Genomic DNA, 72,089 nt, shown 5'->3' with positions numbered 1-72,089 from the left:
TGCTTTTCACTGAGCCTTCTTTCAAATAATATATTATTCAATCAAAATGTTAAAAAGTAGGTTTATTTGTATGTCTGATTTGTATGAGTGCAGACTTTTTACTCTTAAAGTGTTGGTTATTGCAGTAATTGTTGCTTTGTGAATCTTATGTTTGTAACGGCCGTCTGTGGTGGAAGAAGGTGAGGACTAGCGTGGTAAGTGTCCATTTTTTAAATAAAGTAAATGAGCACTGAACAAAACAATAAACGACAACGTGAAATAACAAAACTGAAACGGTTCCAATTGGAACAAACACTGACACGGAAAATAATCACCCACAACTCAAAAGTGAAATCAGGCTACCTAAGTATGGTTCTCAATCAGGGACAACGATTGACAGCTGCCTCTGATTGAGAACCATACCAGGCCAAACACAGAAATCACAAATTATAGAAAAAGGAATATAAACTGCCCACCCCAACTCACGCCCTGATCATACTAAAACAAAGACAAAACAAAGGAACTAAGGTCAGAACGTGACAGTAGCCCCCCCCCCCCAAAGGTGCGGACTCCGGCTGCAAAATCTGAACCTATAGGGGAGGGTCTGGGCGGGTGTCTGTCCGCGGTGGCGGCTCTGGCGCGGGACGTGGACCCCACTCCACCATAGTTTTTGTCCGCCTCTTCACCTGCCCACGTGGCCTCTTTAAAGCAGCGACCCTCACCGCCGACCTCGGACTGGGGACCCTCGGACTGGGGACGGGAGATTCCAACAGCACCGGACGGATGGGAGATTCCGGCAGCACCGGACAGGCGGAAGACTCCGGCAGCTCCGGAGTGAAGGGTAATTCTGGCAGCTCCTGACAGACGAGCGGCTCTGGCAGCTCAGGACAGACGGGCGGCTCTGGCAGCTCAGGACAGACGGGAGACTCTGGCAGCTCAGGACAGACGGGAGACTCTGGCAGCTCAGGACAGACGGGACACTCTGGCAGCTCAGGACAGACGGGAGACTCTGGCAGCTCAGGACAGACGGGAGACTCTGGCAGCCCAGGACAGATGGGAGACTCTGGCAGCTCAGGACAGACGGGCGACTCTGGCAGCTCAGGACAGACAGGAGACTCTAGCAGCTATAGCATGTAGGGAGGAGACGGAGAGACAACCTGGTGCAGGGGGCTGCCACCGAGGACTGATGTGTGGAGGAGGCACCGGATAGACCGGACCGTGGAGGCGCACTGGAGGTCCCGAGCACCGAGCCTGCCCAACCCTACCTGGCTGATGCTCCCCGTAGCGAGGCCAGTGCAGTGAGGTGGAATAGCCCGCATTGGGCTATGCTGGCGAACCGGGGACACCCTGCGTAGGGCTGGTGCCATGTATCCCGGCCCGAGGAGACGCACTGGAGACCAGATGCGCTGAGCCGGCTTCATGGCACCTGGCTCGATGCCCACTCTAGCCCGGCCGACATGAGGCACTGCTATGTACCGCACCGGGCAATGCCTGCGCACCGGGGACACCGTGCACCTCACGGCATAACACAGTGCCTGCCCGGTCCCCCTCTCTCCACGGTAAGCACGGGGAGTTGGCTCAGGTATCCTACCGGTCTTAGCCACACACCCCGTGTGCCTCCCCCTCAATACATTTTTGGGGCTGCCTCTCGGGCTTCCAACTGCGCTGCCGTGCTGCCTCCTCATACCACCGCCTCTCTGCTTTTTCTGCTTCCAGCTCTGCCTTGGGGCGGCGATACTCTCCCGGCTGTACCCTGAGTCCCTTGCCATCCAGGATCTCCTCCCATGTCCAGAAGTCTGGAGATCGCTGCTCTTGCCCGTTACCACGCTGCTTGGTCCTTTGGTGGTGGGTGATTCCGTAACGGCCGTCTGTGGTGGAAGAATGTGAGGACCAATGCGCAGCGTGGTAAGTGTCCATCTATTTAATAAAATAAATGAACAATGAACAAAACAATAAACGACAACGTGAAATAACAAAACTGAAACAGTTCCGTGTGGAACAAACACTGACACGGAAAATAATCACCCACAACTCAAAAGTGAAATCAGGCTACCTAAGTATGGTTCTCAATCAGGGACAACGATTGACAGCTCCCTCTGATTGAGAACCATACCAGGCCAAACACAGAAATCACAAATTATAGAAAAAGGAACATAGACTGCCCACCCCAACTCACGCCTTGACCATACTAAAACAAAGACAAAACAATGGAACTAAGGTCAGAACGTGACAATGTTTTTATACAACCTGTTGGATTATCTTAATATACTGGAGTTAAGAGTATTCTGATCAGAGGCCTCCCGGGTGGCGCAGTGGTTAAGGGCGCTGTACTGCAGCGCCAGCTGTGCCATCAGAGACTCTGGGTTTACGCACAGGCCGAGACCAGGAGGTTCGTGGGGCGAAGCACAATTGGCCTAGCATCGTCCGTGTTAGGGAGGGATTGTCTCATCACTCCCCAGCGACTCCTGTGGCGGGCCGGGCGCAGTGCACGCTAACCAAGGTTGCCAGGTGCACGGTGTTTCCCCCAACACATTGGTGCGGCTGGCTTCCGGGTTGGATGCGTGCTGTGTTAAGAAGTGCGGCTTGGTTGGGTTGTGTATCGGAGGACGCATGACTTTCAACCTTCGTCTCTCCTGAGCCCGTACGGGAGTTGTAGCGATGAGACAAGATAGTAGCTACTAAAAACAATTGGATGCCATGAAATTGGGGAGAAAAGGGGGTAAAATGTATTCTGATCAGAAACAATCCTAAGATATCTGACATACTAGTAATGCTAAAGTTAACCACTTACACTTGTCTCATATTGTTCATAAATCTGCATTGTATATCTATCATATTATGTTTTGTGTTTTCTTCAAATATTTTATTTAAAAAAAAGAGTATTCTGATCAGAAACAATCCTAAGATATCTGACATACTAGTAATGCTAAAGTTAACCACTTACACTTGTCTCATATTGTTCATAAATCTGCATTGTATATCTATCATATTATGCTTTGTGTTTTCTTCAAATCTTTTATCAATCTAACTACATTATATTTTGAAGGTATTTCCAAATCAATATATTTGTATATCTATTGCTTTTATAAATCTTTTGGACATAGTTGATGCAGTTGATGTGTTCTGTTTGTTCCAGGTAACAGTGCCCCCACTCTCACTGTCCTGCCCCCCTCTAGAGAGGAACTGTCCAGTACAACAACAGCCACACTGACGTGTCTGGCCAACAAGGGCTTCCCCTCAGACTGGACCATAAGATGGAAAGTGGACCGGACCAGCAACAACCAGAAGACCAGTCCCGGGGTCCTGGAGAAGGATGGCATGTACAGCTGGAGCAGCACCCTGACTCTCACTGGCCAGGAGTGGACCAAGGCAGGAGAGGTGACCTGTGAAGCCCAGCAGAAATCCCAGACTCCAGTCACCAAGACCCTGAGGAGGACTGACTGTTCTGGGTAGGACCCCTCAGTCACACACCCCTGAAGAGAGAGGCTGCTGGTTCCTCTGCTTTGACTCTGTTCTGAGATCAGATGTTCTCTGTCTTATTGATCACTGACATGTAAACAGACAGGGGGCTTTGCTTGAGTTCATGTGTCAATCTTCTCTGTAGACTGAGGTTGTATCAGTGCTAAATTTGATGAGTTCTGTTTTATTTCTATCAGATACTGTAGGAATGTTTGCTTTGAAGATTTTATGAAAATAACGTTTTCCCTTTGGAACAAATATTTTAGTTGTCTCTTTCAATAATTAAACTTTAGTTGTACATGTTGAATGGTATAGACGTATATTAATAAAGCCTTATTCACAGTTTATTTTTAAACTATCAGACCTAAATGTCATTGCTTAATTATTTATGTTCTCACTGCGTTGTCATCAACCAGTGGTTCATTGTAAGGGATGGATCGAAATGTACAGAATGGGTACCTGGAGGAAAATGGGTTCATGCTTTTTAAATTTATCTCAAGGGGAGAGTTTAGTATTCTTTTTTTTCAATTTAGTCCAGGGGAGGATCATGTCATTTGCATTTTATGAAATGTGTGTATTTCTCAGTGTTTTAGAATTAGTTGCTTATTAGGCTTTACAATATATCGTTGTGTGTCCGATGCCACCCCTCATAATCAAATGTGTCTATAGGCTATTTAGTGTGGTCTCAACGAAATGATCCCTAGCCTAGAGGCTATAGGCTACGAAGTGTATGCTCAGAGAAGCACAGCACAAAGTTATGTTTCTAAGATAGCTGTTGGGATGGTGTAAATTAAACTAGGCTGCATTACACATCGCAATGGATATTTCAAACCTGAGCCCCGGCCTTCTCTATGCTTGCTGATCAAAAACGTTTTGTGTGCTGGCTAACCAATGGCTGTGCTGTGTAGGCCTATGGTTACAGTTCAGGAGGAGAGTCAAAGGCTTCTTCTGAAAGCAATTTTTGATTAGGCCTAGTCAGTGGTATAAAGTACTTAAGTAAAAATACTTGAAAGTACTACTTAAAGGCCATGACAAAAACTATAAGTCATAACCATGATGATGATGATGATGATGAGGATGGTCATGTCATCTGAATGATTGCTTTCTATTATTGTCACATGTCACAGTTCATCTCCTCTAGTGACCATTGTTCCATGTCAGGTTTTTGTACGGCTCTATATCACTGTGTGAACACCCAGACACTGTTGTAGTGTGCACTCTGACAGTAGTAATCTCCTGCATCTTCAGCCTGGACTCCACTGATGGTCAGAGTGAAGTCACTCCCAGATCCACTGCCACTGAATCTAGATGGAATCCCAGACTGAAGTGTTGTAGCAAAGTAAATAAGGAGTATAGGAGCTCCTCCAGGTTTCTGTTGGTACCAGGCTAGGTAGTTATTGTTGTATACATTACTGCTGGTTTTACAGTTCAGAGAGACTGTCTGTTCTGGGAGAACAGCTTTCACTACCGGAGTCTGTGTCACAATGTACTGTCCTCTGGATTCTGAAAAATATTGTAAAACATTTATAGGAATGGAATGTTACATATAGTAATGAATAGTTCTGAATAGAAATATTAACATTGATATACTGTACATGTAAACACTGTAGATTTAATTAATTTACAACAATACATTCTGATAATTGTAACCTTGTATGTAGAATACAAATGTCCAGATGAAGATGGTGATAAAAGTCATGGTTGTTGTGGGTTCTGTTGTCATGAAGAACAGCTCTCAGTCATGAAGTGTTAAACTCACAGGGATATAAACACTCTTAGAGCAGTGAAGCAGATGCATTATGCAAATTCATGTTTCAAATCTATTTCAGGTTCCAAGTAGGTTCCCATCAGAATACATTTAGAGATTTATTTCATAATAATTAGGTGGGTAATTAAATTGTTCTTATTTCACACAGTTTTATGCCCAAGTGTGAATTGGAATTATTTATTTTTGCATATCCCAACTCCCAATGAGACAACCTCGGAGAGTGGGGTCAAGGCCAGGGTCTGCCGTTGCCAACGGCGACCCTGGAGCAATTAGGGTTAAGTGCCTTGCTCAAGGTCACATCAGCATATTTTTCACCTTGTCGACCCAGATATTTGAACTAGTGACCTTTCTGTTACTGGCCCAACACTCTAACCGCTAGCTACATGTCGCCCCTTTAATAACATCAAACAGCAACTGTTTTATCTGATAACTAATGTATGGTAACTTTTATGTCACACTACCATTATATTGTTATTCTGATGATGATCAGATATAATGAATTGTCTGTTCACTCATGCTTGGTCTCTCATGTAAGTTCCTCTAATCAGTTAGTGAACACTTCTCTAAACTAAAGCTGGTAGGATTCCAATGGTAGTGTTGTCTGTCCTCTGTGACTTTACCACCACTGTTAAATCTGAGATCAACATGTTAAATAAAGGATTATACAACATGATCACTATCACTACTGCTGCTGCTGTTGTCTTTCATATGGACAATATGGAGGAATACTAGCAACATTGATCTGATGCTGGACTGTACCTCCAGACTAGGAGAACCTGATACACAGAGGAAGGAAAAATGACTCATGTCTGGATTTAAGATACAATTCATATTTTTATTATCTAGAAACAGCTTATATGAAGTGTTTGTTCTACCTGGAAGATGTTAAAGTGCATTAGTGTTGATTATGATTCTGTATGAGTGGTCTTCACTGTAACAGCTGCAGCATCACAACACAGAGAGGTTTTTGTACCAGCAGTAATAGTGATTGTATCACTGTGGAGGACTTTTGGTAGCGGCACCAGACTTGATGTTGGAAGTAAGTAAAGAACAAAATTAACTATTTATTCACCTTTTGATGTAGTGTTTCAATATATCTATACGTTTTGCATTGATATTGAGGAATTTTCAACTTAACTTTTTTAGATGATTTAAACAAAATACACAAGGCCAACACATACTATGGCCAATTTGAATATGAATGTTATTACATCTAAACAAATTTGACCTGCTTTTAAACTATGAAAGTGATTAGCCTACATTTTAGATTAGTTGTATGAATAAACATGCTGCACCTACAGTAGTAGGAGATGTACAAGAAAAAGTCAGGTTTGGTCCATGTTAAGGAAATCAACATGAAAAACACTTTATTTCTAATTGAGTAGAATAATTCATTTCTGAAATGTATTCATACTATAGTAGAGTTAATTATTTGAACCACAGTCTAAAGAAATGAAGAGTGCCAAACATGCAGGAGGTTTTTGTACCAGCAGTAATAGGGATTGTATCACTGTGGTGCACTTTTGGTAGCGGCACAAGACTAGATGTTGGAAGTAAGTAACACGCTCTTTGATATTTCTTTCTGAAATGTTCAAATGTTCAAATGTAGGAGTTGATTTAAATGTGTGGTTTGATGGATGGCAGAGGAGAGTTCTAGTATGATAACTATTTAATAATATGGAATATAGTTGTTGCATTGTGTATTACTGTTTGTGTGCAATTCTTTATTTATATTTTTATTATCTTTAACTCAAATATTATTGGTTAAATGTAGATTTTGAATGAGCCTTCTTTCAAATAAATATTTATTGACTCAAAATGATAAATTGTAGGTTTATTTGAATGTCTGATTTGTATAATTGCATAATATTACACCTAATTGTGGTATAAAAACGAATAGTATTGTATATAGTATTCATCATTGTTGCATTGTATTCATGGTACACTTCACTGTTAGTGTGAAGACAAAGACAAAGAATATGAGTTGGCTGTTCTGATCAGGTCCATTCCTAAACAATATCTGTATAACATGTATAACTGACACCATATGACTAGTACCTCTAGTTATTTAACCACTTTATACTTGTTTGGTTCATAAATCTGCTTTGTATCATATTACTTTAGTGTTTTCTCCACATCTTTCAAACAATCTAACTTTTACATTCATATTTAGAGGGCATTTCCAATTCACTTTATTTGGTTGTGGACCTTAATGGAGATAATCTCTTAGTGTTGCTGTACTTGTTGTAATTACTTAGTTGATGTGTTCTGTTTGTTCCAGGTAACAGTGCCCCCACCCTCACCGTCCTGCCCCCCTCTAGTGAGGAGCTGTCCAGTACAACAACAGCCACACTGACGTGTCTGGCCAACAAGGGCTTCCCCTCAGACTGGACCATAAGATGGAAAGTGGACGGGACCAGCCAGAAGCAGGAGGCCAGTTCTAGGGTCCTGGAGAAGGATGGCCTGTACAGCTGGAGCAGCACCCTGACTCTCACTGGCCAGGAGTGGACCAAGGCAGGAGAGGTGACCTGTGAAGCTCAGCAGAATTCCCAGAATCCAGTCACCAAGACCTTGAGGAGGGCTGACTGTTCTGGGTAGGACCCCTCAGTCACACACCCCTGTGGAGAGGCTGCTGGTTCCTCTGCTTTGACTCTGTTCTGAGATCAGATGTTCTCTGTCTTTTGATCACTGACATGTCGAGTAACTGGGGGCTTTGCTTGAGTTCATGTGTCAGTCCTCTCTGTAAACTGAGATTGAATCGGTATTAGATTTGATGAGTTCTGTTTTGTTACTATTAGATACTGTAGGAATGTTTGCTTTGATGCTTTGATGAATAGATGAAAATAAAGATTTCCCTTTGGAACACATATTTCTGTCTCTTTTAATAATTTGACTGCAGTCTTAAATGTTGTTGAATGGTATAGACATACAGTAATCAAGCCTGATTCACAGTTTCCTTGAAAACTATCAGGCCTGAATGTCATTGCTTAGTTATTTATGTTCTCACTTGAAACCACATCATCTTCAAACAGCAAATCAAATCAAAACAAATGTTACTAATCACATGCGCCAAATACAACAGATGTAGACCTTACAGAGAAATGCTTACTTATGAGAGGCCTAACCAACAATACAGCTTAAAAAAATACGTATGAGAATAAGAGATAAAAGTAACAAGTAATTAAAGAGCAGCAATAAAATAACAATAGAGAGACTGTATACATGGGGGAACCGATACAGAGTCAATGTGCGGTGGCACCGGTTCGTTGAGGTAGTATGTACATGTAGGTAGAGTTATTAAAGTGACTATGCATAGATGAACAGTCTATGACAAGGGTGGTGTTTAGTCCCATGGTCCTTAGCTTATTGATGAGCTTTGAGGGCACTATGGTGTTGAAAGCTGAGCTGTAGTCAATGAATATAATTCTCACATAGGTGTTCCTTTTGTCCAGGTGGGAAAGGGCAGTGTGGAGAGCAATAGCGATTGTATCATCTGTGGATCTGTTGGGGCGGTATGCAAATTGGAGTGGGTTTAGGGTTGCTGGGATGATGTTGTAGATGTGAGCCATGACCAGCCTTTCAAAGCACTTCATGGCTACAGACGTGAGTGCTACGGGTTGGTAGGCAGGTTACCTTAGTGTTCTTGGGCACAGGCACTATGGTGGTCTGCTTGAAACATGTTGGTATTACAGACTCAGACAGGGAGAGGTTGAAAGTGTCAGTGAAGAGACTTGCCAGTTGGTCAGCGCATGCTCGCGGTACACGTCCTGGTAATCCGTCTGGCCCTGCGGCCTTAAAAATGTTGACCTGTTTAAAGGTCTTACTCACATCGGCTGCAGAGAGCATGATCACACAGTCTTCCATGACAGTTGGTGCTCTCATGCATGTTTCAATGTTATTTGCCTCGAAGCGAGCATAGAAGTAGTTTAGCTCATCTGGTAGGCTCGTGTCACTGTGCAGCTCTCGGCTGTGCTTCCGTTTGTAGTCTGTAATGGTTTGCAAGTCCTGCCACATCCGACTAGCGTCAGAGCCAGTGTAGTACGATTCGATCTTAGTCCTGTATTGACGCTTTGCCTGTTTGATGGTTTGTCGGATGGCAATAGCGGGATTTCTTTTAAGCTTCCGGGTTAGAGTCCCGCTCCTTGAAAGTGACAGCTCAAGCCTTTAGCTCAGTGCAGATGCTGCCTGTAATCCATGGCTTCTGGTAGGGATATGTTTATTTTTGTATTTATTTCACCTTTATTTAACCAGGTAGGCTAGCTGAGAACATGTTCTCATTTTCAACTAAGACCTGGCCAAGATAAAGGATAGCAATTTGACACATACAACAACACAGAGTTACACATGGAATAAACAAAACATAGTCAATAATACAGTAGAACAAAAGAAAACAAAAAGTCTATATACAGTGAGTGCAAATGAGGTAAGATAAGGGAGTTAAGGCAATAAATAGGCCATGGTGGTGAAGTAATTACAATATAACAATTAAAACACTGGAATGGTAGATGTGCAGAAGATGAATGTGCAAGTAGAAATACTGGGGTGCAAAGGACCAAGATAAATAAATAAATATTGTATGGGGATGAGGTGGGTAGATAGAAAAGCTCTTTATAGATGGGCTATGTACAGGTGCAGTGATCTGTGAGCTGCTCTGACAGCTGGTGCTTAAAGCTAGTGAGGGAGATATGAGTCTCCAGCTTCAGAGATTTTTGCAGTTCGTTCCAGTCATTGGCAGCAGAGAACTGGAAGGAATGACGACCAAAGGAGGAATTGGCTTTGGGGGTGACCAGTGAGATATACCTGCTGGAGCGCTTGCTACGAGTGGGTGCTGCTATGGTGACCAGTGAGCTGAGATAAGGTGGGGCTTTACCTAGCAAAGACTTGTAGATAACCTGTAGCCAGTGGGTTTGGTGATGAGTATGGAGCGAGGGCCAACCAACGAGAGCGTACAGGTCGCAATGGTGGGTAGTGTATGGGGCTTTGGTGACAAAACGGATGGCACTGTAATAGACTGCATCCAGTTTGTTGAGTAGAGTGTTGGAGGCAATTTTATAGATGACATCACCGAAGTCGAGGATCGGTAGGATGGTCAGTTTTACGAGGGTATGTTTGGCAGCATGCGTGAAGGATGCTTTGTTGTGATATAGGAAGCCAATTCTAGATTTAATTTTGGATTGAAGATGTGTCTGGAAGGAAAGTTTACAGTCTAACCAGACACCAGTATGTACGTATGGTCACTGTGGGGATGACGTCATCAATGCACTTATTGATGAAGCCAATGACTGATGCGGTGTACTCCTCAATGCCATTGATGGAACATATTACAGTCTGTGCCAGCAAACAGTCCTGTAGCTTAGAATCTGACCACTTTTTATTGATCAAGTCACTGGTGCTTCCTGCTTTAATTTTAGCTCGTAAGCAGGAATCAGGAGGATTTAATTATGGTCAGATTTGCAAAATGGAGTGCAAGGGAGAGCTTTGTATGCGTCTCTGTGTGTGTAGTATACAGCGGGGCAAAAAAGTATTTAGTCAGGCACCAATTGTGCAAGTTCTCCCACTTAAAAAGATGAGAGAGGCCTGTAATTTTCATCATAGGTACACTTCAACTATGACAGACAAAATGACGAAAAAAAATCTAGAAAATCACATTGGAGGATTTTAAATGAATTTATTTGCAAATTATGGTGGAAAATAAGTATTTCTGGCTCTCACAGAAGAGGCTCCTCTGTCTTCCACTCATTACCTGTATTAATGGCACCTGTTTGAACTTGTTATCAGTATAAAAGACACCTGTCCTCAACCTCAAACAGTCACACTCCAAACTCCACTATGGCCAAGACCAAAGAGCTGTCAAAGGACACCAGAAACAAAATTGTAGATGTGCACCAGGCTGGGAAGACTGCATCTGCAATAGGTAAGCAGCTTGGTTTGAAGAAATCAACTGTGGGAGCAATTATTAGCAAATGGAAGACATACAAGACCACTGATAATCTCCCTCGATCTGGGGCTCCATGCAAGATCTCACCCCGTGGGGTCCAAATGATCACAAGAACGGTGAGCAAAATCCCAGAACCACACGGGGGGACCTAGTGAATGACCTGCAGAGAGCTGGGACCAAAGTAACAAAGCCTACCATCAGTAACACACTACGCCGCCAGGGACTCAAATCCTGCTGTGCCAGACGTGTCCCCCTGCTTAAGCCAGTACATGTCCAGCCCCGTCTGAAGTTTGCTAGAGAGCATTTGGATGATCCAGAAGAAGATTGGGAGAATGTCATATGGTCAGATGATATCAAAATAGAACTTTTTAGTAAAAACTCAACTCGTCGTGTTTGGAGGACAAAGAATGCTGAGTTGCATCCAAAGAACACCATACCTACTGTGAAGCATGGGGTGGAAACATCATGCTTTGGGGCTGTTTTTCTGCAAAGGGAACAGGACGACTAATCCGTGTAAAGGAAAGAATGAATGGGGCCATATATCGTGATATTTTGAGTGAAAACCTCCTACCATCAGCAAGGGCATTGAAGATGAAACGTGGCTGGGTCTTTCAGCATGACAATGATCCCAAACACACCGCCCGGGCAACGAAGGAGTGGCTTCGTAAGAAGCATTTCAAGGTCCTGGAGTGGCCTAGCCAGTCTCCAGATCTCAACCCCATAGAACATCTTTGGGGGGAGTTGAAAGTCTGTGTTGCCCAGCAACAGCCCCAAAACATCACTGCTCTAGAGGAGATCTGCATGGAGGAATGGGCCAAAATACCAGCAGCAGTGTGCGAAAAACTTGTGAAGACTTACAGAAAACGTTTGACCTCTGTCATTGCCAACAAAGGGTATATAACAAAGTATTGAGATACACTTTTGTTATGCTCTGTCACTGCACAACTATTTTCAGGTCTCTCCAGAGATGTTCAATTGGGATCAAGTCCGGGCTCTGGCTGGGCCACTCAAGGACTTTCAGAGACTTGTCCCGAAGCCACTCCTGTGTTGTCTTGTCTGTGTGCTTAGGGTCATTGTCCTGTAGGAAGTGGAAACTTGGCCCCAGTCTGAGGTCCTGCGCAAGCTGGAGCAGGATTTCATCAAGGATCTCTGTACTTTGCTCTGTTCATCTTTCCCTCGATCCTGACTAGTCTCCCAATCCCTGCCGCTGAAAAACATCCCCTCAGCATGATGCTGCCACCACCATGCTTCTCCAGACGTGACGTTTGGCATTCAGGCCAAAGAGTTCAATCTTGGTTTCATCAGACCAGAGAATCTTGTTTCTCATGGTCTGAGAGTCTTTAAGTGCATTTTGGCAAACTCCAAGCGGGCTGTCATGTGCCTTTTACTGAGGAGTGTGTTTCGTCTGGCTACTCTACCATAAAGGCCTTATTGGTGGAGTGCTGCAGAGATGGATATCCTTCTGAAAGGTTCCCCCATCACGGCAGAGAAACTCAGGAGCTCTGTCAGAGTGACCATGGGGTCCTTGGTCACCTCCCTGACCAAGGCCTTTTTCCCCCGATGCTCAGTTTGGCCGGTTCGCCAGCTCTAGGAAGAGTCTTGGTGGTTCCAAATTTCTTCTATTTATGAATGATGGAGGCCACGGTCTTCTTGGGGACCTTTAATGCTGCAGAAATGTTTTGGTACCCTTCCCCAGATCTGTGCCTCAACACAATCCTGTGTCAGAGCTCTATGGACAATTCCTTCGACCTTGTGGCTTGGTTTTTACTCAGAAATGCACGGTCAACTGTGGGACCTTATATAGATATATAGTATGATATAGGTATGTGCCTTTCCAAATCATGTCCAATCAATTGAATTTATGACACGTAGACTCCAATCAATTTGTAGAAACATCTCACGGACGATCAATGGAAACAGAATGCACCCGAGCTCAATTTCGAGTCACAAAGAAAAGGGTCTGACTACTTACGTAAATAAGGAATTTCATAGTGTTTTAATATATATATATATATATATATATATATATATAAATAAATATGCCAACATTTCTAAAAAAATGTTTCGCTTTGTCATTATGGGGTATTGGGTATAGATTTTTTTAAAATCAATTTGAGAATAAGGCTGTGATGTAACAAAATGTGGAAATAGTCAATGGGTCTGAATACTTTCCGAATGCAACAAGGGCTTCCCCTCAGACAGGATCATGAGCTGGAAAGTGGATGGGACCAGCAAGAAGCAGGAGGCCAGTCCCATAAATCGCAGACTCCAGTCACCAAGACCATGAGGAAGGCTGACTGACTGTTCTGGGTAGGACCCCTCAGTCACACACCCCTGTGGAGAGAGGCTGCTGGTTCCTCTGCTTTGACTCTATTCTGAGATCAGATGTTCTCTGTCTTATTGATCACTGACATGTAGACTAACAGAGGGCTTTGCTTGAGTTCATTGTGTCAATCCTCTCTGTAGACTGAGGTTGTATCAGTGTTAGATTTGATGTGTTCTGCTTTATTACTATTAGATACTGTAGGAATGTTTGCTTTGATGCTTTGATGAATAAATTAAAATGAAGATTTACCTTAAGAACAAATATTTTTGTTGTCTCTTTCAATAAACCAAAGTAGACTTTAATCTTAAATGTTGTTGAATGATCTAGAAATATATTCATAAAGCCTTGTTGACAGATTGAAAACCTTCAGACCTAAATAATGTCATTGCTTAGTTATATATATGTTCTCACTTGAAACCAAATTGTCATCAACCACTAGTTCATACTAACACAAGATACTACAATGTTAACATATTAACATGAGAGGTCTAGATACTACAATGTTAACATATTAACAGGAGAGGTCTAGATACTACAATGTTAACATATTAACAGGAGAGGTCTAGATACTACAATGTTAACATATTAACATGAGAGGTCAAGATACTACAATGTTAACATATTAACATGAGAGGTCTAGATACTACAATGTTAACATATTAACATGAGAGGTCTAGATACTACAATGTTAACAGATTAACAGGAGAGGTCTAGATACTACAATGTTAACATATTAACAGGAGAGGTCTAGATACTACAATGTTAACATATTAACAGGAGAGGTCTAGATACTACAATGTTAACATATTAACAGGAGAGGTCTAGATACTACAATGTTAACATATTAACAGGAGAGGTCTAGATACTACAATGTTAACATATTAACAGGAGAGGTCTAGATACTACAATGTTAACATATTAACAGGAGAGGTCTAGATCTACAATGTTAACAGATTAACAGGAGAGGTCTAGATACTACAATGTTAACAGATTAACAGGAGAGGTCTAGATACTACAATGATTAACAGGAGAGGTCTAGATACTACAATGTTAACAGATTAACAGGAGAGGTCTAGTTAGATCTACAATGTTAACAGATTAACAGGAGAGGTCTAGATACTACAATGTTAACAGATTAACAGGAGAGGTCTAGATACTACAATGTTAACATATTAACAGGAGAGGTCTAGATAATACAATGTTAACAGATTAACAGGAGAGGTCTAGATACTACAATGTTAACATATTAACAGGAGAGGTCTAGATATACAATGTTAACAGATTAACAATGTTAACAGACAGGAGGTCTAGATACTACAATGTTAACAGATTAACAGGAGAGGTCTAGATACTACAATGTTAACAGATTAGAGGTCTAGATACTACAATGTTTTAACAGGAGAGGTCTAGATACTACAATGTTAACAGATTAACAGGAGAGGTCTAGAATACAATGTTAACAGATTAACAGGAGAGGTCTAGATACTACAATGTTAACAGTTAACAGGAGAGGTCTAGATACTACAATGTTAACAGATTAACAGGAGAGGTCTCAATGTTAACATATTAACAGGAGAGGTCTAGATACTACAATGTTAACAGATTAACAGGAGAGGTCTAGATACTACAATGTTAACAGATTAACAGGAGAGGTCTAGATACTACAATGTTAACATATTAACAGGAGAGGTCTAGATACTACAATGTTAACAGATTAACAGGAGAGGTCTAGATACTACAATGTTAACAGATTAACAGGAGAGGTCTAGATACTACAATGTTAACAGATTAACAGGAGAGGTCTAGATACTACAATGTTAACATATTAACAAAGTCTAGATACTACAATGTTAACAGATTAACTGGAGAGGTCTAATACTACAATGTTAACAGATTAACAGGAGAGGTCTAATACTACAATGTTAACATTGTTAACAGGAGTTCTAGATACTACAATGTTAACAGATTAACAGGAGAGGTCTAGATAATACAATGTTAACATATTAACAGGAGAGGTCTAGATACTACAATGTTAACAGATTAACAGGAGAGGTCTAGATACTACAATGTTAACAGATTAACAGGAGAGGTCTAGATACTACAATGTTAACATATTAACAGGAGAGGTCTAGATACTACAATGTTAACAGATTAACAGGAGAGGTCTAGATACTACAATGTTAACAGATTAACAGGAGAGGTCTAGATACTACAATGTTAACATATTAACAGGAGAGGTCTAGATACTACAATGTTAACAGATTAACAGGAGAGGTCTAGATACTACAATGTTAACATATTAACAGGAGAGGTCTAGATACTACAATGTTAACAGATTAACAGGAGAGGTCTAGATACTACAATGTTAACAATGTTAACAGATTAACAGGAGAGGTCTAGATACTACAATGTTAACAGATTAACAGGAGAGGTCTAGATACTACAATGTTAACAGATTAACAGGAGAGGTCTAGATACTACAATGTTAACATATTAACAGGAGAGGTCTAGATACTACAATGTTAACAGATTAACAGGAGAGGTCTAGATACTACAATGTTAACAGATTAACAGGAGAGGTCTAGATACTACAATGTTAACATATTAGGTCTAGATAATACAATGTTAACATATTAACAGGAGAGGTCTAGATACTACAATGTTAACAGATTAACAGGAGAGGTCTAGATACTACAATGTTAACAGATTAACAGGAGAGGTCTAGATAATACAATGTTAACAGATTAACAGGAGAGGTCTAGATAATACAATGTTAACATATTAACAGGAGAGGTCTAGATACTACAATGTTAACATATTAACAGGAGAGGTCTAGATACTACAATGTTAACAGATTAACAGGAGAGGTCTAGATACTACAATGTTAACAGATTAACAGGAGAGGTCTAGATACTACAATGTTAACAGATTAACAGGAGAGGTCTAGATACTACAATGTTAACAGATTAACATGAGAGGTCTAGCCACATGTAGTAGATGGTACTCCTGATTCATCTTTCGTGGAAAAGTTTTTAACCTGCTTTATTTATAAAGGCTGTAATCTACAAATGTAGGACCTTAATTTGATCACCCTGTTGCAGGAGAACTGTCCTGCAATGCAGGAAATGTAAAACATTTAGTGTATTTGAGGTTTAACATGGCTTCTGAAGTTTGTAATTTCCACCTTGAAATTTCAGACTTGATTTTCCCTGATGATAAACACATCACTACCAACAAAAATGTACATTCATTATAATCCACATTATAATTCACATTTCCTGTTACTGTTGGATTATTTTCCTGCTGTAGCAAATTGGCTCAAATTTAGAATGCTATTGAACATTTCCTCAATATCTTGGACACTCACCAAAGTGATCACACCCGTACTTAGCAAACCGCTGAGGAGAGTGAACATCTGGTGACAGTGCTGCTCTATTCTGGGACAAGCAGAACCACCCAGCCCTGTCTATGTAAATCTCAGTTTCACTCTCACAATTACCAGTCTAGCAGTTGAACAGTTTCACTGCCTGAAATACCCTGGACTGGGCCAGATGTGGAGAGAAGGGGTGGAGATGACTCAATGAAATGAATGGATGATTAAATCGTCCACCAATTTCAGTCACATTGTGGTGGCTATTATAGAAATGATACGCAGCACTGCTAATAATAGCCAGGAATCAAAGTTTATCGATCTAAACTCTTTTCCCTAGGTTAACAAGAGGTGAATACTTCTGCTGGAATGTTGATTCCTTTGCAAATGCTGCCCTCTACTGTCGTTTTCTGTGGCCTTTGTCCTATTTTTTTGTCCCTTTTTTCAACCATATTTATCATAAGCCTGGGCTGTCTATTCAGACACAAGTTTAAACGTGAGAAACACTAACTGGCACAATGGTGTGAGGTGTCAAGACGATGGAATAGGAGGAATCTCATGGCATCGAAATTACCATACATATGGACAATATTCCAGGCTTGGTTTGCACAGAGCCTTCCTCGCCCCCACCTCACTGGTGGAACACACTAGTTAAATGGCCCTCCAAGGTATGCCCCTCTCCCCTGCCCCTGCCCCTCTCCCCTGCCCCTGCCCCCTGATGGATGGTTGTCCTTTTCAAACGACGCCTTCATTGCGCAAATGTGTTTAATTAGCGGAAGGGGCTTTAATGAACCCTGATTGGTGTGTGTATGTGTGTGTCGCAGATGGAGGATGGGAATGACCAATGTTTGAGAGGGATGCACTCAGTCCAGCCGGGGACAACGGGTTACCATTTAACAGCACCTGAGAGAAGGAGATATCGTCGGTCCATGAATTGGGCCACTATATTTAGCATTCAGAATCTATTTGGTGCAGATACCGTAGCCTGTTTCACCTCTTCTACGACTAAACACAGTAAACCAATGCTATTTCTGGAAAATATGTATAAAACTTTGGTGTCAGTGCCATTTGCAGCAAACTATCAGAGGGGAAAGTATATGAATGTGTCCAGGAAGCTCAAGATGGAGGACATACCATGATATAGTTGTGGGGCTATGACATCAAACTGAGACCTTCACCTTGGTTAATGGTTCCATGTTGTTAATGGCGGTCAGGCCATTAAGTCCATTACCCCCAACAAACTCTTTAGCTGTGTTTGGTTTCCCATTGACTATTAAAATCAACTCCGGTCTAAATCCAATTAAAACATTGTTCACAAAATGTCTGAAGAGTATCGCAAGGGTAGAGGGGATCCAAAAAGGACTGTTGTTGTAATCTCTTTGTAAATTACTCAGATGTTACCAAAAATAGAAGCTAGCATGACAAACTAACTGAAGCTATAGCATGCTAGCTAACCAAATACGTTGTCACGTTTATTTTGGTCTCTTGATGACAGTGGAGGCTGCCAGGGGAGAACGGCTCATAACGGATAGCTGAAATGGAGCTAATGGAATGGTATCAAAAACATGATACCATTCCAGCCATTATTATGAGCCGTCCTCCCTTAAGCAGCCTCCACTGCAGGACAAGTTTTTTTGGAAGAATTACAGCAATTGGCTCAATTTACATTCAAAAGCTAACTTTGGTAATGATCACTAATGTCTAGGAAGGCTAGGAGACATGCTTCTCCTTCGACGCCATATCATTCGTTGCTGAATTTCTGCTGGAACATTTTTACATTTGAGTCATTTAGCAGACACTCTTATCCAGAGCACACATCTTCAACTTTTTACATTTTTTATACTTGGATTCCAAACACACAACCCTGGTGTTGCAAGCACCATTCTCTACCAACTGAGCCACACGGGACCTCTATTTGCATGGACTTTGCAGGATATTATGGGATTGATAGTCAACAAAACAATTATATAGCCCATGTAAGGATGTGTAGCCAGATGTGTTTCGTTATCTAATACAGTTTATCAGATTCAGAACACACATCTAGTACATTTCCTGTTGCGTTAGTTTATATTGCCATCCAATCCCATTCCAAGTGCGATAAAGTACAGTAGTGCATACAGGTCCTGGACTGATATTGGTTCATAAAAAAAAAATTCTTGTCGACCACTTGCCTTATCTCAGCAGATTATAATAGATGTGAGTGCATGTGTCCTTATTGGGATGATATTCACAAAATACAGGACATACCAGAATAGGGGACTTTCTTGCCGGCTCGTTGATGCTACAAATCGACCAGAGTGGGTACTAACATCCTGATAAGTGACTCCTCCACACCGGGAGAGGGGGTGTCTGGGTGGTTTCTGAGTCCAAGCCATCATAAACACCTCTGCCCCTGACCATAGAGCGAGAGGATGCGGCACTCACCATAGTGACATGGAACTCTGGTGACCACGCAGGTGGAAGCAATGCTCGAAATAAACAGATAAATGAGACAGAAAGAGGGGGGCTGCGGATGCAGATAACACCACGACACGACGCCTCCGTCAACGAGATTTACTGTGAAGTGGGGCTACAGAGGGGGGTGTGTGGGGAAGGTGGGTTAACAGCCAGTCGTAAAGAACCGGGGGAGGGGTTGCCTCATAGGGAGAAACAAGGGAGAACGGGAGGAGAGAAAGAAAAAGAGAGAGAAAGAGAGAGTGAGCAAGAAAGGGACGTAGATAAAGCCTGAACCGGCATCATGAGCTGTGCACTGCCCTACGACTCCTTGCCCGCACGGCTGAGCCCCAGGCGAGCGGTGAACTGGGAACGTGAGCAGCTAGCGGCGCAGAGGCTCTCCTCTCCCAGAGGGCTGAGCCTCCTCAACCCTTCTACTGGGCTTCGGCGGCACTCGGCACTCCCCGGGTACATGCTCTCGCCATTCCAGGAGCAGCAACACCAGGAGCACCAGGATCAGCTGCAGCAACAGCGCCTCTCATTGTCCCTGTGCTCCGAGGCCTCCATGGCGCCCCCTGCTCCTCACATGGGTGGAACCCTGGCCTGCTGCCGGCCAGTGGGCGTCATGCCCCTGCTGCGCCTGGCCCTGCTGGCCTTCAGCTGCCTCTTTTGGGCGGCCGGTCTGGCCATCTTTACCCTGGGCGTGTGGGCCCAGGTATCACTGGCCGACTACATGCTGCTGTCGGCCAACCGCTACCCCAATGCCCCGCTCATCCTTCTGGCCACGGGGGCCACAATCACAGCCTGGGGCTTCCTGGGCTGTCTGGGAGTGGCCGCCAACCTACCCTTCGTGCTGCGGGCATACGGCTTCATCCAGTTGGCGGCACTGATGGCAGGGCTAGCTGCTGGCCTCTCGGGCCTGTTTTACCGCGAGGACATAGCCGGAGGGTTCCGTAGCGGACTGCAGCAGGCAGTGGCGGGCTATGGCGAAGATGAGGGCCGCTCCAACGCTCTGGATAGCCTGCAGAGGGCACTAGAGTGCTGTGGGGCCGAGGGCTGGCGTGATTGGCTGACTTCCGACTGGGCCAATCAGGACGCAGCCTTCTCACCCATGGGCAACGGCTCCTCTGTGTCGCTACCCGACAGCTGCTGTATGCAACGCATGGGCTGCAGAAACCGACCCTTGCCAGCCGTGGGCAGTGAAGGGGTGGCGGCTGCTGGGATCCATCCCCACGGATGTTTCCGGAAGGTGTTCAGTTTCGTCAATGATAACGTCTTCCACATTGCTGCTACCGTGCTGGGGCTAGCCTTCACCCAGATAGGTGGCATTGCCCTGGCCTGTCTACTAGCTAATCGCCTGCAACCAAGACTACACCGACCAGTCGCACACTAATAAAGAGAGTGGGCAACACTGGACCTTGACTAGGGATCAACCAATCACAGAGTTATACCATTTGGCCTGTACAAGGCCTCGAACTTCACATTTGGGATTTTGTGTAGAAGAGGAAAATGGAGGACATTTATTTGTACTCTGTCACTACTTTAATCCAAGGACGAGGTTAGCTGTGACATACCTGCTCCTTTTCATATCTACTCACAATGTCTTTCTCCGTCCAACAATCCTGAGGTATTTACTGTATAAGACCGACCATTGACTGACTGTAAATATACTGCCTGCTGTTCATGAACAAATGTGAACACGGTACATATACTGTAATATACATGTGTGAAATGACTGTTATTTTATTTTATTATGTGCTATTATGTGCTATTTTGGCAGTCATAATAACTCATTTAGTTGTTTCTTGTAAATAATCCGGCACAGAGAAATGTAATATTTAAACAGTATGATTGTTATGATCAGACCATAAACTCTTAGAAAAAAGGGTTCCAAAGGGGTTCTTCAGGTCTCCCCATAGGAAAATCCTTTTTGGTCCAGATAGAACCCTTGTGGGTTCAATGTAGAACCCTTTGTGGAACAGTGGAACAGTTCCATTCTACATGGAACCAGAACGGGTTCTTCTAAGTGTTCTCCTATGGGGACAGCCGAAGAAACCTTTATAGGTTCTAGGTAGCACCTTTTTTCTAAGAGTGTATTGACTATACCATTTTCAGTTTAGTGATATTTGTCTTGTATATCAATATTTGACAGTCAGTTGACCATTATGGAAGATGTCTAATGTCCAAATTGCTACAGCAGACACACCCTAGGTCAAGTTCCATGTATACATTTGTATTGCTTTTTTAAGTGTTTGCGCAGTTATATTTTGTGATACATGTTCATCTTACGATGATACAATCCCAGCATTCTGTGATAAATAGTCAGGTTAAGCTTTTGAAAAGACCAGATACATGTCTATACCTCCATTTGGTGTATTTTGATGGGAATGTATCATCCTTTTCTGGTCTCGGTTTGCTAAGTTACTGTGACAATAATACTTGTTATATTTAGCGCATACACCAATTCAACCACACACCAATTCTGTAATGGTCCCAAAGCATTGGCATGACACGGATATAGTGCATTGGTTGCGCTGTCACATAAGCATGAAGCAGTACTGGACAGCCTGAAAAAAATCATTACCTCGGTCATTCCTTTTGTACAACTATCGCAATTCCTCACAAGGTGCATTGTTGTTCATCAAACTGCAATAAGAATGGCAATTGACATTGATTTTATATTGAATATGATTGATAATTATAATAAATGCATTGAAATGAATCAACGTAAGGATCATTTCATGGTCAAATAACTCAGACCTATGGAAGTCTATCATACAAAAAGTAACCATCTATATAGCCAGGAATTAAATAGGGATTGTGTAGGCGGGGGAACTGTCTTCAAAATGTCTTGTTCCCCTAATCATTTTTAATAGACATCTATTCCCATTATAGGCTGTTTCAACACCCGCCTCCTAATTTATGTCTTGTGTACAGCCCAATGGATCAATACATTCGCTAATGTGATCTCACGATAACCATTTATCCTCTACACTCCAATACTCACTGTGCATTTGGTTCTCTTCCTCTTGTAATTGTGTTGTGTGTGTGTGTTGTGTTCCACGTATTATAATTAAGCAGTAAGGTCGAGGGGGTGTGGTATATGGACAATATACCACGGCAACGGGCTGCTCTTATGCATGACGCTACGCGGAGTGCCTGGACACAGACCTTAGCCGTGTTATATTGGCCATATACCACAAACCCCCGAGGTGCCTTATTGCTATTACAAACTGGTTACCAATGTAATTAGAGCAGTAAAAATACATGCTTTATGACACCCGTGTCAGCCAATCAGCATTCAAGGCTCAAACCATCCAGTTTATGTGTAACATCTATTGTAATGCTTATCAGTGACGGTGAACCTGACACACAGACATGACCTCATGACTGATGAACAAAAGGCTTGTGTCATTCGTTGTGACAGAGAATGGGCGTACTTCAGTCTGTTGGTTGCCCTTGACCTGCGAGGCACAAACACCTGACACCCCTGTACTATTCATGTTGACGTGGCTATAATCTGATAAACACAACTTGTGTATATAAAAATATATTCCCTGGAAATTACATTTCACAAATATACTCAAAGGAAAGGACGAGGGTGAGTTCCTTACCGTAATGAACTACACTCTAAAGACAAAACTATCTTCTGAAGGAATCTTTGAAAACAATAGTGTGTGTTGATGTTTCTGCAAATCTTTATAAACCATCTGTAGTGTATAACCTTTATGTATTTTGTGACGGTATATATATATATGACTTACCGTTGTATACATTTAAGCTATGGGAATATGCATGATAGTGGCCAATTGTCTCAAATGCCTATACTGTAAAACATTTCCAACGAAGCCTTTATGATTAAAATTCCATAGTCAAAATCAAATCAAATTTTATTTGTCACATACACATGGTTAGCAGACGTTAATGCGAGTGTGGCGAAATACTTGTGCTTCTAGTTCCGACAATGCAGTAATAACCAACGAGTAATTTAACCTAACAATTACACAACAACTACCTTAAACACACAAGTGTAATGGGATGAATAAGTGGCATTGTTTAAAGTGGCTAGTGATACATTTTTTACATACATTTTTCCAATATTAAAGTGGCTGGAGATGAGTCAGTATGTTGGCAGCAGCCACTCAGTGTTAGTGGTGGCTGTTTAACAGTCTGATGGCCTTGAGATAGAAGCTGTTTTTCAGTCTCTCGGCCCCTGCTTTGGTGCACCTGTACCGACCTCGCCTTCTGGATGATAGCGGATTGAACAGGCAGTGGCTCGGGTGGATGTTGTCCTTGATGATCTTTATGGTCTTCCTGTGACATCGGTTGGTGTAGGTGTCCTGGAGGGCAGGTAGTTTGCCCCCGGTGATGCGTTGTGCAGACTTCACTACCCTCTGAAGAGCCTTACGGTTGTGGGAGGAGCAGTTGCCGTACTAGGCGGTGATACAGCCCGACAGGATGCTCTCGATTGTGCATCTGTAAAAGTTTGTGAGTGCTTTTGGTGACAAGCCAAATTTCTTCAGCCTCTTGAGGTTGAAGAGGCGCTGCTGCGCCTTCACCACACTGTCTCTGTGGGTGGACCAATTCAGTTTGTCCGTGATGTGTACGCCGAGGAACGTAAAACTTACTACCTTCTCCACTACTGTCCTGTCAATGTGGATAGGGGGGTACTCACTCTGCGGTTTCCTGAAGTCCACGGTCATCTCCTTTGTTTAGTTGACATTGGGTGTGAGGTTATTTTCCTGAGACCACAATCAGAGGGCCCTCACCTCCTCCCTGTAGGCCGTCTTGTCGTTGTTGGTAATCAAGCCTAACACTGTAGTGTCGTCTGCAAACTTAATGATTGAGTTGGAGGCGTGCATGGCCACGCAGTCGTGGGTGAACAGGGAGTACAGGAGAGGGCTCAGAACGCACCCTTGTGGGGTCCCAGTGTTGAGGATCAGCGGGGTGGAGATGTTGTTACCTACTAGAGGTCGACCGATTAATCGGAATGGCCGATTAATTAGGGCCGATTACAAGTTATAACAATCGGAAATCGGTATTTTTGGATGCCGATTTTGCCCAATTTTATTTTACACCTTTATTTAACTAGGCAAGTCTTACTTTCAATGACGGCCTAGGAACTGTGGATTAACTGCCTTGTTCAAGGTCAGAACGACAGATTTTTACCTTGTCAGCTCTGGGATTCAATCTCGCAACCTTACGGTTAACTAGTCCAACGCTCTAACCACCTGCCTCTCATTGCACTCCATGAGGAGCCTGCCTGTTACGTGAATGCAGTAGAAGCCAAGGTAAGTTGCTAGCTAGCATTAAACTTATCTTATAAAAAACAATCAATCAATCATAATCACTAGTTAACTACACATGGTTGATGATATTACTAGTTTATCTAGCGTGTCCTGCGTTGCATATAATCGATGCAACGCTGGGGGATGATTTAACAAAAGCGCATTTGCGAAAAAAGCACAATCGTTGCACGACTGTACCTAACCATAAACTCCAATGCCTTTCTTAAAATCAATACACAGAAGTATATATTTTTAAACCTGCATATTTAAAGAAATCCAGGTTAGCAAGCAATATTAACCAGGTGAAATTGTGTCACTTCTCTTCTGTTCATTGCACGCAGTGTAACGTCGTTCGTCTGTTGTAAGAAGAGAGTCAGACCGAAATGCAGCGTGTAGGTTACTCATGACTTTAATGAATGAAAAGGTACATGAAAAAACTGATATAAGAAAACAACAAACGAAACGAGAAACTAATTACAGCCTATCTGGTGACTACAACACAGAGACAGGAACAAACACCCACAAAATACAACGCAAACTCAGGCTACCTAAATACGGTTCCCAATCCGAGACAACGAGAATCACCTGACTCCAAATTGAGAATCGCCTCAGGCAGCCAAGCCTAACTAGACACACCCCTAATCATACACAATCCCAATGAATACAAACCCCAATACGAAACACAACATATAAACTCATGTCACACCCTGGCCTACCCAAACATATACCAAAAACACAAAATACAATGACCAAGGCGTGACACGCAGTCAGGGTATATGCAACAGTTTGGGCAGCCCGGCTCATTGCGAACTAATTTACCAGAATTTTACGTAATTATGACATAACATTGAAGGTTGTACAATGTAACAAGAATATTTAGACTTAAGATGCCACCTGTTAGATAAAATACCGAACGGTTCCGTATTTCACTGAAATAATAAACATTTTGTTTTCGAAATGATAGTTTCCGGATTCGACTATATTAATGACCAAAGGCTTGTATTTCTGTGTGTTATTATGTTATAATTAAGTCTATGATTTGATATTTGATAGAGCAGTCTGACTGAGCAATGGTAGGCAGCAGCAGGCTTGTAAGCATTCATTCAAACAGCACTTTTTCCAGCAGCTCTTTGCAAGCACAGCTCTGTTTATGACTTCAAGCCTATCAGCCTAATGGCTGGTTTAACCGATGTGAAATGGCGAGCTAGTTAGCGGGGTGCGCGCTAATAGCGTTTCAAACGTCACTCGCTCTGAGACTTGGAGTAGTTATTCCCCTTGCTCTGCTAGGGCCGCGGCTTTTGTGGAGCGATGGGTAACGCTGCTTCGAATGTGGCTGTTGTTGATGTGTTCCTGGTTTCGAGCCCAGGTAGGGGTGAGGAGAGGGACGGAAGCTATACTGTTACACTGGCAATACTAAAGTGCCTATAAGAACATCCAATAGTCGAAGGTATATGAAATACAAATGGTATAGAAAGAAATAGTCTTATAAATACTATATTAACTACAACCTAAAACCTCTTACCGTGGAATATTGAAGTCTCATGTTAAAAGAAACCACCAGCTTTCATATGTTCTCTTGTTCTGAGCAAGGAACTCAAATGTTAGCTTTTTTTACATGGCACATATTGCACTTTTACTTCTCCAACACTTTGTTTTTGCATTATTTGAACCAAATTGAACATGTTTCATTATTTATTTGAGGCTAAATTGATTTTTATTGATGTATTATATTAAGTTAAAATAAGTGTTCATTCAGTATTGTTGTAATTGTCATTATTACAAATAAAATTAATTTTAAAAAATTGGCTGATTAATCGGTATTGGCTTTTTTGTTCCTCCAATAAATCGGTATCTGCGTCGAAAAATCATAATCGGTCGACCTCTATTACCTACCCTCACCACCTGGGGGCGGCCCATCAGGAAGTCCAGTACCCAGTTGCACAGGGCGGGGTCGAGACCCAGGGTCTCGAGCTTGAAAGGTACTATGGTGTTAAATGCTGAGCTGTTGTCGATGAACAGCATTCTCACATAGGTATTCCTCTTGTCCAGACAGGTTAGGGCAGTGTGGTTGCGTCGTCTGTGAACCTATTGGGGCGGTAAGCAAACTGGAATGGGTCTAGGGTGTCAGGTAGGGTGGAGGTGATATGGTCCTTGACTAGTCTCTCATATTCCACAATTTTGCCCAAAAACTAATCCAGGGAGTCCTTCCCCAGTGCTTCATCTTTTAAGATATAAACTCCCAAATGTATCACCAGCTTCTCAGATTGGCAGGCACAGCGCTTCCATCTGCATTTTAAAAGCCTTGGATGCTAGCTGGGTTTATTTTATGACCAGGACCAGTGCTGGAACTGAACCCAAGTATTAAATCTTCTGCATCGGGAATGGTCGATTCTGCCTGGGCCTCTCTGGCCAGACACAGTCACAGTGTTGAATTATGGGTACCTGTATGACATCCCATTTCAAACCAAGACAGGGGTGATAAGATCTCCTGCACAAGGAAGCAATAATGTGCCCTGGTCTATTTTATTGGCAATTAACCACACACACATATAGCCAGGCAAACCTTACTTACACACACACTTTGAAAGCTCACTGTACAATAATACTTTCTTTGAACATTGTAGCCCACTCCATCGGGCAATTAACATTCCCAATTTGGTTCAACCAAGGCAAAATAGACTAGAGGGATGTCACATGACCATAATGACAACATTCAAGAGAGTAAAATTGAAACTTTTAATGACTTTCTATGTAGGCTGGTTTTGAATAGTGCACTAATAAAAACTCTACTCACTGTTTTGCACCATGATCCAGTCAGTGTGAGAGTTGCCATAGGCTAAATCTGTGAGTGGATTATAGAGCACTTGTTTTGTGCGGGGCACGACTAACTGGCCGACTCGACCTCTGTTGACCACTATAGTGGTCACTGTCGGCATGGACTCGGAGGGCTCTGCATCCTCATCTCTCGAGCGCCTACCTTTCAACAATGTCGCGCTGAAAAAACTTCCACTTGACTCCTCCGAAGAACCAGGGTCACGAACGGTGAGCGGAGCATGCTTCTCCCGCGTCCAGCCACAACCTCTTGTCAACCCCACTTTCGTGGCAGTATCCGGACCAGCACTCGCTCTGCTTGGGCTAGATGATAAGGAAATATTTCACGACTTGCTTGGTCCAGAATATTTGAGCGGTTCTAAAGTTTTACCGGGCTCGGAGCCGGCTGCGCATTGTTACTGCGGTCATCAGTTTGGACTATTTGCTGGACAGCTGGGTGATGGGGCGGTGTGTTACCTTGGCGAGGTGGAAGCACCTGCGGACCAACTCGGTTCCATGCAGCGTGACAACCCATGTGGGCGATGGGAAATACAGGTGAAGGGTGCAGGTGTCACACCTTACTCCAGGTAACAGCTTTTATTTTTGACCTACGTTTTGAATAGTCTAGCTGCCTAGGCCTAATAGATTTTCAAAGAAGGTCCGCGTTTTTGTATAAACCTATCACAACCAACAATTAGCCTACGATAGGCCTACTTCACTTAACAGTAGTATGATTTACAGCCTAGGCTCTATGCTTAATTTTAGGAGGTTAATGTTCGTTGTATGTACTCTTCCCTTTGCACTCTTTGTTAGTATTTCACTAGACCTGTGTACATATATGCTCTTATTTAGCAGTAGGCTAACTAGGACATACTTTTGGAAGTATGTAAACACGCCCTTTGGAATGTAGGGGTATGTTCCAGAATGTTCGTCCATATGCACAGGCACACAATAGGCATTTGCTGACTCAATGGATCTGGCATCCTAGCCAAGTCTCCCATGTCTAGATTAGAACCATGTGATACAATTACACAACAGCTACAGAGCTGCTTAAGAGATCAACTTCTTGGCACACTTCAACACCTTCTGCATTGCTAAACAATGCACAGGCATCTGAATTGTGTCAGGCCCACCTAGTGATTGGTACTACTGCTTGAGTAGGTCTACTTCTATTTGATTTGTACCTATTTGCATGCACACAAGACTTGTGCTCAAAGAATAAAACTCGTGAATTTCGGATAGCTATCACTCATAATTGATTCTGGGACCAACACACCTTTTGGTCACACTTGACCTTCGTTTCACAGCTATCATGTGCATGTAGTCGCGTAGAATCACAATTCCTTTACATCGTTACATGTAGGCTGAACTACTCTGTAAAAATAGGCCTCACTAAACTGTAAAAATAACTAATTTCAAACAAAAGTTGGTCAGTACAGTTGGTAGTACTATTACCTGGCAAGAGGACCATTTATAATCGTATCCTTATTATTATTCAGAATCCATGTAATGGCTGTACTCCTCTCTCCTCCTCTCTCCTCTTCTCTCCTCCTCTCCTCTTCTCTCCTCCTCTCCTCTTCTCTCCTCCTCTCTCCTCTCTCCTCTTCTCTCCTCCTCTCTCCTCTCTCCTCTTCTCTCCTCCTCTCTCCTCTCTCCTCTTCTCTCCTCCTCTCTCCTCTCTCCTCTTCTCTCCTCTCTCCTCCTCTCTCCTCTCTCCTCTTCTCTCCTCTTCTCTCTTCTCTCCTCTTCTCTCCCCCTCTCTCTTCTCTCCTCTTCTCTCCTCTTCTCTCCTCTTCTCTCCCCTCTCTCTCCTCTTCTCTCCTCTTCTCTCCTCTTCTCTCCTCTTCTCTCTTCTCTCCTCTTCTCTCCTCTTCTCTCCTCTTCTCTCCTCTTCTCTCTTCTCTCCTCCTCTCTCTTCTCTCCTCTTCTCTCCTCTTCTCTCCTCTTCTCTCCTCCTCTCTCTTCTCTCCTCTTCTCTCCTCCTCTCTTCTCTCCTCTTCTCTCCTCTTCTCTCCTCTTCTCTCCTCTTCTCTCCTCTTCTCTCCTCCTCTCTCTTCTCTCCTCTTCTCTCCTCCTCTCTCCTCTTCTCTCTTCTTCTCTCCCCTTTCTCCTCTTCTCTCCTCTTCTCTCCTCTTCTCTCTTCTCTCCTCTTCTCTCCTCCTCTCTCTTCTCTCCTCTTCTCTCCTCTTCTCTCCTCCTCTCTCCTCTTCTCTCCTCTTCTCTCTTCTCTCCTCTTCTCTCCTCTTCTCTCCTCTTCTCTCCTCCTCTCTCCTCTTCTCTCCTCCTCTCTTCTCTTCTCTCTTCCCACCAGAGAGTCAGACGGACGGAAGGTCCTTCGTTCCAGCATCAGGGAGTTCCTGTGCAGCGAGGCCATGGCCGCTCTGGGCATCCCCACCACCCGTGCCGCGTCTCTGGTTACATCGGACCTCTATGTCAACAGAGACCCCCTCAACAATGGCCGGCGCCGCCCGGAGAGGTGTTCAGTGGTCCTGCGCATTGCCCCCTCCTTTATCAGGTGAACGGTTATTGGTGATTCCCCTCTTCCTCTCACTTACAATATATGTATAAATGGCCTCCATTCCTTGTCTCCTTTCCTTCAAGATGACCACAGTAGGAAGGTGAATGGATGAATTTATACAATATTTCTCTCCCTTGTCAAGTTCTCAGTGGTAGAGAGAGTAATCCATTGAATATGATGATTTGGCCATATTATATTACTGTGATATAGCTTTCTTACTGTATGTGCGGTACCAGGGTCATAGGTGAAAGAAAACAAGGAAAATCATTCATTTAACAGCATCGGGATGTAGGTGACCAGCTGGCTGGCTGACTGACTGACTAGCTGACTGACTAGCCATGAACTCTGCTTTTGGTACTGAATGCTGACTTGCTTGTGCAGGTTCGGGTCCTTTGAGATCTTTCAGTCTCGGGATGAGTTTTCAGGACGACAGGGTCCCAGTCCAGGGCGTCACGACATTCGGGCTCTGCTAGTGGACTACGTCATCGACACTTTTTACCCTGACATCCAACGATGCCACAGCAACCGCAAAGAGAGGAACACAGCATTTTTCAAAGAGGTATAGCCTACACTGAAACTTCAGTTTCAACGTGAAGTGCCTGTAGCACTATACGACAACTGTACTACCCTTTGTATTTCTACTCTTATGATAAATATGAGATTGTTACTTATTATCAATATGAACAACGGTACCAGATGGACATTGCTAATATTCTAAAATTATTCTCTAGCGCTGTACATAAACTATACAGGGTGAATACATTTCACCTTAAGTACACACTGTGACAAAATTACATTAATTTGTAGACCTGCTCTGTGGCGCCCCCTTGTGTTCCCAGGTGACAGTGCGGACGGCTCGTCTGGTGGCCCAGTGGCAATGTGTTGGCTTCTGTCATGGTGTCCTCAACACAGACAACATGAGCATATTGGGACTTACTGTGGATTACGGCCCCTTTGGCTTCATAGACAGGTACAACTGCCTCACTTCCTCTTTCAACAGGAACTTCAAGATCCTATTGACATCAAAACATATTAATTCAGGAAATGGATTCTTGTATCACTCTTGCTGTGCATAACTCACAAAATAACTTCTAGGAAATCTGAATATACAGTATTATTAGGTAGAAAGAACAGAGTTAAAATTTGTTATATATTTTTGCTAACAAAATGCAATTTGTGCAGTTATATACGGTACATAATCGATTAATCATAAGGGCTTATTGGTAAACACTCCATATCTCTTCCCATCTTCCAGATTCGACCCAGAGTTTGTGTGCAACGCCTCAGACCGGAGGGGGCGCTACTCATACCAAGCCCAGCCGTCCGTGTGCCGTTGGAACCTGGCTCGTCTGGCTGAGGCCCTGGGCTCTGAGCTCCATGCATCCCAGGCAGGGGCCATCCTTGATGAGTTCATGCCCCTCTATGAGACCCTCTACCTGGCCAACATGAGGAGGAAGCTGGGCCTACTGAGGCGGAAGGAACCAGAGGACCAGGAGCTTGTCTCTGAGCTGCTGCAGCTCATGCACAACACAGGTATGGGGAGAGGGATGGGACAAACTGTGCAGAAAACAGGCATAATGTACCTGTATGAACAGAGAGGACTAACTCTGCACAACAAGTTATTTGAACCAGCAACCAAACATTTAGAGTCCCCCCTCTCTCTTTCACTCTCACAGGAGCAGACTTCACCAACACCTTCCGCTTGCTGAGTGGCGTGTCCTGCCCTGTGGTGGGGGAGGGGAAGGGGGCCACAGGGGGCCCGGTGGTGGACCTTCTCCTGGAGCAGTGTGTCTCCCTGGAGGAGCTTAAGGTGGCCAACAAGCCCACCATGGAGCCCCGGTGAGGGGGGTACAGTGGTGTGGCCCACCTGGAGGCTAGTCCTCCATCACATGAAACCTACATATGATCTTTAGTGATCAGAAACTCTGTTTTAATTCACAGTTCACAGGATTGGAAATGCAAGATGTATACATGTAATGCTCTACAACATGCATTGAGGTTAACTTGGAAGGAATTGACTTCAACAATTCTGCCACCAACCAATCCACTGTGATCCCCTCATTTTCATTCACACACAAACCCCACAAATAACTGGGCTATACAGTAGGTTAACCTAACAAATGTTCTCAGAAATGTTCCTAATCACATGTTTGAAAGATGTTGTGGTTCCTAATATCATCCTTTGTTGTGTTCCCTTGATGTGCAATCAGCGATTTGGAGAAAAATCATACAAGGACAATCTGTAAGTTAAAGCTGTTTTAGTGCAGAATTACTTGTTTAAGGTTGCTATACATTTTTATTATCTGTGGTTAAGTAGGTAGCTAGCAATATTAGCTAAACATGCTAATGTAAGTATGTCAGATATAGCACCTCAGTGTATGTATTCATATAGTTATCACCAAGTAATTAGCTAACTAGGACTATGTTGCCCATTCTCCTAGCTGTTTTCAATCTAGCCCCTTAGTCTCAGTGTTTACCTCTCTTGACTCCCTATTCACACAGTGAGCTGGCTATGGTCCTCTCTATGGCCCAGACCAACCCAGCCATGTTTGGCCTGGTGGCAGACCGACCAGAGGTGGCCCATCAGCTGGAGAAGATGGACAGACTGAAGGAGCTGCTGAGCACCAATCAGGACGAGCTGAGGGCAAAGCAGAGAGAGGATTGGCTACGCTGGATCAGTCAGTACAGGTTCGTTAGTTAGGAGATGCCAGATCAAGGATCCTACACAATCAAACTACTTACTTGGTTATTGATGAAAGAAATAGCATGCTTCCTGCATACCAAAGCATATATGAATTGATCCATACTTTCTTGGTATTGTTTGACACCAGTGGTGGCTGGTGACACTTTAAATTGGGAGGACGGGCTCATAGTAATGGCTGGAACAGAATAAATGGAATGGTCTCAAACACATCAAACACCTGTTTTCTATGTGTTTTATACCATTCCATTCTATTAATTATTATGAGCTGTCCTCCCCTCACCAACCTCCTCTGTTTCACGTTGTAATCATGGTTTACATCATCCCCCCGTGTGTGTATGATGACCCAGGAAGCGGTTGGTGAAGGAGTGTGATGGAGCGAGGGAGGTGCGTACCATAGAGGAAGAGAGGATCCGTGTGATGGACAGCACCAACCCACGCGTGGTGCTCCGCAACTACATTGCCCAGAATGCAATACAGGCTGCTGAAAATGGAGACTTCTCAGAGGTATAGAATTGACATGTTGCATCTACTAAATACACTGCAGCTATCAACACATGGTGAATATTTTTGTTGTTGCACTTTCTGTTTGTTGTTATATTACAGTATACAGTGAGCTCCAAAAGTATTGGGACAGTGACATTGCTAGGAATATTCCTTGATAGGAATATGGGACCAAATACTAAACTTATACTACACATTTAAGTGAATTTGTTCCAATACTTTTGGCCCCCAAAAATGGACTATGTACAAAAAGTGCTGTAAATTCTAAACGGTCACCCAATATGGATGAAAATAATCTGATTACTTGTGTAAAATATTATTTCGTTAGCCAGCATCTGCCTCGTCAGTTTATGCTGCAGGTATCTTTAGGTAAGTGCTGGCTCAGCTGCCTTATGCCTCTTCTTGATGAAATGGCATCACTGCTAACAGGTCAGCTGCACTGTCAGGTTCCAAGGAAAGCATTCCCAACACTCATTCTTTGGTTGTGCAATGGGCCTACTCCACCCAGCCACCAAGCAGATGATGGCCAGTAAAAGAGGAAATGTTCATCTGAATATCTGACCCATAACAGTCTACTATGATAAAGGCGTCAATAGACAGATGTAACAGATCCAGGAGTAATCAGATTATTTCATGAGTTGGATGATCAATTGTGCAAATACTTTGAATGTGGTTGATTTTAGTGTACTCATTTCTAATGAAACTAGAAGTTTAGCTGAGTAAGCAGCTGATTTGTCATGTGTCATTCCAGTACTTGGGAAATGAACAGAATGGAGCTTTGTTGACTAACCAAAAAAATAATATAATTATTATTATTATTATAAATGAACAGAATGGAGCTTTGTTGACTAACCAAAAAAATCATTTTGACCCAGAGATCCTGATGAAATTTTGGATGATTCAGTTTTCAGTAAGTGGGGGTCTGATGATTTTAGTTTTAAAAAAGGAGAGAACTTGGCCGTTTGAGATTTAAAATATATTAAAACTGCTAGGAAAAGCTTCCATTCCCACTGAAAGGTGACTTCCGGGTTGTATAATGGCAGGTAGCCTAGCAGTTAAGAATGTTGTGCTAGTAATCGAAAGGTCGCTGGTTATAATCCACGAGCCAACTGGGTGAAAATTCTGATGTGCCCTTGAGCAAGACATTTCACCCTATTATGCTCCTGAAAATCACTCTGGATAAGAGCGTCAACTTAAAATGTAAAAACCTGCTACTTCAGTGAGCTTGAGTCAAACACATGCAGCTCACATCTTGATGTTAGTTGAAGTAATCCAAAATGTAATCAGCTGTTAAGACTAACTGTAATCCGATTATTGTTATTTTAAAATGTAATCTGGGTTGATTAGTTACTTCATTTTTGTGGTCTAATTACGTCATCCCTGTTACATGTAATCCGTTAATACCCAACCCTGTATATCATTGCTCATTATGTTAAATCAACTCTTGTTCAATCTCTCAGGTCCGCAGAGTTCTAAAAGTTCTAGAGAACCCCTACTGTGCCTATCCAGAGTCAGAACTACCTGGTGGGCCTAAAACATTTGGAGAGAGGTACCAGAAAGGGATGGAGAAAGACAAAGAGGGAAGGAAGGATGAGGGGAAGACAGATGGAAACCAAAATTGTGTCCCATATGACAGCAAGCCTCCTGTGTGGGCACGAGAGATCTGTGTCACCTGATCGTCATAGTGCCTCCCTGACCCCCAAAACTCAACTGACAGTGGAGAAAGATGTAGATGGTGTTCCTCAGGACACTGATCTAGGTCCATTCCGCTTTTCAAAGATAGAACCCTGCTCTTTGTTCTGAGTCAGTTGGGTAAATGTCAAGGGAGGTAGTTCAGAGTGCTCCTGGATGTCAATCAGTAGAATAAACTGATGGTGAATGAAGACTCAGGTAATCAGTCAGTGACCTGTCTGTGTTGGAGAGACCAGGAGCACCCTGGCTGTGTGTCTATGCGCACACACACACACACACACACTTGAGTTTTGCATGTATTTAGATTATTTCACACACAGCATGTAGTGTATGCATGATTGAAGAGATATAATAAAATACTCATACATTCAGAAACATAATCATTGATCATCTTACTAACACCCACAAATAGTTTTTAACCACTGTTCTAAGATGAAGACCATCTACACACAATTTCTCGAATCCATAAATAAAATGTATATCTTAATAATACATCTTAATACAAGAGGCAAGGTTTCACACAATGTTATGTTCATGTATATTATGTGATGTGGGGAGAAAAATGCTTTAAAAGGAGTTTGTTCTGAACTTCGATGTGCATTTAAAAAATGTGTGCAAAGTTTTATGTACAGCAGGTTTGGAATTGCTTATTGATAACTTGCTGTACCATGTTACTCTGTCAAAACAGCAAACATTAATAAACCTATCACTACTTTATATCCAGCTGTATCTTTAAATTCTTCTGGATTTGATTGCGATGAGCTTTTTCACGTCTTTTCAGAATGTAGATATTGCTGTACGTTTGTTTCATATTGATAGTACATATAGAACAGTACTCGGTACACAGCCAATGTGCCACATTTTATTATCCTCACTTAGTGTTATCATAAGAGTGCTTGATTTGACTGTCCTGATTGCTACAACCAACCCTCAAGAGACAGTCTAACACATGTACTGTGGTAGAGTGAACCTAGAGTTAAGGCCATAGCCTTGTTACATAAATCAGGCACAGTACTACAGGTGTTTCCTGGTTGTATTCATTTTAATCCTGTAGTTCTCCTATCCAATGGTTGTTCTTACCTGGACCAGAGGGTGGCGCTAGTAGTTAGGAAACAATTCCTTTTGAAACACTGCAATTGTTTTTGAATAGGATATATCTAAAGGCATTTGAGAGATAAACACATGGAGTTGGTAATAAGAGTGTCCATACTTTTATTTTGATTTCTTGTTCATTGGACTGTGCTGTGTGTATTCCTGGCTGTTCGTAATTTCCTGTAAAGTCCAGTATTGGAATGTCAAGAGTGTTTGCTTTGGAGTGAGGGCTCTGAGTAACAGGGATCGCCCACAATAACATTAGCACAAACATGGTGTGGAGGAGTGGTTTTCTGCAACAACACTATGGGCAAGTTTCTTTTGCATGGCCCGGTGCCCCGGTTGGGAGGAGTTTGCACATTTTAGATCCTTCCATTGGTCCCTAAGTGAAAACTCCCTGTCTGTGAGCCCTGTCTGTGATACTTAGAGGCATCTGACAACACTAAACTGGAAACGTGGAGTCGGAGTGTGTACAGTAGGCGGTGCTTGAGTCAATAAATAGGCTTATAAATAGGAAATCCTCAACTGACTGGTCGTAGACAATACACCATAAAGGAATACACGGGCGGAGGTAGGTTCTCTCTACATATGTGAATCACCCGATGGCAATTTCAAATTTGAGATTATAATACTTATCCTGTGTGGAATGTCTAATGACGGCAGCATAACAAAAAATCATCTATAATTTTTCCCTTATTTGGGTACATGTATGTATGGTGTTTACTGTTTTGTTATTAATGGAGAGGATATGGTGATGTTTCAAGTTCTCTCCGAATGTTTGAGTTTTGTAACAAAAGTACAGTAGCTCTGGCTCAGAATGTCTGTTTCTCAGTTTTTGGATTTCTATATAATCACTACATTTTAGAGGAGACAGAAAAAGTCATTTACTTGCAAGAATGGCCTACAACAAATGTGTGCTTGTGTAGGGGACCAGTGTGATTTCAGATGTGGACAGGTTACTGATGGCGCAATAATCATACTAACACACACTGAATACTACTAAGAGATAGATCTGAGTCGAAGGATATTATCCATGTTTGATATGACTTTTCTGTTTAGGACCTGTAGGAAACATTGCATTTTTACAACGTTGGGTCACACAGGGATAATAAGGAAACAGCAGAAGAAAAAGTAACTAAAATGACATTTTCATCTCTCCCTCTCAGAAGATTTGACAAAATGTGGAATAGGATATTTTTTTGTGGACTGGTTGTCTGTCTCATCAGCCTCACTGACCAGACTCAGGTAAATATACAGTCAGTCAGCACTGATAAACAGAGAAACATGTTATTCCTTTAAACCTGGGAGTAACCATTACTTATCTGCTGGTTTTGTACAGGGCCAGAAAACAACTTTAGTTGTTCAAGGTAAGTCTTAGGTTTTTTTTAATCGCTTACATTGGAAAGACAAGAGTTTATGTACTGTATGTACATGTGTGTTTGCTTGTTTCAGGGACAGATTGCACACAGATCAAAACTCTCTCCCCTCGAGCCACCAGTGGAGTGTATGTCATTCAGCCTGCGGGAGTCAGATCCCCCTTTAAGGTATGGAAACATCTAAATATTTATGCCAGGTACTAGATCTACTGTTGTCATTTGGTTACACAGCCACACAGGGGCAGTAAAGCTTAGCTATGGAATGTTGGTGTCGCTAGGCTTGCAAGATTTACTGAAGTTCTACAGAGTTCCATTCTTGGACAGTTTTTGTTCACAAAAAAAACTATTTATTGATTCAAAAGTACATTGATGTTGTATACAGGTGTATTGTGAGATGCTGGCTGACGGAGGCTGGACAGTCTTTCAAAGGCGCACCGGGGCAGAGGTTCTTTTCAACAGGAAGTGGGCAGTGTACAAACAAGGCTTTGGGCATCTACGGAGTAATGAAGGGTCCCTCTGAGCACCTCACATTTCACCAGCAACTAATACTGTAAACTGTGTACTTTGCTGAGCCAATGTTGGCCAAATTTAAATGAATTTTTGTCTATAATAATGTTTACCTCTTAAGGCAACTTATAGAGGTTTCCCTATACTGTCCATTTTTCTCTTCTCAATTCAGTTCTCTACCCTGTTGTTTCCTAGAGGACCACTGGCTGGGTCTGAGTAAGGTGTTTGCCCTAACAAAGGGCAGGGAGCGGAGCTCGACCATGCGGGTCGACCTGTGGGACTTTGAAGGGGGCACTGCCTTCGCTGAGTACAGTGACTTCCGTCTGGGCACGGAGAAGGAGGCCTATAAGCTGAATGTTGGAGCCTACAGGGGCAACGCAGGTAACGGTGGTCACATTTTTTTACGTCAGTGTTATAGTTATTTCACATTTGGTGGCAGCAATGGGACCATTACACATCACATATGTCATATGATATGTATTCTGGGTTGATATTTATAAATGGTGTATCCTTTGGAAGTCAATATAATCAAGAGTGAAGTAGAACTGATGTACTCTCTGCATCTCTCCCTGTCTCTCCGTAGGTGATGCCATCCGTGGGAAATACGCCGGCATTGACCAGAACGGCTTTGGCTTCAGCACAACCGACAAGGACAACGACGGCTGCTCACCCTGCATCTTTGGAGACATCGCCGAGAACACGTGCAGCTTCTCGGAGGGAGGAGGAGGGTGGTGGTACAGTCGCTGTGGCTCTGCCAGCCTGAACGGAGACTGGCACCCCGCCGGCGAACACATCGGCTGGGCCTCCGGCCTCCACTGGGAGACCTGGAAAGGACCTGCCCCACACTCGGCCCGAGCGAGCCGCATGATGATCAAGGCTGTGTTGAGGCCACGTCTCAATACATCTGAAATGGTTTCCTAGGCCTATGTCTCCTTTGCTTTATGACCACCGGTCTGAGCCACATTAGTGGGCACGAGTAGAGGAAACCATTGAAATAACAGGAACACACACAGCTATGTGTTCCATGGAGTGATGCCTGCATATCGCGCCATATTGCTTAGCTTGAATGGTCTGTTTATTTGGATCTGTTGTGCAATCAACACACTATTTGCTTTGTTGTATTACATCATGGTGCATAATTCAGAGCCACTTTTTTACCCTCTAAAGTCTACAATGAGTTATGTTTTCAGTGAAGAGAAAATACCTTGAAGTTATTTGTTACACTGCAACAATTCTACATCTAACTTCTGAAGTTTCATCACAGTTTGACAATTCATATTGTAGAATGTTGATATTGCATGCATTTTTAAATTAAATACATTTTTGAACATTTGTTTAGCACAAACATATTCAATAATGTTCAGAGGCCATTCATTTGGCTTGTATTCACACATTCAAAGCTCTGTGTTTATAGAGAAATAGAAGTTGTACTAATTGCATATTAAATCATTCATGGTTTCTCATCATACAGTAAATAGGTTTGTTGTTCTCCTAACCTAGAAACCTGGTTTCTAGCTTTGATTGATGATGGACCTTTAACTTTGTTAAACATTGCTACATTTTTTTTAAGGTGACATCATTGAGGACCTTTAAGGTTGCAGTGACACATCCATAACCTGAGCGGGAAACCAGATTGCAGACCAGAGAGACTACTATAGACGTCAAGAAAGCCAGTCAGTTGATTATTAACAAGTTTTTCCAACACTTTTGATTAACAGGGAAAAATAGAAATAAGCCTAGAACCGTTAGGATCAGCTTGATCTCAGGACAAACCATGGCTGCCTTCCAAGCAATGGGAACCTCCCCAGACAGCAGAGAAGTTAAGTGACTGCATACATGTTCTTACTTACTACTTCTCCTTACTGGTTCCCTGTGGGAATCGAACCCACAACCCTGGCGTTGAAAGCACCAATGCTCTACCAACTGAGCCACTCAACTTGCTGCATTCCAGCCATTATTGTGAGCCGTTCTCCCCTCAGCAGCCTCCTGTGCCACACATACTATATATATAGTTATATATGGAAGTATTATATTGAGGTATTAACCCAGGATAACCCAGAATGAGGACTAAATGGACTGACAGACTTCCAATATTCTCAAGTGGTCATGTCTTGTGTCTTTTGACTTACCTTCTTTCTCTCCTCTTTCTCTCTCTTCTGGAAGAAAAACAACAACATGGATGACAAATGCTGTATAAAGATGGGATCCACAGGAAATTATCTGATGGCAATTTACTCATTTGTATAAGTGTTGTCACATGTCTGAGAGGTATTCTTCCACTTCATTGATTAGGCTACAGTACAACGCTGTCAAAGAGCCATAGCAAATCTATAGCAAAGATCCAAAATTACTCCCTGAAACTAACATTCCTGCTGATTACACAGGTATTGGATTTTAATTATGGCTTTATAAGGTTGATTTGTGTCTTTAATGCCTGCATTGGCTGTTCCTTATGGTTGTGAAGATCCTCCTTTTTAGCCTCTGTTACATCACTACCTCTACTAAAGGTAAAATGGCTGGATATGTTGCCATCAGACTAATGTTACCTTCCATGAACAGTTGAAGTTGGAATTTACATACACTTAGGTTTGAGTCATTAAAACTCGTTTTTCAACCACTCCACAAATGTCTTGTTAACAAACTATACTTTTGGCAAGTTGGCTAGGACATCTACTTCGTGCATGACAAGTAATTTTTCCAACAATTGTTTACAGACAGATTACTTCACTTAATCACAATTCCCATGGGTCAGAAGTTTACATACATTAAGTTGATTGTGCCTTTAAACAGCTTGGAAAATTCCAGAAAATTTTGTCATGGCTTTAGAAGCTTCCGATAGGCTAATTGACATCATTCGAGTCAATTGGAGGTGTACCTGTGGATGTATCTCAAGGCTTACCTTCTAACACAGTGCCTCTTTGCTTGACATCATGGGAAAATGAAAAGAAATCAGCCAAGACCTCAAAAAAAATTGTAGACCTCCACAAGTCTGGTTCATCCTTGGGAGCAATTTCCAAAACGCCTGAAGGTACCACGTTCATCTGTACAAACACTAGTAGTAAGCAAGTATAAACACCATGGGACCATGCAGCCGTCATACCGCTCAAGAAGGAGATGCCTTCTGTCCCCTAGAGATGAACGTACTTTGGTGCGAAAACTGCAAATCAATCCCAGAACAACAGCAAAGGAGCTTGTGAAGATGCTGGAGGAAACCGATACAAAAGTATCTATTGCCACAGTAAAATTAGTCCTATAATCGACAGAACCTGAAAAGCTGCTCAGCAAGGAAGAAGCCACTGCTCCAAAACCACCATAAAAAGCCAGACTACATTTTGCAACTGCACATGGGGACAAAGATCATACTTTTTGGAGAAATGTCCTCTGGTCTGATGAAACAAAAATAGAACTGTTTGGCCATAATGACCATTGTCATGTTTGGAGGAAAAAGGGGGAGGCTTGCAAGCTGAAGAACACCATCCCAACCGTGAAGCACGGGGGTGATAGCATCATGTTGTGGGGGTGCTTTGCTGCAGGAGGGACTGGTGCACTTCACAAAACAATTTCAAGGCAATGCTACCAAATACTAATTGAGTGCATGCAAACTTCTGACCCACTGGGAATGTAATGAAAGAAATAAAAGCTGAAATAAATCATTCTACTATTATTCTGACATTTCACATTCTTAAAATAAAGTGGTGATCCTAACTGACTTAAAACAGGGAATTTTTACTGGGATTAAATGTCAGGAATTGTGAAAAACAGTTTAAACATAGTTGGCTAAGGCGTATGTAAACTTCCGACTCAACTGTACCCTCATGAAGGAAAGGAAACGATGACAGTACATCTATTTTTGAGGATTGGGATACTCCTGAAAACTCTCCTCTCACCTGGGCCAGAACTTTCTCTGAAACTTTAACAAATTTTCTGCCCCGCCATTAGTTGAGCCCTTTAGATAGCACTCCTGTTGACTTTGTGAGAAGATTAAAATGTACCTAAAGAAATAACATATAGAATCCCTAGAATAGAAAATGTGATCCTTGCAACATGCCTAAGAAACTAATCAAATATGGTAAAATATTGTATCAAACAATGAATTTGTATATATTTTAGGCAATAAGGTCTGTGTAAGGATGATGCTGTGAGTCGAGAAGCAGGTGCAGGTGAAACATTTAATAAAACATGGGTGGCGAAGGTGGAAATCACAGATGATGTTGGGATCCAGAATGTCCTCCACCGGAACCCAACACAGCTCCTTAGGGCCATACCCCTCCCAGTCCACCAGATACTGGAGCCCAGCAGAGATCTGACTGCCCTCGATATCCGGGGGGCAGCATCAGCTAGGGGACCAGGAACCACCGGCCTGAGAAGGGTGACATGAAACGAGGGTGAGATACGGTAGTGACGGGGCAGTTGTAACCTATGTCACCTCGTTGACCCTCCGGAGAACCTTAAACTGAGGCCGTTTTGTCGGGCCATTCCTTCCAGGGCAGGTAGAGTGGGAGGTTCCTGGTAGAGAACCAGATGTGATCCCCAGGGGTCTCACTGCGGTGGCAGTCTGGCTGTTCTTTTTGACGTTGGAAGGCGCGCTGGAATCTTACGTGAGCGCCTCTCCACACTTCTGCGTGCCGGAACCACTCATCAACTGCAGGAGCTTTGGTCTGGCCCGGGGTCCACGAGGCTAGGGCCGGCTGAAAACCCAGAACACACTGGAAGGGGCGTCAACCCAGTGGAGGAGTGATGCAGCGAGCTCTGGGCAAACTCTGCCCATGGAAGAAATCGTGCCCACTCACCCTGCTGGTCTTGACAGTGACTCCTCAAGAACCTACCCAGCTCCTGATTCATCCTCTCCACCTGCCCGTTGGACTGAGGCCGGTACCCGGGAAGTGAGGCTAAGGCCCTCCATACTCGTGATGTGAATTGGGGACCACGGTCGGAGACAATGTCCTCCGGAAAGCCATAATGCCCGAAGAGTGCCTCAGCGACCTGGAGAGCAGTGGGGAGACCAGGAAGAGGGATTAAATGACATGACTTAGAAAATCTATCCACTACCACCAGAATGGTGCGGAAACCGTCAGAGGGGAGATTGGTTACAAAGTCAATGAATAGATGAGGTCAGGGTCACTGAGGCACGGGAAGTGGGAGGAGCTTCCCTGCTGGAGCATTCCGGGGGGACTTGGTTTGGGCACATATGGAACAGGAGTTGACATATGTTAGTTCCTGCGCCAAAGTGGGCCACCAGTACTTCTCAGCGATGGAGTGGATAGTGTGAGAAATACCTGGATGGCCAGCAACGACAACTGTGTATTCCTAGGTCAGCAGCCAATCCCTTATCCCTGTGGGAACGTAGATGAGCTCAGGAGGACAGTTCAGGGCTGTGGGCTCCCTCTCTGCATCCTAGGCCACTGGACCTACAACTTGGGAGGATGGGATTATAGGTGCACTGGACAGGACCCTCTCCCGAATCGTAGATACAGGACAGGGCATCGGCTTTGATGTTCTTGGAACCTGGGCGATAGGTCAGCATGAAGTCGAACCTGGTGAAGAAAAGAGCCCAGTCTGATTCTCATCCTCAACCATGATATGATAGGGTTATGGCGTTGAAGCAAAGGGAGACCGAGAATTATCTTGTGAACTGGTGCACTGGTGATGAAGGGGGTGTTTTCCTGATGAGTGGACTACACAGACTAAATGGTGAGGGTGAGTGGTTGAGTGATGTGGGTGACGGTTCTGGACTATCCAGGACTTGAATCGGGAAAGGAGAGGAGAGCGGGTATGAGTTGATGTTAAGAGAGGAGGCAAGGGTCTGGTCAATAAAGTTCCCAGTGGCACCGGAATCCACTAACGCTATTGACACAGTACATGAGGGACAGTCAGCTAGTGTGATGGACACCAGAAAGGGCGGATGAAGATGGAATACTCACTCCTGCCCTAGGTGCTGGAGTCTCACGTGACCATCCCTCTGTTCTTGTGGATCCTGAATTTGGACATGCCGGACACCTCTGGAGCTCATGCCCTCCTTGTCCACAGTACAGACAGCGCCCCAGCTGTATCTGTCTGTGGCACTCCACAGCGGGGAGACGAGTGAACCCTACCTCCATGGATTCTGGCTCTGATCCCGAGTATTCATTGAGGGAGGGAGAGAAATTGTGAGAGGACAGTCGCGCCTGAAGTAGGTTATCCAGACGGATGGCCATTGCAATGAGTGAGTCCAAGCTGAGATTGTCGTCTCGACAGGCCAGTTCCGTCTGGACCTCTTCACACAAACCTCTTCTAAATAGCGTGCGAAGTGCCAGCTCATTTCACCTACTCCCCTCGGATGCAAAAAGTAGAGGGAGCACTGAAGTAGGAAGCCACGGCATTTGGATGGTGTACCATCATATTTATCCGGGAGGGATACATGGGCATCGCTGACTTGAGCCGGTTGATGAATGGGCTGATGTACTTTCTCACTGGGTCGACTGGTTGTAGAGTATCCTCCGCTGGATGAAGCTAACGCCTCCTGGGTGTGTTTGAGATGTTGCACACTGAAGAACCTCCTCCATAGCCAATCCCAGTTATGCCAGCTGGTCATGGTGATGTAAAAGAGAGCCCTGTTCATTGACTGTCAGAGAGATTTGAATTTCCTGCTGCTTCCAAGGTTTGAGTTGGTATTCTGTAATGATGACGCTGTGAGTCGAGGTACAGGTAAAACACTGAATAAACAACAAACATGAAACCAGACAGCGTAACAGCGGCGAGATGCATGAAAACAGGAATAATACTAACTTGAGGAATGAACAAAGGGAAGGGACCTATAATGAGGTCCAGGTGTGAATCATAAGGATGAGTGCCAGGTGCGCGTAATGATGATTCCCAGGACCTGTGGTTAGTATTCCGGCGATATCGCCCACCAGAGTGCAGGAGCAGGAGTAGACATGACAGTCCGAGGCGGTTTGGTATAATTAAGGAATAAGGCCCGGTCTAATTACATTGGTAACTAGTTTTTAATAGCAATACGGCACATCGGGGGTTTGTGGTATATGGCCAATATACCACAGCTTAGGGCTGTTCTTAGGCACAACGCAAGGCGGAGTGCCTGGATAAAGCCCCTAGCTGTGGTATATTGGCCATATACCACAAATCCCGAGGTCCCTTATTGCTATTAAAAACTGGTTACTAACGTAATTATAGCTGTAAAAATAAATGTTTTGTCATACACTTGGTATACGATCTGATTTACCACGGCTGTCAGCCAATCAGAATTCAGGGCTTGAACCACCCAGTTCATGATGGTCAATATTCCACAGCTAAGGGCTGTTCTTAGGCACGACGCAGTTGGCTTTTTATAGACAAGTATTCAGAGGTCCAAACAGCAGGTCCAAGAGAGAGAGTGAGAGATAGGGTTGAAACAGCAGGTCCGGGACAAGGTAACCCCTCTGGTAAAACAGGTTGGGGTTCCATAGCCGCAGGTAGAAACACTAGAACTAGATTGGCAACACTACTAGGAGGACTGGGGACAGGGACAGACAGGAGTCATCAGGCGAGGTAGTCCTGAGGCATGGTCCTGGGGCTCAGATTCTCCAGGATGGGGGAGGGGGGACATAAAGAGAGAGAGAGGAGACTTAGAGGGAGTATGCCTAAGATCACACAGTACAGCAGATAGGACAGATTGACCCGAGCCCACCGCCACATAGGATAGCATAGATACTGGAGACTGAGACAGGGTGAGACAATGTTACCCCTGGACAGGGCCAGTTAGGCAGGATATAATCCCACCCATTTACCGAGAGCACCGACCCAACAAGGGATATCAACAGACCACTAACTTACTTCCCTGAGACATGGCCAGGTATAGCTCACAAAATATCTCCCCCACCATATGAGCAGAGGAGCCAGTGAATTATCCCCCGTAACAGGATCAGAGGCAGAGAATCCCAGTGGAGACTGGGGAGCCAGCCAGGCAGAGACAGCAAGGCTGGTTCATCACTCCAGTGCCTTATTGCCGTTCACCTTTGCACCTCTCGGCCAGACTATGCTCAATAATAGGACTTACTGAAGAGATGAGTATTCAGTAAGTCTTCAGTAACCTTTAAGTCTTCAGTAAAGCCTTAAAGTTTGAGACAGAGTCTGCATCTCTCACATAGATCGGCAGACCATTCCATAAAAGTGGAGCTCTATAAATCAAATCAAATCAAATCAAATCAAATCAAATTTTATTTGTCACATACACATGGTTAGCAGATGTTAATGCGAGTGTAGCGAAATGCTTGTGCTTCTAGTTCCGACAATGCAGTGATAACCAACAAGTAATCTAACTAACAATTCCAAAAAAAAACTACTGTCTTATACACAGTGTAAGGGGATAAGGAACATGTACATAAGGATATATGAATGAGTGATGGTACAGAGCAGCATACAGTAGATGGTATCGAGTACAGTATATACATATGAGATGAGTGTGTAGACAAAGTAAACAAAGTGGCATAGTTAAAGTGGCTAGTGATACATGTGTTACATAAGGATGCAGTCGATGTTGTAGAGTACAGTATATACATATGCATATGAGATGAATAATGTAGGGTAAGTAACATTATATAAGGTAGCATTGTTTAAAGTGGCTAGTGATATATATATATATATATATATATATATATATATATATATATATATATATATATATATATATATATATATATATATATATATTTACATCATTTCCATCAATTCCCATTATTAAAATGGCTGGAGTTGGGTCAGTGTCAATGACAGTGTGTTGGCAGCAGCCACTCAATGTTAGTGGTGGCTATTTAACAGTCTGATGGCCTTGAGATAGAAGCTGTTTTTCAGTCTCTCGGTCCCAGCTTTGATGCACCTGTACTGACCTCGCCTTCTGGATGATAGCGGGGTGAACAGGCAGTGGTTCGGGTGGTTGATGTCCTTGATGATCTTTATGGCCTTTCTGTAACAACGGGTGGTGTAGGTGTCCTGGAGGGCAGGTAGTTTGCCCCCGGTGATGCGTTGTGCAGTCCTCACTACCCTCTGGAGAGCCTTACGGTTGAGGGCGGAGCAGTTGCCGTACCAGGCGGTGATACAGCCCGCCAGGATGCTCTCGATTGTGCATCTGTAGAAGTTTGTGAGTGCTTTTGGTGACAAGCCGAATTTTTTCAGCCTCCTGAGGTTGAATAGGCGCTGCTGCGCCTTCTTCACGACGCTGTCAGTGTGAGTGGACCAATTCAGTTTGTCTGTGATGTGTATGCCGAGGAACTTAAAACTAGCTACCCTCTCCACTACTGTTCCATCGATGTGGATAGGGGGTGTTCCCTCTGCTGTTTCCTGAAGTCCACAATCATCTCCTTAGTTTTGTTGACGTTGAGTGTGAGGTTATTTTCCTGACACCACACTCCAAGGGCCCTCACCTCCTCCCTGTAGGCCGTCTCGTCGTTGTTGGTAATCAAGCCTACCACTGTTGTGTCGTCCGCAAACTTGATGATTGAGTTGGAGGCGTGCGTGGCCACGCAGTCGTGGGTGAACAGGGAGTACAGGAGAGGGCTCAGAACGCACCCTTGTGGGGCCCCCGTGTTGAGGATCAGCGGGGAGGAGATGTTGTTGCCTACCCTCACCACCTGGGGGCGGCCCGTCAGGAAGTCCAGTACCCAGTTGCACAGGGCGGGGTCGAGACCCAGGGTCTCGAGCTTGATGACGAGCTTGGAGGGTACTATGGTGTTGAATGCCGAGCTGTAGTCGATGAACAGCATTCTCACATAGGTATTCCTCTTGTCCAGGTGGGTTAGGGCAGTGTGCAGTGTGGTTGAGATTGCATCGTCTGTGGACCTATTTGGGCGGTAAGCAAATTGGAGTGGGTCTAGGGTGTCAGGTAGGGTGGAGGTGATATGGTCCTTGACTAGTCTCTCAAAGCACTTCATGATGACGGAAGTGAGTGCTACGGGGCGGTAGTCGTTTAGCTCAGTTACCTTAGCTTTCTTGGGAACAGGAACAATGGTGGCCCTCTTGAAGCATGTGGGAACAGCAGACTGGTATAGGGATTGATTGAATATGTCCGTAAACACACCGGCCAGCTCCTATTAAACAAGCTAAGCGTCAGTACAGAGACAAAGTGGAATCTCAATTCAATGGCTCAGACACAAGAGGCATGTGGCAGGGTCTACAGTCAATCACGGACTACAAGATGAAATCCAGCCCAGTCACGGACCAGGATGTCTTGCTCCCAGGCAGACTAAATAACTTTTTTGCCCGCTTTGAGGACAATACAGTGCCACTGACACGGCCTGCAATGGAAACATGCGGTCTCTCCTTCACTGCAGCCGAGGTGAGTAAGACATTTAAACGTGTTAACCCTCGCAAGGCTGCAGGCCCAGACGGCATCCCCAGCCGCGCCCTCCGAGCATGCGCAGACCAGCTGGCCGGTGTGTTTACGGACATATTCAATCAATCCCTATACCAGTCTGCTGTTCCCACATGCTTCAAGAGGGCCACCATTGAGAAAGCCCTGACTCCAGCTGTTTGCTTAGAAATTCTAGGAACAATAAGGAGTTCTGCAGCTTGTGACTAAACTATGGTATTTCACATAAACCAAAAATGATTTTGCATTAATGACTCTGGTGGAAGTGTTCAACACCAAATAGTGCTCATCAAAGATTCTGAACATAAAACACGGGGCATTAAAAGTGAAATTCAAGTTTTGTAAATATACCACTTACATTTGATAAATGTGCCAAAGTGATTGAAAAAAACATATATATACACTGAGTGTACAAAATATTGAGAACACCTTCCTAATATTGAGTTGCACCTCCATTTGCCCTCAGAACATGCCTCCATTCGTCTGGGCATGGACCCTACAAAGTGTCGAAAGCGTTCCGCAGGGATTCTGGCCCATGTCGACTACAATGCTTCTCACAGTTGTGTCAAGTTGGCTGGATGTCCTTTGGGTGGTGGACCATTTTTGATACACAAGGGAAACTGTTGAGTGTGAAAAGCCCTGCTGTTCACTACAATATCTTTTAAATGACAGCGTTTTTAATGAATTAGATGATATCATCTTGAAGCCCATTCAAAACAGCATGGGAAAGGATACTGAAGTAAAACATAAGCAGCTGTCACTTTCACAGCGAATATAAATCCCTGATTACACATGAAGGCGATATCATGGCGACATTAGCTGGCTAAACGCACAGATTCACCTGATCAGGTCTAACTGTCGTAACTTCTCCCTTAAACATAGCTTTAACCTTAAAGAGGGACTCCTTTTAAAAAGACACTAATCCCTTTAAAAGTGGCCTATGTGGCATCAATATGAGTCAGAAACAGTTATTCTAGTGTCAAAATTGACTTCTAATTTTGGTCAAGTCGGAGTTTAAAACACCAGTGCGTCATAACAGGTAAATTAACGTTGGGTTCCAATTTCAAAATGTCCATTTGCCCACTAACATGGGGTGAACAGTTGTGGTGATTGCTCTCTACTCAATAGCATAGACAGTGAGACAGAACTGCCCAGCATCTACGACTCTGTTTCCATAAGACAACACATTGCACAATTTTTTGCTTGAGTAAAACTGCCCCAAACACCTTAGTTATAATGCAAAACATAAATACATATTTATATTTATGGAGTTAGTCGTGAGTTAGCCTGCCCCAGAGCAGGCTAGTTCTGAAGGATTTGTTGCAATAGAAATTGGCCTGGCTAAAAGGTGAGCCACTTTTGTAAGACCAGTTTTTCATAGTTGCAGAGTTACCTCGCTAACACCTCAAACCTGCTTCGTAGGGTTCCCCATCTGGTCAACCTAAATAAATACAGGAGAAGGTAGGTTCATCTACATTTATTAGTCACATGCAGGAATATTTCTAATTTGTGATTATAATCATTTACATAATATGTATCCTGTGTGAAATGTCTAACTGGTATTTAACTGTTTAATTTCTGCCTAATTGGGTCAAACTGAATTTCAAGGGTACATGTATGGTGACCACTATGTTGTGAGTGGAGTGGAAAGGGTTTCAGGTTATCTGTGATAATGTTGTGATATTTGACACTAGTTTGCTAAGATTTTAGATAAGTTTGATATTAATGTCTGTCTTTTTAGCCATTTCAAAAAGATGATAATTTTGGTGGGATTACAATAAAAAAAAATGAGTGTGATGTCAATGATATCCATTAAAAGGAAAAAGCAGAAAATAAAATGACATTCTCATCGCTTCCCCTCTCTCTCTCTGTCTCTCTGTCCCTCTCGCTCTGTCCCTCTCATCACCCCCCCTCTCATCACTCCCCCCACTCTCTCTTTCTCCCTCTCTCTCTCTGTCCCTCTCTCCCCCACTCTCTCCCCCCTCTCTGTCACTCCCCCACTCCCCCACTCTCTTTCTCCCTCTCTCAGAAAATTTGACAAAATGTGGAAACAGATCATTTTTTGTGGACTGGTGATCTGTCTCATCTGCCTCACTGACCAGACACAGGTAAATCAGTCAACACTGATAAACAGAGAAACATGTTATTTCCTTTAAATCTGGGAGTAACCATTACTTATCTGCTGGTTTGTACAGTGCCAGAAAAAAACTTTAGTTGTTCAAGGTAAATGTAACACATTTGTTTTACTTACATGAAAGACTCGAGAGACAAACATTCTTAACCTGACCCCTGTCTTTTTCAATATGTTATTGTGTATGTGCATGTGTGTTTGCTTGTTTCAGGGACAGATTGCACACAGATCAAAACACCAATGGAGTGTATGTCATTCAGCCTGCAGGAGTCACAGCCACCTTTAAGGTATGGAAACATCTAAATATTTAGGCCAGGTACTTTTTCTACTAGGGATGCACAATATATCGGTGAGCATATCGGAATCGGACGATATTAGCTAAAAATGGCAACATCGGCATCGGCCCAATGTCTTGTTTAACGCCGACGTGCAAAACCGATGTCAAAGCTGACGTGCATACCTATATAACGTAGGTAGATGACGTGCATACCTATATAACGTAGATAGATGACGTGCATACCTATATAACGTAGGTAGATGACGTGCATACCTATATAACGTAGGTAGATGACGTGCATACCTATATAACGTAGGTAGATGACGTGCATACCTATATAACGTAGGTAGATGACGTGCATACCTATATAACGTAGGTAGATGACGTGCATACCTATATAACGTAGGTAGATGACGTGCATACCTATATAACGTAAGTAGATGACGTGCATACCTATATAACGTAGGTAGATGACGTGCATACCTATATAACGTAGGTAGATGACGTGCGTACCTATATAACGTAGGTAGATGACGTGCATACCTATATAACGTAGGTAGATGACGTGCATACCTATATAACGTAGGTAGATGACGTGCATACCTATATAACGTAGGTAGATGACGTGCATACCTATATAACGTAGGTAGATGACGTGCATACCTATATAACGTAGGTAGATGACGTGCATACCTATATAACGTAGGTAGATGACGTGCATACCTATATAACGTAGGTAGATGACGTGCATACCTATATAACGTAGGTAGATGACGTGCATACTTATATAACGTAAGTAGATGACGTGCATACCTATATAACGTAGGTAGATGACGTGCATACCTATATAATGTAGGTAGATGACGTGCATACCTATATAATGTAGGTAGATGACGTAATGACACCACGAAAAATACAGCGCTACACAGAACAAAAGCAAGAAAATACTAAACACACGCTTCCAACAACTAAACAAGTTCAAGTCGAGCAGTCATTTGAAAGAGTAAGAAAATTTCAGCGAGACTACTCGCTAAGATAATAAAGAAAAACCCTGCTCCCGCCGGGGAGGTGGATGGACGCACGAGGCCTGTTTCCAGAGCGTCCTTGATGTAGGTATCCATAGCAGCTCGTTCGGGTGGAGATAGGGAAAAGATCCGACCCCTGGGAGGGCAAGTGCCCGGAAACAGTTCGATGGGGCAATCATAAGGTCTATGGGGTGGTAGCATGGTGGCCCTCTGTTTGCTAAATACCAGTTTGAGGTCATGGTAACACTCAGGAACTCGGGTCAGGTCGATGGATTCTAAAGAGTCGGGAGTAGAACTCGGGGAATTCGGGAAAATACAAGTAGCTTGGCACGTAGGACCCCACTGCTTGATAGTGCCCACAGACCAGTCGATGTGAGGGTTATGGCTGTGAAGCCAGGGGTATCCAAGGACGAGTCAGGACCACTGCTTGGGCCTTGAAACACTCGTTTGAATTCCTCAGCAAAGGCAGAGTAGCTGGCACAGCAGGAACTATGGGCATCCCACACAGCAGTAGCCCAGGCCAGGGCTTTTTCCGACAGCAGGGTGATGATATATGCGATCTTAGACCGGTCGGTAGGGAACGACGAGGGTTGCAGCTCGAAGGAGAGAGAACAGTGGGTGAGAAACCCTTTACAAGCACTTGGATCACCTGAGAACCGTTGGGGAGGTGGAAGACGAGGTTCAGCCAGAGGGTTAACTGCCATGTGTACGTGAATCTGAGGTACTGGGATGGGAACTGTTGCCGGGGTAAGTCGATCAGATATCTGCTTTATGGAAGTCAGCATCTCCGACAGAAGATGAGAATGTCTAGCCATTAAGGCCTCTTGCTGAACCAGGGCGGCTTCGTGGCGTTGGACAGTCTCCTGGTGGTGGGACAGCATGGCAACAAGGTCCTGGGAACTGGCTGCCTCTGGGTTCATTTTTGGCTCTGTGTTTCTGTCAGGACCCGGTTACGAACCCGGGTCTCCGGAGTGAGAAACAGTCACTTAACCAACTGAGCCACGAATAGTCGGCAGAACCCAGAAGATGAGGCAGACACAGCAGTACTTGAGACGGTGTATTTAATGAAGTAAAAAATTAAGTTCTTCAGGAAAACATGTAACTCCACAACCTCAAAAGGAATCCTACAAGAACAAAGGTAATCCTCCAAGACAAAAAAAGTAAATCCACAAGGTGGAAGGTAAAGCACAAAAGCCTCAAAAGATACTCAAAAAACAAACAAACAAGAACAAAAAACAGAATTCCACAAGAGAGTCCACCGGGATCAACAAGAGTTCTCAGAGTACTAGGGCTGGGTGCTAACATACAAACACAGAGCAAAGAACAGAGGAAAACAAAGGGTTTAAATACAATCAGGGGAAACAAGGCACAGGTGCAAATAATAATGGGGATCAAGGGAAAACAAAAGGTCAAAAGGCACAATGGGGGCATCTAGTGACCAAAAACCGGAACAACCCTGGCCAAATCCTGACATAATGCTTAAAAGGCCGCTAAAATTTTAAATATTGGTTATCGGTATAATTTCTTTTGGCAAGGAAAATATCGGTATCAGCCAAAGATATCATATTGGTGCATCACTAATATCTACTATTGTAATTTGGTTACACAACAACAAAGGGGCGGTAAAAGCTTAGCTATAGAATGTTGAAGGTGTTGCCAGGCTTGCACGAGGTAATGGAGTTCCACAGGGTTCCATTCTTGGACCGTTTTGTTCACAACAAACAACTTGTCAAAAACATTGTTGATTCAAAAGTACATTGATATTGTGTACAGGTGTTTTGTGAAATGCTTGCGGACGGAGGCTGGACAGTCTTTCAGAGGCGCTCTGTGGCAGAGGTTCTTTTCAACAGGAAGTGGGCCAAGTACGAATAAGGCTTTGGAAATCTACAGAGTAAGGAATGGTCCCTCTGAGCACCTCACATTCCACCAGCAACTGATACTGAAAACATTGAAATGCATTTGTTTGTAATGCTCGTGTTTACTTCTAAGTCAACCTATCATAGAGGGTTCCGCATGCTGCAGTGGATTTATGTTAAGTACATTTTTCACTTCTCAATTCAGTTCTCTTTGCTGTTGTTTCCTAGAGGACCACTGGCTGGGTCTGAGTAAGGTGTTTGCTCTAACCAAGGGGGGTTGGGGGCTGAGATCGACCATGCGGGTTGATCTGTGGACTTTGAAGGGGGCACTGCCTTCGCTGAGTACAGTGACTTCCGTCTGGGCACGGAGGAGGAGAGCTACAAGCTGAACGTTGGAGCCTACAGGGGCAATGCAGGTAACGGTGGTCATATTATGTACTTCAGTGTTATAGTTATTTCACATTTGGTGGCAGCAATGGGACCATTACACATCACATATGTCATATGATATGTATTCTGGGTTGATATTCTTAAATGGTGTCTTAAATGGTCCTTTGGCAGTCAATATAATCAAGAGTGAATTAGAACTGAAGTATTCTCTCTGCATCTCTCCCTGTCTCTTCTCTCTGCATCACTCCTTGACGCCATTCATGGGAAATATCCCGGCATTGACCAGAATGGCTTTGGCTTCAGCACAACCGACAAGGACAATGACGGCTGCTCACCCTGCATCTTTGGAGACATCTCCGAGAACACGTGCAGCTTCTCGGAGGGAGGAGGAGGGTGGTGGTACAGTTGCTGTGGCTCTGCCAGCCTGAACGGAGACTGGCACCCCACCGGCGAACACATCGGCTGGGCCTCCGGCCTCCACTGGGAGACCTGGAAAGGACCTGCCCCATACTCGGCCCGAGCGAGCTGCATGATGATCAAAGCTGTGTGGAAGAAGATTATTACAGCAAACTAACACGAAAACGAATCATGAAAAAACTATTTCGTAAACTGAAATAAAACAATTAACAAGGCAAGGTTTGACAAACAAAACTATACTGAAACTTATCTTTAACTTACTAAAATAACAACACTTGACCAGTTATGGTCTATAAGGTCAACATGGTCAGAGTCACCATGTTTTCGGTGAAGAGAAAATACCATGTGGAAGTTATTTGTTGCACTGCGACAATTATGCATATCTAATGTGAACAGTTTAAATAGTTTGACATAACTTAGTCTGGAATGTTGATATTGTATGCGTTTTCAAATATAATTATCTTTAGAACATTTGTTTAGCACACACTTAGCCCATACTCAATAAGGTTCAGACACCCTTGTTTTGCCCTGTAAACATACTTGAATTCACACATTCAAAGCTCTGTGTTTAAAGTGAAATAAAAAGTTGTACTTATTGCATATTAAATCAATCATTGTTTCTCATCATACAGTAAATAGGTTGTTGTTCTCCTCCCCTAGAAGCCTGGTTTGTAGCTTTGATTGAATCGGGATATTTAGCTTTGTTACACATTGCTACATTAATCCCGGGGCTCACTTGAAAAAGAGATCTCAAAGTGACTGATCATGGTTAAATAAAGCATGAAAAGAATGAAGGCTTCAACTTTGATGAACAGATTATGATCAACAAATCAGCATACCCTGTTGTGCCTACTACAACTCTTTGAACATGAGTTAACATTTCAGATAAAGCAGAACAATTAGAAGAAAGTCTTTGTCAACAATTTAATTTCTCTTTCAAATAAATGAAGTCCACTTTGTCCCCTGTAGGAGTCTCACTCAGCATTCCTGTGACTTCTTTACACACTGTCCTGAAGATGCACACACACACACACACACACACACACACACACACACACACACACACACACACACACACACACACACACACACACACACACACACACACACACACACACACACACACACACACACACACACACACACACACACACACACACACACACACACACACACACACACACACACACACACAAAGAGGTATTGTAACATGTATTGCTATTTATATTATGATGCATTATATTGAGGTATTAACCCAGAATAACAACCAAATGGACTAACAGACTTGGAACATTCAAGTGGTCATGTCTTGTGTCTTTTGACTTACGTTCTTTCTTTCTCTCCTCTTGCTCTTTCTTTTGGAAGACTTTTCCATCCGACTGCTCCTTCCATCGCACAGATGCACCTCCATCTGTCTGGGCGATCTCTGCCTGTATCTAAAAACAACATGGATGACAAATGCTGTATAAAGATGGGATCCACAGGAAATGATCTGATGGCCATTTACTCATTTGTATAAGTGTTGTCACATGTCTGAGAGGTATTCTTCCACTTCATTGATTAGGCTACAGTACAACGCTGTAAAAGAGCCATAGCAAATCTATAGCAAAGATCCAAAGTTACTCCCTGAAACCTCTCCTCCCACCTGTGTGAGAATTTGCTCTTTCACCAGAGGGTCATTGAGGTCAACTCCCAGAGGTACTTTCAGAAACATCTTCACCATGCTTACAGTTTTCTTTCCTGTGAAGAGACACATCTTGACATCAGGCTCTTATTCATTAGTGCACTTATTCATTAGTGCACATTAATGCACTCATCAGGCTCTTATTCATTAGTGCACTTATTCATTAGTGCACATTAATGCACTCATCAGGCTCTTATTCATCATCTGTTGCAAAAGGTTTTGCAACAGAAAACGAAAACAAACATTTCTTATAACCTTTGACAGTAACTGCCTCATGTCCCCTAATCTTTTCAATGGGATTGCCGATTATATCATAACATTTGTAAAAATGCAGTAATTTAAGATATATACGTACCAGTCAAAAGGTTGGACACACCTACTCATTTCTTTATATTTTTTTAAATTGTAGAATTATACTGAAGACATCAAAACTATGAAATAACACATATGGAATCATGTAGTAACCCAAAAAATATATTTTATATTTGAGATTCTTGAAAGTAGCCATCCTTTGCATTGATGACAGCTTTGCACACGCTTGGCATTCTCTCAACTAGTTTCATGAGGTAGTCACTTGGAATGCATTTTAATTAACATGTGTGCCTTATTAAAAGTACATTTGTGGAATATCTTAACCTTCTTAATGCGTTTGAGCCTATCAGTTGTGTTGTGACAAGGTAGGGGTGGTATACAGAAGATAGCCCTGTTTGGTCAAAGACCAAGTCCATTTTATTGCAAGAAATGCTCAAACAAGCAAAGAGAAACGAAAGTCCATCATTACTTAAAGACATGAAGATCAGTTAATCCGGAAAATGTCAAGAACTTTTAAAGTTTCTTCAAGTGGAGTCGCAAAAGTTGTCTCTATCTTCTTGCCGTTTGTGCTGTCGTCTGTGCCCAATAATGTTTGTACCATGTTTTGTGCTGCTACCATGTTGTGTTGCTACCATGTTGTGTTGTTACCATGCTGCGATGCATGTGTTGCTGCTTTGCTATGTTGTTGTCTTAGGTCTCTATTTATGAAGTGTTGTCTCTCTTGTTGTGATGTGTGTTTTGTCCTATATTTATATATTTTTTAAATATATATTTTTAATCCCAGCCCCCGTCCCTGCAGGAGGCCTTTTGCCTCCTTGTAGGCCGTCATTGTAAATAAGAATTTGTTCTTAACTGACTTGCCTAGTTAAATAAAGGTTCAATCAAATAAAATGTTTAAAAAAACATCAAGTGCTATGATGAAACTGGCTCTCATGAGGACCGCCACAGGAAAGGAAGACCAAGAGTTACCTCTGTTGCAGAGGATAAATTCATTAGAATAACTGCACCTCAGATTTCAGCCCAAATATATGCTTCACAGAGTTCAAGCAACAGACACATCTCAGCATCAACTGTTCAGAGGAGACTGCGTGAATCAGGCCTTCATGGTTGAATTGCTGCAAAGAAACCACTTGTAAAGGACACCAATAAGAAGAAGAGACTTGCTTGGGCCAAGAAATACGAGACTGGTAGAAATCTGTCCTTTGGTCTGATGAGTCCAAATTTTAGGTTTTTGGTTCCAACCGCCATATCTTTGTGAGACGCAGAATAGGTGAACGGATGATCTCTGCATGTGTGGTTCCCAACGTGAAGCATGGAGGAGGTGGTGTGAAGGTGTGGGGGTGTTTTACTGGTGACACTGTCTGTGATTTATTTAGAATTCAATGCACATTTAACCAGCATGGCTATAACAGCATTATGCAGCAATATGCCATCCCATCTGGTTTGCACTTAGTGGGACAACAATTTGTTTTTCAACAGGACAATGACCCAACACACCTCCAGGCTGTGTAAGGGTTATTTGACCAAGAAGGAGAGTGATGCATCAGATGACCTGGCCTCCACAATCACCTGACCTCAACTCAATTGAGATGGTTTTGGATTTTTTGGACTGCAGAGTGAAGGAAAAGCAGCCAACATGTGCTCAGCCTATGTGGGAACTCCTTCAAGACTGTTTGAAAACCATTCCAGGTCAAGCTAGTTGAGAGAATGCCAAGATTTGTCATGTTTTGTCTTATATTGTCTTGTCATTATGCTTTCCCTTCTGTTCGTTTCCCCCTGCTGGTCTTATTAGGTTCGTTCCCTTTTTCTCTCTCCCTCCCTCTCTCTCCTCTCTCTATCGTTCCGTTCCTGCTCCCAGCTGTTCCTATTCTCCTACTCAATCATCTAGTCTTTTCACACCTGTTCCCTATCTTGTCCTCTGATTAGAGTCCCTATTTCTCCCCTTGTTTTCCGTTTCTGTCCTGTCGGATCCTTGTATGAAGTTCGCCGTGCTGTGTCTTTGTCTCGCCCTGTCGTGTCTTGTTTCCCTCAGATGCTGCGTGTGAGCAGGTGTCTGAGTCTGCTACGGTCGGTGCCTTCCCAAGGCAACCTACAGTTAATGGTCGAGTCTCCAGTCTGTCCTCGTCACTACGAGTGGAATTAAGTTTTTTATGTTTTGTTTTCTGCTCTGATTGTCCAGGAGTATTGCTTATATCCTTTACTGGAATAAAGACTCTGTTTTCACCAAGTCGCTTTTGGGTCCTCATTCACCTGCATAACAGAAGGATCCGACCAAGAATGGACCCAGCGACTACTGATTCTCGTAACACTGCCGTCGAGATCCAGGGAGCCATGCTCGGCAAACACGAGCAGGAATTGTCTGCTGCTCGTCATGCCGTTGAGAACCTGGCCGCTCAGGTTTCCGACCTCTCTGGACAGTTCCAGAGTCTTCGTCTCGTGCCACCTGCTACTTCCTGGTCTGCCGAGTCTCCGGAACCTAGGGTTAATAACCCACCTTGTTACTCCGGGCAGCCCACTGAGTGCCGCTCCTTTCTCACCCAGTGTGATATTGTGTTCTCTCTCCAACCCAACACATACTCTAGAGAGAGAGCTCGGGTTGCTTACGTCATATCACTCCTTACTGGCCGGGCTCGAGAGTGGGGCACAGCTATCTGGGAGGCAAGGGCTGATTGTTCTAACAATTACCTGAACTTTAAAGAGGAGATGATTCGGGTTTTTGATCGTTCAGTTTTTGGTAGGGAGGCTTCTAGGGCCCTGGCTTCCCTATGTCAAGGTGATCGATCCATAACGGATTACTCTATAGAGTTTCGCACTCTTGCTGCCTCTAGTGACTGGAACGAGCCGGCGCTGCTCGCTCGTTTTCTGGAGGGACTCCACGCAGAGGTTAAAGATGAGATTCTCTCCCGGGAGGTTCCTTCCAGTGTGGACTCTTTGATTGCACTCGCCATCCGCATAGAACGACGGGTAGATCTTCGTCACCAAGCTCGTGGAAGAGAGCTCGCGTTAACGGTGTTTCCCCTCTCCGCATCGCAACCATCTCCCTCCTCCGGCTCAGAGACTGAGCCCATGCAGCTGGGAGGTATTCACATCTCGACTAAGGAGAGGGAACGGAGGATCACCAACCGCCTGTGCCTCTATTGCGGACTTGCTGGACATTTTGTCAATTCATGTCCAGTAAAAGCCAGAGCTCATCAGTAAGCAGAGGGCTACTGGTGAGCGCTACTACTCAGGTCTCTCCATCAAGATCCTGTACTACTATGTCGGTCCATCTACGCTGGACCGGTTCGGGTGCTACATGCAGTGCCTTGATAGACTCTGGGGCTGAGGGTTGTTTTATGGACGAAGCATGGGCTCGGAAACATGACATTCCTCTCAGACAGTTAGGGAAGCCTACGCCCATGTTCGCCTTAGATGGTAGTCATCTCCCCAGTATCAGATATGAGACACTACCTTTAACCCTCACAGTATCTGGTAACCACAGTGAGACTATTTCCTTTTTGATTTTTCGTTCACCTTTTACACCTGTTGTTTTGGGTCATCCCTGGCTAGTATGTCATAATCCTTCTATTAATTGGTCTAGTAATTCTATCCTATCCTGGAACGTTTCTTGTCATGTGAAGTGTTTAATGTCTGCTATCCGTCCTGTTTCTTCTGTCCCCTCTTCTCAGGAGGAACCTGGTGATTTGACAGGAGTGCCGGAGGAATATCATGATCTGCGCACGGTCTTCAGTCGGTCCAGAGCCAACTCCCTTCCTCCTCACCGGTCGTATGATTGTAGTATTGATCTCCTTCCGGGGACCACTCCTCCTCGGGGTAGACTATACTCTCTGTCGGCTCCCGAACGTAAGGCTCTCGAGGATTATTTGTCTGTGTCTCTTGACGCCGGCACCGTAGTGCCTTCTTCCTCCCCTGCCGGGGCGGGGTTTTTTTGTTAAGAAGAAGGACGGTACTCTGCGCCCCTGCGTGGATTATCGAGGGCTGAATGACATAACGGTTAAGAATCGTTATCCGCTTCCCCTTATGTCATCAGCCTTCGAGATTCTGCAGGGAGCCAGGTTCTTTACTAAGTTGGACCTTCGTAACGCTTACCATCTCGTGCGCATCAGAGAGGGGGACGAGTGGAAAACGGCGTTTAACACTCCGTTAGGGCATTTTGAGTACCGGGTTCTGCCGTTTGGTCTCGCTAATGCTCCAGCTGTTTTTCAGGCATTAGTTAATGATGTACTGAGAGACATGCTGAACATCTTTGTTTTTGTCTACCTTGACGATATCCTGATTTTTTCACCGTCACTCGAGATTCATGTTCAGCACGTTCGACGTGTACTCCAGCGCCTTTTAGAGAATTGTCTCTACGTGAAGGCTGAGAAGTGCTCCTTTCATGTCTCCTCCGTCACTTTTCTCGGTTCTGTTATTTCCGCTGAAGGCATTCAGATGGATCCCGCTAAGGTCCAGGCTGTCAGTGATTGGCCCGTTCCAAGGTCACGTGTCGAGTTGCAGCGCTTTCTAGGTTTCGCTAATTTCTATCGGCGTTTCATTCGTAATTTCGGTCAAGTTGCTGCCCCTCTCACAGCTCTTACTTCTGTCAAGACGTGCTTTAAGTGGTCCGGTTCCGCCCAGGGAGCTTTTGATCTCCTCAAGAAACGTTTTACGTCCGCTCCTATCCTCGTTACTCCTGACGTCACTAAACAATTCATTGTCGAGGTTGACGCTTCAGAGGTGGGTGTGGGAGCCATTCTATCCCAGCGCTTCCAGTCTGACGATAAGGTTCATCCTTGCGCTTATTTTTCTCATCGCCTGTCGCCATCGGAACGCAACTATGATGTGGGTAATCGCGAACTGCTCGCCATCCGCTTAGCCCTAGGCGAATGGCGACAGTGGTTGGAGGGGGCGACCGTTCCTTTTGTCGTTTGGACTGACCATAAGAACCTTGAGTACATCCGTTCTGCCAAACGACTTAATGCACGTCAAGCTCGTTGGGCGTTGTTTTTCGCTCGTTTCGAGTTTGTGATTTCTTACCGTCCGGGTAATAAGAACACCAAGCCTGATGCCTTATCCCGTCTCGTTAGTTCTTCTGTGGCTTCTACTGATCCCGAGGGGATTCTTCCTTATGGGCGTGTTGTCGGGTTGACAGTCTGGGGAATTGAAAGACAGGTTAAGCAAGCACTCACTCACACTGCGTCGCCGCGCGCTTGTCCTAGTAACCTTCTTTTCGTTCCTGTTTCTACTCGTCTGGCTGTTCTTCAGTGGGCTCACTCTGCCAAGTTAGCTGGTCATCCCGGCGTTCGAGGTACTCTTGCTTCTATTCGCCAGCGCTTTTGGTGGCCTACTCAGGAGCGTGACACGCGCCGTTTCGTGGCTGCTTGTTCGGACTGCGCGCAGACTAAGTCAGGTAACTCTCCTCCTGCCGGTCGTCTCAGACCGCTTCCCATTCCTTCTCGACCATGGTCTCACATCGCCTTAGACTTCATTACCGGTCTGCCTTTGTCTGCGGGGAAGACTGTGATTCTTACGGTTGTCGATAGGTTCTCTAAGGCGGCACATTTCATTCCCTCGCTAAGCTTCCTTCCGCTAAGGAGACGGCACAAATCATCATCGAGAATGTGTTCAGAATTCATGGCCTCCCGTTAGACGCCGTTTCAGACAGAGGTCCGCAATTCACGTCACAGTTTTGGAGGGAGTTCTGTCGTTTGATTGGTGCGTCCGTCAGTCTCTCTTCCGGGTTTCATCCCCAGTCTAACGGTCAAGCAGAAAGGGCCAATCAGACGATTGGTCGCATACTACGCAGCCTTTCTTTTAGAAACCCTGCGTCTTGGGCAGAACAGCTCCCCTGGGCAGAATACGCTCACAACTCGCTTCCTTCGTCTGCTACCGGGTTATCTCCGTTTCAGAGTAGTCTGGGTTACCAGCCTCCTCTGTTCTCGTCCCAGCTTGCCGAGTCCAGCGTTCCCTCTGCTCAGGCGTTTGTCCAACGTTGTGAGCGCACCTGGAGGAGGGTGAGGTCTGCACTTTGCCGTTACAGGGCACAGACTGTGAGAGCCGCCAATAAACGTAGGATTAAGAGTCCTAGGTATTGTTGCGGCCAGAGAGTGTGGCTTTCCACTCGTAACCTTCCCCTTACGACAGCTTCTCGTAAGTTGACTCCGCGGTTCATTGGTCCGTTCCGTGTCTCCCAGGTCGTCAATCCTGTCGCTGTGCGACTGCTTCTTCCGCGACATCTTCGTCGCGTCCATCCTGTCTTCCATGTCTCCTGTGTTAAGCCTTTTCTTCGCACCCCCGTTCGTCTCCCCCCCCCCCCCCCGTCCTTGTCGAGGGCGCACCTATTTACAAGGTACGTAGGATCATGGACATGCGTTCTCGGGGACGGGGTCACCAATACTTAGTGGATTGGGAGGGTTACGGTCCTGAGGAGAGGAGTTGGGTTCCATCTCGGGACGTGCTGGACCGTTCGCTGATTGATGATTTCCTCCGTTGCCGCCAGGATTCCTCCTCGAGTGCGCCAGGAGGCGCTCGGTGAGTGGGGGGGTACTGTCATGTTTTGTCTTATATTGTCTTGTCATTATGCTTTCCCTTCTGTTCGTTTCCCCCTGCTGGTCTTATTAGGTTCGTTCCCTTTTTCTCTCTCCCTCCCTCTCTCTCCTCTCTCTATCGTTCCGTTCCTGCTCCCAGCTGTTCCTATTCTCCTACTCAATCATCTAGTCTTTTCACACCTGTTCCCTATCTTGTCCTCTGATTAGAGTCCCTATTTCTCCCCTTGTTTTCCGTTTCTGTCCTGTCGGATCCTTGTATGAAGTTCGCCGTGCTGTGTCTTTGTCTCGCCCTGTCGTGTCTTGTTTCCCTCAGATGCTGCGTGTGAGCAGGTGTCTGAGTCTGCTACGGTCGGTGCCTTCCCAAGGCAACCTACAGTTAATGGTCGAGTCTCCAGTCTGTCCTCGTCACTACGAGTGGAATTAAGTTTTTTATGTTTTGTTTTCTGCTCTGATTGTCCAGGAGTATTGCTTATATCCTTTACTGGAATAAAGACTCTGTTTTCACCAAGTCGCTTTTGGGTCCTCATTCACCTGCATAACAGAAGGATCCGACCAAGAATGGACCCAGCGACTACTGATTCTCGTAACACTGCCGTCGAGATCCAGGGAGCCATGCTCGGCAAACACGAGCAGGAATTGTCTGCTGCTCGTCATGCCGTTGAGAACCTGGCCGCTCAGGTTTCCGACCTCTCTGGACAGTTCCAGAGTCTTCGTCTCGTGCCACCTGCTACTTCCTGGTCTGCCGAGTCTCCGGAACCTAGGGTTAATAACCCACCTTGTTACTCCGGGCAGCCCACTGAGTGCCGCTCCTTTCTCACCCAGTGTGATATTGTGTTCTCTCTCCAACCCAACACATACTCTAGAGAGAGAGCTCGGGTTGCTTACGTCATATCACTCCTTACTGGCCGGGCTCGAGAGTGGGGCACAGCTATCTGGGAGGCAAGGGCTGATTGTTCTAACAATTACCTGAACTTTAAAGAGGAGATGATTCGGGTTTTTGATCGTTCAGTTTTTGGTAGGGAGGCTTCTAGGGCCCTGGCTTCCCTATGTCAAGGTGATCGATCCATAACGGATTACTCTATAGAGTTTCGCACTCTTGCTGCCTCTAGTGACTGGAACGAGCCGGCGCTGCTCGCTCGTTTTCTGGAGGGACTCCACGCAGAGGTTAAAGATGAGATTCTCTCCCCGAGGTTCCTTCCAGTGTGGACTCTTTGATTGCACTCGCCATCCGCATAGAACGACGGGTAGATCTTCGTCACCAAGCTCGTGGAAGAGAGCTCGCGTTAACGGTGTTTCCCCTCTCCGCATCGCAACCATCTCCCTCCTCCGGCTCAGAGACTGAGCCCATGCAGCTGGGAGGTATTCACATCTCGACTAAGGAGAGGGAACGGAGGATCACCAACCGCCTGTGCCTCTATTGCGGACTTGCTGGACATTTTGTCAATTCATGTCCAGTAAAGCCAGAGCTCATCAGTAAGCAGAGGGCTACTGGTGAGCGCTACTACTCAGGTCTCTCCATCAAGATCCTGTACTACTATGTCGGTCCATCTACGCTGGACCGGTTCGGGTGCTACATGCAGTGCCTTGATAGACTCTGGGGCTGAGGGTTGTTTTATGGACGAAGCATGGGCTCGGAAACATGACATTCCTCTCAGACAGTTAGGGAAGCCTACGCCCATGTTCGCCTTAGATGGTAGTCATCTCCCCAGTATCAGATATGAGACACTACCTTTAACCCTCACAGTATCTGGTAACCACAGTGAGACTATTTCCTTTTTGATTTTTCGTTCACCTTTTACACCTGTTGTTTTGGGTCATCCCTGGCTAGTATGTCATAATCCTTCTATTAATTGGTCTAGTAATTCTATCCTATCCTGGAACGTTTCTTGTCATGTGAAGTGTTTAATGTCTGCTATCCGTCCTGTTTCTTCTGTCCCCTCTTCTCAGGAGGAACCTGGTGATTTGACAGGAGTGCCGGAGGAATATCATGATCTGCGCACGGTCTTCAGTCGGTCCAGAGCCAACTCCCTTCCTCCTCACCGGTCGTATGATTGTAGTATTGATCTCCTTCCGGGGACCACTCCTCCTCGGGGTAGACTATACTCTCTGTCGGCTCCCGAACGTAAGGCTCTCGAGGATTATTTGTCTGTGTCTCTTGACGCCGGCACCGTAGTGCCTTCTTCCTCCCCTGCCGGGGCGGGGTTTTTTTTTGTTAAGAAGAAGGACGGTACTCTGCGCCCCTGCGTGGATTATCGAGGGCTGAATGACATAACGGTTAAGAATCGTTATCCGCTTCCCCTTATGTCATCAGCCTTCGAGATTCTGCAGGGAGCCAGGTTCTTTACTAAGTTGGACCTTCGTAACGCTTACCATCTCGTGCGCATCAGAGAGGGGGACGAGTGGAAAACGGCGTTTAACACTCCGTTAGGGCATTTTGAGTACCGGGTTCTGCCGTTTGGTCTCGCTAATGCTCCAGCTGTTTTTCAGGCATTAGTTAATGATGTACTGAGAGACATGCTGAACATCTTTGTTTTTGTCTACCTTGACGATATCCTGATTTTTTCACCGTCACTCGAGATTCATGTTCAGCACGTTCGACGTGTACTCCAGCGCCTTTTAGAGAATTGTCTCTACGTGAAGGCTGAGAAGTGCTCCTTTCATGTCTCCTCCGTCACTTTTCTCGGTTCTGTTATTTCCGCTGAAGGCATTCAGATGGATCCCGCTAAGGTCCAGGCTGTCAGTGATTGGCCCGTTCCAAGGTCACGTGTCGAGTTGCAGCGCTTTCTAGGTTTCGCTAATTTCTATCGGCGTTTCATTCGTAATTTCGGTCAAGTTGCTGCCCCTCTCACAGCTCTTACTTCTGTCAAGACGTGCTTTAAGTGGTCCGGTTCCGCCCAGGGAGCTTTTGATCTCCTCAAGAAACGTTTTACGTCCGCTCCTATCCTCGTTACTCCTGACGTCACTAAACAATTCATTGTCGAGGTTGACGCTTCAGAGGTGGGTGTGGGAGCCATTCTATCCCAGCGCTTCCAGTCTGACGATAAGGTTCATCCTTGCGCTTATTTTTCTCATCGCCTGTCGCCATCGGAACGCAACTATGATGTGGGTAACCGCGAACTGCTCGCCATCCGCTTAGCCCTAGGCGAATGGCGACAGTGGTTGGAGGGGGCGACCGTTCCTTTTGTCGTTTGGACTGACCATAAGAACCTTGAGTACATCCGTTCTGCCAAACGACTTAATGCACGTCAAGCTCGTTGGGCGTTGTTTTTCGCTCGTTTCGAGTTTGTGATTTCTTACCGTCCGGGTAATAAGAACACCAAGCCTGATGCCTTATCCCGTCTCGTTAGTTCTTCTGTGGCTTCTACTGATCCCGAGGGGATTCTTCCTTATGGGCGTGTTGTCGGGTTGACAGTCTGGGGAATTGAAAGACAGGTTAAGCAAGCACTCACTCACACTGCGTCGCCGCGCTTGTCCTAGTAACCTTCTTTTTCGTTCCTGTTTCTACTCGTCTGGCTGTTCTTCAGTGGGCTCACTCTGCCAAGTTAGCTGGTCATCCCGGCGTTCGAGGTACTCTTGCTTCTATTCGCCAGCGCTTTTGGTGGCCTACTCAGGAGCGTGACACGCGCCGTTTCGTGGCTGCTTGTTCGGACTGCGCGCAGACTAAGTCAGGTAACTCTCCTCCTGCCGGTCGTCTCAGACCGCTTCCCATTCCTTCTCGACCATGGTCTCACATCGCCTTAGACTTCATTACCGGTCTGCCTTTGTCTGCGGGGAAGACTGTGATTCTTACGGTTGTCGATAGGTTCTCTAAGGCGGCACATTTCATTCCCTCGCTAAGCTTCCTTCCGCTAAGGAGACGGCACAAATCATCATCGAGAATGTGTTCAGAATTCATGGCCTCCCGTTAGACGCCGTTTCAGACAGAGGTCCGCAATTCACGTCACAGTTTTGGAGGGAGTTCTGTCGTTTGATTGGTGCGTCCGTCAGTCTCTCTTCCGGGTTTCATCCCCAGTCTAACGGTCAAGCAGAAAGGGCCAATCAGACGATTGGTCGCATACTACGCAGCCTTTCTTTTAGAAACCCTGCGTCTTGGGCAGAACAGCTCCCCTGGGCAGAATACGCTCACAACTCGCTTCCTTCGTCTGCTACCGGGTTATCTCCGTTTCAGAGTAGTCTGGGTTACCAGCCTCCTCTGTTCTCGTCCCAGCTTGCCGAGTCCAGCGTTCCCTCTGCTCAGGCGTTTGTCCAACGTTGTGAGCGCACCTGGAGGAGGGTGAGGTCTGCACTTTGCCGTTACAGGGCACAGACTGTGAGAGCCGCCAATAAACGTAGGATTAAGAGTCCTAGGTATTGTTGCGGCCAGAGAGTGTGGCTTTCCACTCGTAACCTTCCCCTTACGACAGCTTCTCGTAAGTTGACTCCGCGGTTCATTGGTCCGTTCCGTGTCTCCCAGGTCGTCAATCCTGTCGCTGTGCGACTGCTTCTTCCGCGACATCTTCGTCGCGTCCATCCTGTCTTCCATGTCTCCTGTGTTAAGCCTTTTCTTCGCACCCCGTTCGTCTCCCCCCCGTCCTTGTCGAGGGCGCACCTATTTACAAGGTACGTAGGATCATGGACATGCGTTCTCGGGGACGGGGTCACCAATACTTAGTGGATTGGGAGGGTTACGGTCCTGAGGAGAGGAGTTGGGTTCCATCTCGGGACGTGCTGGACCGTTCGCTGATTGATGATTTCCTCCGTTGCCGCCAGGATTCCTCCTCGAGTGCGCCAGGAGGCGCTCGGTGAGTGGGGGGGTACTGTCATGTTTTGTCTTATATTGTCTTGTCATTATGCTTTCCTTCTGTTCGTTTCCCCCTGCTGGTCTTATTAGGTTCGTTCCCTTTTTCTCTCTCCCTCCCTCTCTCTCCTCTCTCTATCGTTCCGTTCCTGCTCCCAGCTGTTCCTATTCTCCTACTCAATCATCTAGTCTTTTCACACCTGTTCCCTATCTTGTCCTCTGATTAGAGTCCCTATTTCTCCCCTTGTTTTCCGTTTCTGTCCTGTCGGATCCTTGTATGAAGTTCGCCGTGCTGTGTCTTTGTCTCGCCCTGTCGTGTCTTGTTTCCCTCAGATGCTGCGTGTGAGCAGGTGTCTGAGTCTGCTACGGTCGGTGCCTTCCCGAGGCAACCTACAGTTAATGGTCGAGTCTCCAGTCTGTCCTCGTCACTACGAGTGGAATTAAGATTTTTATGTTTTGTTTTCTGCTCTGATTGTCCAGGAGTATTGCTTATATCCTTTACTGGAATAAAGACTCTGTTTTCGCCAAGTCGCTTTTGGGTCCTCATTCACCTGCATAACAAGATTGTGCAAAGCTGTCATCAAGGCAAAGGGTGGCTACTTTGAAGAATCTAACATATAAAATATATTTAGATTTGTTTAACCAAACACTTTTTTGGTTACTACATGAGTACAAATGTGTTATTTTATAGTTTTCATGTCTTCACTATTATTATACAATGTAGAAAATAGTGCAAATAAAGAAAAGCCCCTGAATGAGTAGGTGTGTCCAAATGTTTGAGTGGTACTGTATATATAATTATATTTGTGTTGGCGAATGGCCCTGAACGACAAGGCTACTTCCTCGGAAACAATGCATCACTTGCATAGCGTATTGGACAAATTCAGACAGCTCTGGTTTGGCCCGTTTGCTTCCTTTTCTAATTCTAGTGAATACTACCCATGATAGTGGTCCAAAAGAGAAGGAACAGCTGCGGAATGTGTCTTTATAACGATCTTCAGATAAAAACAGGTGGAGGTGCTTACCTTTTTCCTTGCAGTCTTTAAGGGTGTAGCCTGAAACTCTGTCTTCTAAGTGTATCACATTCATTGCCCTGCCACCAGCTGAGCCCTTCAGATAGCACTCCTGTCGACTTTGTGAGAAGATCAACATTTAGTGATGTTGATATCTGTTGCATATGAAAGTCTGTGTAATTGCTAACTCAGTCATGTGGTAAATTCGCTGTTGAAGTTATGAAGCTATGCGCAGCTGGAGATTCCTTTTCAATGTTTACGAACTACTATGATCAGTGTTACTGGTAGCAGCATAAAATGACATACAGAATTATTAGAATGCACAATGAGATTCTAACAACAGAATCATCCATATTGGTAAAGAAAAGCTTTAATTATAGAAACAGATCAAATATGGTAAAATATTGTATAAAACAATACATTTGTAAACATATTGTAATTTGATAGGATATCTGTGGGTACCAGTGACCGTTATAAAAACTAAACTAACAGCTGTACCATTGGAATGTTGTATATTTCAATTGAACATGTCTACCTGTGAATATATGTGAAATACTGACAGGCATCAAGTTGGGTGCAGCTCTGTTGACATTGGTTTGCATTTGGGCTTGCAAAGTGCTTAATGTCATTATAAATGAAACAAACATCTTCCAGGAGCTCCCTCACACAACCTGTGTGACAAAGACAAAATAAAACAGTTCAGGCAAGTCAGCCAGGTCGCATGCCTCAGACTGCGCTATTGGACGTCTGACCAAGGTGGTTATACGTCGGGAGGCAGTATGACAGTTCGTCCACCAGAGGGCTGCTGAGCAGGTGTTATCACGTGATCAGGTCTAATGGTCGTGTAACTTCTCCCTTAATTAACAATAGCCCCGACCCTGACCAAGTTGAGTCCTTGCCTAAACATAACCAAATCTGGGTTATTGCTTCATTGAAGTCATTATTGTGATGAGCTATTGTCATTATTTTGACCAGGCAAGTCAATTCTAGTGATTATTCGACATTCCAAAATCTGACATTTGCTGCTGTTGGACAAAAGTCTAGTATCGCAGTGAATTGATAGTAAATATACTGTTTGTTACAACGATCAGTGACACAAGCAACAATAAAGGCAAACACATACTTAGAAAGGGAGTACTTTCCATGGGCCAGGATTTAAGGACATTGACTTAAAACCACTTGCCATTAACTATTTTCAGATGGTAGGTCATTGAGTTTGGTGATGCACTGGTCATGCAGCAGTAGGTCCCATCGTCTGCTGGCTTCACATTTGAAAGGGTGAGGTCTAGCTCTCCAATGCTCAGGTCTCCTCTGAGACTATATTTGTCAGGGTGTGTCGGGCCAAAAATGTCAGGTCCTGATACCTCCACTATTGGTTCAACGCACCAAAACCCATTACATGTTCTGCTCCAGCAAGCATTACTCATGCTAGGGTTTTTGCAGAGCAAAGTCACAGAGGATCCATCCCGTACTAGAACAGCTGTGTTGGACACTGCGGATAAATCTGTGGGAAGAGCATCCACAGAGCAATTCAAACCATAAGACCACCAAACATTCACAAATCACTATACAGATGAAGGATCTTAATTTCACCCATATTGTCACAGCAAAAATAATCTTGCAGCAACAGGATTTGAACATTTAGTCCCATAATGTTGCTTGAACGGTGGTTATATGCTTTTAGCTACGTGAAAAGTGCAATACTGTTAATATAATCATGTGTTATTGCGGGTTTTCAGTGAATCTCTGTATTTCCTGCGATGCAGCAAGATTCTTAGACTTAACTTACCCAGCAGAAGAGTAGTGAACAGCATGAACTGAAACATGCTGGCTGTGAGTGAGGAAGTAGGACAAGTCAGTTCAGCATCGTGAACAAGAAACCAGGGGAATTTGGTAGAAACAATGAGTCAGTCATGTGAAATGCTAAACATTCTGATAAAAGTCCATATATCCTAGGTCATAAAGACAGATAAACTATAAAACAGGCATGGCATACGTAACTGTACAGCTTATAACTGGACATTAATGTCCTTATAACACATTGTAAAGTGCAGTAAATGTAACTCACAGGGAAAGATAACACAACTATTAAAGCTCATTTTGGTTATCTTGTCCTATTGATGACATTAAATGCAAAAATCGGGATTTGCATAGCTGCACCATAGCTGCATTACAAGCTTCTTGTTAGATGGTTGAATAAGCAAACGTGTCAATGCACCTTATTTGTTTCACAAACCAACAATGGGGTTTCATGGTTTATCTGTAATGGAAGTAACTCAACTCAAAACAAAAATAGGCTATACAAACTTTTGCTATCACTAGCTAACAATCAATGGTAGTGAAAGGAAAGTCGCTCTGGATAAGAGCGTCTGCTAAATGACTTAAATGTAAATGTAAAGGATAAACCGGATTCATTTCTTTTAACCTTTTACTGCAGTGGCTAAATCAGGGTCACACAAAGTGATTATTGGTAGTCTAACAAATTTACTTTGAAACAATAGTATACATCTCACACATGGTTATGGGCTTAAAAAGGAGACACCTGTACCATGTCAGATATAGAGGTGAAATGTATTCAATTTTGAGTTTGCATCTCAATATTACACTTCATATATATCACAGAAGACTGAAATATAGCAAAACTGTTAGAAACACCAGTTTTTCTTTGGGTATTTCGAAATAATCTTTATAAAATTATGAAAAATATGAATAACATTCCACCCATGAGGCCAAAGAGTGCACTTTTGGTCATTGACTTCAGGAAAGGGCTACATGGCTAAATCACTCCAAGTAAACTTAAACCAAATAATGAGTTTATTTCAGTTAATTTGTCAATTACATTTTTTTTATTGCACTTTTATCCCTATCACTCCCACTGATTTTTAGCTAGCGGTGGCTACAGTTGGCTGCGTGTAGTTGCTGTTTCACAAAAACTGAACAAAGGATTATAGTTTCTCTTGCACATAGACTACTTTGTAGTATATATAAAATCCTGAACTTCCCCTTGAAAATCAGCCAAAAAACATTAACAATGAAACAAAATTTCAAGGTGCAATCCATGAACTGTATTTACAAATATGCATATACAGTACATTGCGAAATTAATATAAAATGGAAAAATACTTCAAGCTGCATTCTAAAGTCCAGTCTAAAACAATAAGAGTATTTAAAATATATAATACCACACTTACCCTGTAAGCTCAACCTCCAACGCTCCATTTGGCCCCCCTATAGAGGCAGACAGGTATGAACAGGTGGCTGTCTACAGTGAGAGGGTGTGTTTATTAGTGCTCAATCGTCCCTTTCTTATATGCTGCTGATCAGCACAAAACACACCCACCACCCGCAAAGCCCATACTTAGATATGTTGCTCGACCACATCCTTGTTTGTTTTTACACCCACTTATAGGAAGATGGACAAAGAATGCAGTTTAATTATTAATGAACATATTGAAATATGCACCACACAGAGACATTGATAAAGATGTGTGTGTATTAGTGTATTATTCACAGTAGGCATCGACTGGCGCAGTACGTCCATGGAGGTTGAGTGTTTAGTTGATCTTTAAGACAGTAACT

At 44.1% G+C, this 72,089-nt stretch overlaps 2 protein-coding genes, 1 pseudogene and 2 gene segments (V, D, J or C); 4 read left to right on the top strand and 1 right to left on the bottom strand.

Annotated features, from left to right (window-relative positions):
* Window positions 1-3,799, top strand: part of LOC124013550 — a 4,911-nt gene extending 1,112 nt beyond the window's left edge. The window contains 1 exon segment of the C gene segment in view: window positions 3,116-3,799. Coding sequence covers window positions 3,116-3,432 — 317 coding nt within the window.
* A 2,858-nt stretch (window positions 3,800-6,657) lies between these two features.
* On the top strand, window positions 6,658-7,819 carry LOC124014137. The segment is given in 2 exon segments: window positions 6,658-6,759; window positions 7,488-7,819. Coding segments are annotated over 2 exon segments (402 nt in total).
* Window positions 7,820-27,280: 19,461 nt separating this feature from the next.
* Window positions 27,281-35,502, top strand: LOC124014429 (annotated as a pseudogene). Its single transcript, XR_006835018.1, has 10 exons — window positions 27,281-27,959; window positions 29,684-29,887; window positions 30,272-30,449; window positions 30,730-30,860; window positions 31,146-31,423; window positions 31,567-31,700; window positions 32,101-32,132; window positions 32,393-32,578; window positions 32,942-33,098; window positions 34,556-35,502. The product of XR_006835018.1 is annotated as a protein adenylyltransferase SelO-1, mitochondrial-like (transcript).
* Window positions 35,503-36,304: 802 nt separating this feature from the next.
* LOC124014430 (angiopoietin-related protein 5-like) lies at window positions 36,305-39,225 on the top strand. 3 transcript variants are annotated; one of them, XM_046329386.1, is made up of 7 exons: window positions 36,305-36,450; window positions 37,046-37,124; window positions 37,219-37,246; window positions 37,332-37,423; window positions 37,638-37,755; window positions 37,958-38,143; window positions 38,346-39,225. In XM_046329386.1, exons 2-7 carry the CDS (start codon window positions 37,059-37,061, stop codon window positions 38,681-38,683), a joined length of 828 nt encoding a protein of 275 aa, XP_046185342.1. In that variant the 5' UTR covers window positions 36,305-36,450; window positions 37,046-37,058; the 3' UTR covers window positions 38,684-39,225. The 3 variants fall into 3 exon arrangements, with proteins under 3 accessions (XP_046185342.1, XP_046185341.1, XP_046185343.1); XM_046329385.1 differs by having other exon boundaries at window positions 36,344-36,450; window positions 36,939-37,124; XM_046329387.1 differs by having other exon boundaries at window positions 36,400-36,450; window positions 37,049-37,124.
* A 13,760-nt stretch (window positions 39,226-52,985) lies between these two features.
* Window positions 52,986-71,779, bottom strand: LOC124014406. Its single transcript, XM_046329326.1, has 8 exons — window positions 71,702-71,779; window positions 70,300-70,341; window positions 69,694-70,014; window positions 69,046-69,181; window positions 68,523-68,629; window positions 55,843-55,937; window positions 55,525-55,633; window positions 52,986-55,207 (listed from the first exon to the last, which is right to left on the bottom strand). The coding sequence occupies exons 1-8, from the start codon at window positions 71,727-71,729 to the stop codon at window positions 55,176-55,178; spliced, it is 870 nt and encodes a 289-aa protein (XP_046185282.1). The 5' UTR covers window positions 71,730-71,779; the 3' UTR covers window positions 52,986-55,175.
* Window positions 71,780-72,089: the final 310 nt, after the last annotated feature.

Source organism: Oncorhynchus gorbuscha, linkage group LG25 (assembly GCF_021184085.1).
Source record: "Oncorhynchus gorbuscha isolate QuinsamMale2020 ecotype Even-year linkage group LG25, OgorEven_v1.0, whole genome shotgun sequence".
NCBI classification, from domain to species: domain Eukaryota; kingdom Metazoa; phylum Chordata; class Actinopteri; order Salmoniformes; family Salmonidae; genus Oncorhynchus; species Oncorhynchus gorbuscha.
This window is presented reverse-complemented; position numbering and strand designations above follow the sequence as displayed.

Bases quoted from the DNA above. Each gene is read 5' to 3' on its own strand.
- LOC124014430 (XM_046329385.1), top strand. From the start codon at position 37,020: ATGACATTTTCATCTCTCCCTCTCAGAAGATTTGACAAAATGTGGAAT. The intron at 37,756-37,957 runs GTAATGAAGGGT...GTTGTTTCCTAG, and splicing joins AGGCTTTGGGCATCTACGGA to AGGACCACTGGCTGGGTCTG. The intron at 38,144-38,345 runs GTAACGGTGGTC...GTCTCTCCGTAG, and splicing joins AGCCTACAGGGGCAACGCAG to GTGATGCCATCCGTGGGAAA.
- LOC124014406 (XM_046329326.1), bottom strand. From the start codon at position 71,729: ATGGAGCGTTGGAGGTTGAGCTTACAGG. The intron at 69,182-69,693 runs GCAAGTGGTTTT...TTTGTCACACAG, and splicing joins CCATCTGAAAATAGTTAATG to GTTGTGTGAGGGAGCTCCTG. The intron at 68,630-69,045 runs GTAGACATGTTC...CTTCTCACAAAG, and splicing joins TATTTCACATATATTCACAG to TCGACAGGAGTGCTATCTGA.